Below are 72,089 nucleotides of genomic sequence, written 5' to 3' on the forward strand. Positions count from 1 at the left end.
AATGAACTGGACTGAGTACCTCCTTGGTGGTTAATGTAGGCTACGGTTACCTGGTTGTCAGAGAAAAGCCTGACGTGCCGACCCTGTAGGGGTATAAGAAAACTACTTAAAGCGCGTTCTACCGCTAATAATTCTTTTAGATTGGAGGATGAATTTTGCTCAGACTGAGACTACAGTCCCTGGACCTAACTACTCTCCAAGTGTGCCCCCTAGCCCCTGGGGCTAGCTTCTGTAGTTATTATCCGAGTTAGCTGATTTATCCAGGGAACACCTCTACGTAAATTTGGAATGTGTGTCCACCAATGTAATGATTGAATAGATTAAATGGATAGTGAGAATTTACTGTCAAGATGGGCTTTTAGGTGACGGAAATTATGTAAACCGTCCCACTGTAGGGTTCTGGTGTCATATTGAGCCCAGAGAACCGCCGGAATACATGACATGAGTGAACCCAATAGCGACATTGCCCCTCTTACAGAGACTGATGGATTATTATTCTGGTCGCCAGCCGTTGGATACCATCTACTTTTGAATCTGGCAGGAGACATTCCTGCCGACTAGATTCTATGACAAGACCCAGAAACTCCTGTATTTTCAGGGGCTGTAAACGAGGTTTTATGAGATTAATGATCCACCCCAATTTGTGCAATGCCGATGTCGCCTTCCCCAATTGGTCCTTGCAATGTGATTCTGAATGTCCCACAATCAGTAAGTCATCCAATAATAGGGAATTATTAATATGTCTTGTTCGTGAAGGTGTGCCATAACTTCTACCATGATCTTAGTAAATACTCGGGGTGCGACCACGGAAGTGCTCAATATTGAAAGTGCTCTACTGTGCCATCGAGTGAAACCGCCAGTTTCATTGCCGTTTTTACAGACTCCATTTTGAAGGAAGGAACCAGCAGAAATGTATTCAGGCCTTTTAAATTAATGATGGTACAAAAGGATCCATCAGGTTTCTTGACCAGAAAGAGAGAGGAGTAGAACCCCTTACCTCTTTGTACCGCGGGCACTTTAACCAGAACTCCTTTTTGTTCAAGTTCCTGAACTTCCGACTCCAGTACCAATTGCTCTGCAGAAGAAGAATGGATGGGTGTTAAATTAAATTTGTCTTGAGGAACCCGATGGAACTCGAACTTTAGACCAGTCCCAATAATACTGAGGACCCACGGGCTATTGGAAATTTTCAACCAGGCAGGGTAGAAGGCTGAAAGTCTGCCCCCCACCTGGTCCGGCAGTCATTGTGGCTTTCTATAGTCCCGAGAGGTGTTAAACATATATCCTCTACCTCTTTTCCTGTTACTGTCATATCTGGATCTTTCTCTATTTGACCTTCTGCGGTTAAACCATCCTCTATTGTAATCCCGTCTGTTTGAGGGTCTTCCTAGGAAGGGGAATAATTTTTTTATTATCGCCCGCCTTTTCCAACAGTTCATAAAGAATCGGTCCAAACAAATGCGCCCCTTCACAGGAAATGCTACATAGTTTTAATCTGGCCTGTAAATCTCCTGGCCAACATTTAATCCATAGAGCCCAATGGGCTGCGTTAGAAAGGGCTGAAGATCTGGCGGCCAATTTAACAGAATCTGCCGACGCATCTGAAAGAAAAGCTGCTGCGTCCTGAATTATAGGCATGGAGGATAGGATCTCATTCCTGGAAGCTTTGTTTTGAGCTGATCCTATAGGCGGTCAAGCCACACCATTAGTGACCGTGTTGTGCAAGTGGCTGCAATTGCTGGCCTTAGGGAGCCTGCTGACGTTTCCCAAGCGCCCTTAAGAAAAATGTCAGCCTTCCTATCTAGTGGATCTTTTAGATTTCCTAAGTCTTCAAATGGAAGAGAGGTCCTTTTGCATGCCTTGGCTACTCCTGCATCCAGCTTACTCAAATGGATACCTTCTCTTAAATGCCGGCGGGAGAGAACCCTTCCTTTTGTTTTTTTTCCATTCCTTTGTAATTAATGCTTTTATTTTATCCTCAACCGGAAAAGACCTCCGGGATTTTTGATGTAGACCTTTGAACATTATGTCCTGAATGGAACATTCTGACTGGGTCTCCTCAATCCCCATTGTGTTGTTAACTGCCTTACCAAGGTGGTTTACTCTATCCAGCGACAAACAGGCATTGCCGGACTCGGTGTCTGCAGATGAAGAGGATGATGGGAAGGAATCTGAGCTCAGTCAACTCGCGTCCGTATCTAAATCCGAAACTGGGGATCTAATATCTTTCCTTTTTCTGACATCCTTTTTTTGAGACATGGATTTAATAGAACCTCTGACTTCTTCGCTAACCATATCCCTTAGAGTGGGAGTAAGGTCAGGGGCCTCCTCCTCAATTAAGCGTTGTATGCAGGGTTTACATAATCTCTTTTCATGACCATCTGGGAGTGGTTCCCCACACTCAGCACACTCCCTATGTTTGGCTTTGGCAGAACATGTCCTCCTCTAACAAGGAGAGAGGAAATACAAGGATGAACAAACATCACTAAGTGAACTTTCACGTAGATCACTTACCCAACTGTGCAGTGAGTGGTACTGTAATTTGCAGGGGGTCCTTCCTAGCCGGCGATGTTCTATGGCTTGAGGACTTGTTCGGCCTCGATTTCTGAGTATCTTTAACTCCACCAGCGCGACTACTGCCACTAGAATGCCGCTGGGAGATAATCTGAGGCTCCTCCAAAGGCTGAAGCTGCTGCTGCTTGTCTGGCTGCGGTGCTCCCTGCTCCAGCGACTCCATTATGAAAAATGGGACAGAAGCATCCAGCAGCTGCCATACTCCTCCTTAAGTATGCCCCCAGGGTACCGCCCCCTGATGGGGGTCAGCAGGATCTCCAAGTAACATGACCGATACCACGCTTAATGGTGGAGTGTTTCCCCCCTTTAGGACCCTTAACCCTCCGTCACATACAATATTCGGACTAACGAGTTCACATACAATGTGCCTGTCAGGCGCCTGCTGGAAAAATACCTATAATATCTAATGTTTGCAATTTCAGTGCTCTAAAAGTGATCAGTGACCTTCATAGGGATGTAATAAAAGAGACTACACATAATCAGTTGCAAAAAAAAACATTTACTTAACATAAAACTAATAACTATGAAATACAAACTTTTCAAAACTCCCGCCAAATAGTCCCCAGTTCGACTCTCTCAAAAAAATGTACAAAGAAAATTTTTGAACACAAACTTAATTTTAAGGTACCTTAAGTACTATTAAAAACATATTCAATCAGAAGTAGATGCTGAGGTTTCCCCAGAAAAGTCACACTTGCAGAGCAAATAGCAAGAATTACACACCATTTTTGCATGTGTCAGGCAAATTGCTTTATGACATTTGAGACATTCATAATTTGAAAGCCTTCTGGTTCCGCTTTCCGTTTGGCAGGTGGTGCATCTCCTTCTTTTGTGAGGTGGTGCAGATGGTGACTTTTCACCATCATCTTCTGGGCGGAACCTTTTGAGCTGAACTTGAAGGCGAGAGGGGATACCGATTGTTTTCACGCTTCTCCTGCGTAGCTCTCCAAGTACTAGTTCATGGGCCAATTTTTTCAGATACAATCGTCTACGGAGTGGTTCAAGCTTGTTTTCAAGATAAATTACTTGTGAATTTATACCACCCAAATTCAACATAGCAAAAAATATGACCATTGGCCAGCGTTTGATGTTTCTGCTGACGTTGAAAGTGGAGCACATCTGATCTGCTGTATCCACACCCCCTTTGGTGGCATTGTAAAATGTAATTATCTCCGGTTTTTTTTCTGCCCCAGTCCCAGGATCGATGGCAGCATCATCATGAAGTGTTGATAGAAGAAGTACGATTTTTTTGGCATGTGGTACATAGGAAACTAAAGCCTTTCCATTCTGGAATGTAAACATACTGCTGTACTGTTGTCTCTCTTTCACACTTACAAACTGTGGCGGCAATTCCCTTTTGTTTTTTCTTACAGTTCCCACATATGACAGCTTCTGAATTTTCAGATAATCAATCAGATCACAACTTGTAAACCAATTGTCAGCTGTAATATTGCGACCCGATCCAAATAAGGGTTCAGCCAGTCTTTTTACAACATCAATGGGTTTGTTGCTCACACAGTAAGGACCTTCTGGTTGTTTTCCTGCATAAACTTCCAGGTTGTAAGTGTAGGTCTTACTGGCATCAACAAGGGCATACATTTTTATTCCATATTTGTTTGGCTTTGATGGAATATATTGACGAAAGGCACATCTACCACGAAAACCAGGGAGCATTTCGTCAATAGTGAGATTCTCTCCAGGGTAATAACTTTGTTTACAGTTTACAACAAATCTTTGAAATATATCACGAATTGGAGCAAGTCGGTCATGTGTTTTGCGTTTGGTTCGGGTAGTTCTGTCGTCAAACCGAAGGCAACGAATTAGAATCTTGAATCTGTTTATGGACATAACAAGGCTAAATTTTTCAACTCCATCCCCATCTTTACCCCAAAGTTCCTCCAAACTTTGTCTATTTGCCCTATAAGCTCCTGCAAGGTACAGTAATCCAAAAAAAGCACGCAGTTCTATTTCATCTGTGGGCTTGATGGTTCTGTTGCAGATGTACTTGTCCTTTATAATGTCTATATATTGGTTGGTATATGTGACAATAGAGTCCAGAATGTCATCTGTAAATATACTGTTCCAGCATTCAACTGCAGTTTTTGCATTACGTGCAGTTCCTATTACTGCAGGAAGGTGAGTAATAATGTTTAAAGGTTCCCTACGTTTTTTCTGGAATGGCTTCTTGTTCCATTTAGTATTTTTATCTTTTCCAATATAATATGATCCAACTTCTTCATCCTCACCACTGTCACCATCTTGCTCTGTTTCAGAATCCAGGACACATTCTTCCACCTCATCATGAGAATCAATCTCACTTTCCTCTCCTAAATCCTCATTCAGTGTGAGGTCTCTATCATCTAACAGCATGTTTGTTACTTCCTCAACATCAAGTTGTTTGGATAAATTGTACATTTTCCTCTCCATTTCAGCAGATAATCTGAAGCAAGAGAAGGAATATGTTAGGGAACTACTGTATATGCCTGAGCAGCACACTTTCTTTTATAAAATCTCCCTTATTTCTATGAAATATCCTCATATTTTGTGCTATACATTCATAAAACAAGCTAAATAAACTATTGTGATGAATAAAAACATAAAATACCAACCTTACTGAATGTGACGTATTCACATACAATGAGCCTGAGAGATCTGTGCAGCTATATCCTCTCCCCTGAAGCTCTGAAATCCAACTGTGATATCAGGTTTCACAGACCTTCAAGAGACAGGAGACTACCTGGAGGGAGGGGGTTTCCTCACAATCTGGTGAGGAAGGAGAAATGAAAGTAAAAGAGAAGCGCCTGTCAGATCAGTTGTATGTGACGGAGGGTTAAGGATCTCCACCCCCCGAAGGCCCACTCACATTCCTTGCAATTACCGAGTATATGGCCCGAACTCAGACACCGGAGTGACGTCATCGGACAGCGCGGCTCTACTGCACATGCCCCGCTGCGTCATCAGGCCACGCCACCAGCTGCGTCATCTGGACACGCCCCTTCCGGTCGCGGCCATGGCCTGCCACCCGACGCGCGACCGAGGAAGCCAGCACTGCCGACGTGCACACCCCCCGCTAGGATATGGACAGACTACGGGAGACCTCACCAGGCGCGGCCACAGAAGAGGCCCCACATACTCACCAGGTACCGCGACGATGGGTCACATAAGAAGCGAGCACTTTCCCCAAGGCTGCTTCTCCCTGCTGCCACCGACTCCAGCAGTCCCCCTGCAGTGTGGTGCTTCCAGAATCCTAAACAGACCAAGGTAGGGGACCACCGCTTCCTGAATCGGCCTGCCAGGTCTGGGATATCTTCTTTTCTTCGACCTTCTTCTCAAGGCCTGCCTGAAGAGGTTCCCCAGTCAGGGACAGTAAACCAACTGATGCGGGAGAGAGGTGCTGCCCTTTTATGTCTGTAGGTTTCCTTTCCCTGAAGGGCGGATACCCTCTCTCGTTGGTGTTGTCATGGCGACTGAATAAAGATGTATTTGGACATGTGGTACATTTTCCTTGACCAGACCACAATGAACTTCATCAATCTGGCAAGAGGCTTAATGTGTGTGTTTACTCAAAGGAGGAGTGAATCAAAACAAAAATGTAAAGATTTAATATAAAACAACATATAAGCAATTGAAGAAGTATAATAATAAACATGAACACATATGCCAATCAGCTATAATATTAAAAAGGTTAATAATTGATTACTGAACCACAGGATAGATCACCAATATGAGATCAGTGGGGTACCAACATCTGACACCTCTTCCGATTAGCTGAAATCTGCTGCGGCTATGGCTGGATATAAGAAAATTATAAGGCGTAGCACAGCAGCCTCATACATTGATTAGTGGCTACAGCTCAGTGCTGCTGTTTATTCCATTCAGGGATGGACTTTCTCTGATCTCTTCATTTTCCCTAACTGTGCATATTTATTTATCTTAGTGACGCAACCCCTTTAAAAATGCAGAAACTTATCTTATTTTAATGATGACTATGGAAGCATTAAAATGCTGTCGATAACGGTTGGGGGCATATATTATAGAATGAGCTGTGAATTGCCTTTTCTCAATAAATCCCATAGATGTAAATGGGAGTTGCAGAAATGGAAAGGCACACCTCCCTTGACTGTTTCCATAATCCTGACCCCCTGTGTTGCTAGTCACTTCTCACAGCCAAGCTGTGAGTCAGAATGGTCAAAGACAGAGATGGGTGAATCCAGAGGCGTAGCTAGGGTTTTGGTTCAGGGGGGGGCGAAGCTTCTGAGTGAGCCCCTAACCAGGTAACCTTGATTACAACTCGATGACGCCCCCTAATAGTGGAGAACCTCAGCAGATGACCGCACTGTTACTGAAGATAATCTCTATATAAGACCAACATGGATATTACCGTCATATGGTCAGTGGTAGATACCAGCCCTACAGAACATATACAGTAAGAGATCACAGCACAGTTACAGATAGTGACTTACCGCTGCTGTTCTCTGATGTAATCGTACACTTTTCCCGTCTTTTCCATCTGGCACAGACCGACATGAAAACTTCTTCCAGCCACGACTCGTCTGCAGAGAATACAACAAAGACACGTTTCACTTCTCATATTCCAGCTATCACCATCTATTCCCAACCTGCACAAACTCCTCATCCTGCTGATACCCCAATACTGAGCCGCTGCTGCTGTATGTGTCCCTATTACTAAACCTGATACACCAATACTGAGCCGCTGCTGCCATATGTGTCCCTATTACTGCACCTGATACCCCAATACTGAGCCGCTGCTGCCTTATGTGTCCCTATTACTGCACCTGATACCACAATACTGAGCCGCTGCTGCCTTATGTGTCCCTATTACTAAACCTGATACACCAATACTGAGCCGCTGCTGCCATATGTGTCCCTATTACTGCACCTGATACCCCAATACTGAGCCGCTGCTGCCTTATGTGTCCCCATTACTAAACCTGATACCCCAATACTGAGCTGCTGCTGCCTTATGTGTCCCTATTACTGCACCTGATACCCCAATACTGAGCCTCTGCTGTATGTGTCCCTATTACTAAACCTGATACCCTAATACTGAGCCGCTGCTGCCTTATGTGTCCCTATTACTGCACCTGATACCACAATACTGAGCCGCTGCTGCCTTATGTGTCCCTATTACTAAACCTGATACACCAATACTGAGCCGCTGCTGCCATATGTGTCCCTATTACTGCACCTGATACCCCAATACTGAGCCGCTGCTGCCTTATGTGTCCCCATTACTAAACCTGATACCCCAATACTGAGCTGCTGCTGCCTTATGTGTCCCTATTACTGCACCTGATACCCCAATACTGAGCCGCTGCTGCCTTATGTGTCCCCATTACTAAACCTGATACCCCAATACTGAGCCGCAGCTGCTGTATGTGTCCCTATTACTGCCCCTGATACCCCAATACTGAGCCGCTGCTGCCGTATGTGTCCCTATTACTGCACCTGCTGTGCGGTTCTCAGTGCCTTCTAAACTCTAAAGCACCCCTCTATAATATAGTAATGCCGGGTGCAAGTGCCCTAAAAAACAGTGCCCACATTTTGCTCCCTAGAAAGTAATATTGCCATGTGTGCCCCTTTGATAGTCACAGTAACCTGAGATCCCCTATAACAAGAAGTGCCCACTTTAAATTGAATAATGTCCCGAGTCTGCCCCCCTGTACAGCTCCCCTATACAGTATAATGCCCCCTCACTGTATAGTACCATCCACACAGTATACTGACCCCTAAGGCCTCTTTCACACTTCAGTTATTTGGCATCAGTCTAAAACCGCCATTTTCCTCAAATAACGGATCCGTCATTTTTTTTTGACGGATCCGTTATTTTCCCATAGACTTGCATTAGTGACGGATTGTGACGGATGGTCGTCCGTTCCATCCGCCATGCGACGGATCCGTCGAAATTTGGCGGACGTTTTCTGAAAATAGACGGACATTGAAACGTTTTTTGTCACCGCCGAAATGGCGGATCGCGACGGATCCGTCGCGTCCGCCATTCCATAGAATGGCCGCCTATGGGCGACGGATCCGCCGCAACAGTTTTTTCGGCGGATCCGTCGCCCCAATCCGTTTTTTCAATTGCGCATGCTCCAAAAAGTAGATACTTCTCCCAGACAACCCCCAAGTAACGGATCCGTCAAAAAAACGGATCCGTTAGAACCGTTTTCGCAACAATTGTGACGGATCCGTCAATCCGTCACTATGTCGGTAGTGACTGACGCCAAAAGACTGAAGTGTGAAAGAGGCCTAAGTAGCACTGTAATCTCCACACTGTATGATGGCCCACTAGATGGCCTCCATATAGTATAATGCACCAGATCATCATAAATATAGTATAATGCACTCCCCATAAGCCTCCATATAGTATAATGCACTCCCCATAGGAGTTCATATAGTATAATGTACTTCCCATAGGACTCCATATAGTATAATGCACTCCCCATAGGCCTACTTTATAGCACAAGGCAGCACCCATAGGCAGACTCTATAGCACAAGACAGCACCCCCATAGGCAGACCCTGTAGTATAAGACAGCACCCCCATAGTCAGACCCTGTAGTATAAGACAGCACCCCATAGGCAGACCCTGTAGTATAAGGCAGCACCCCATAGGCAGATCCTGTTGTTTAAGGCAGCACCCCATAGGCAGTTTCGGCGTATAAGGCAGCACCCATATAGGCAGACCCTGTAGTATAAGGCAGCACCCCATAGGCAGACCCTGAAGTATAATACAGCAGCCCATAGGCAGACCCTGTAGTAAAGGGCAGTACCCCTATAGGCAGATTCTGAAGTATAAGGCAACCCCCCTATAGGCAGATATTGAAGTATAAGGCAGCACCTCTATAGGCAGATCCTGAAGTATAAGGCAGCCCCCCGATAGGCAAATCCTGAAGTATTAGGCAGCACCACTATAGGCAGATCCTGAAGTATAAGGCAGCTCCCCTATAGGCAGATCCTGAAGTATAAGGCAGCTCCCCTATAGGCAGATCCTGAAGTATAAGGCAGCCTCCTTATAGGCAGATCCTGAAGTATGAGGCAGCCCCCCTATAGGCAGATCCTGAAGTATAAGGCAGCCCCCCTATAGGCAGATCCTGAAGTATAAGGCAGCCCCCATAAAAAACAATAAATACCTCTCTTCCTCCTTGTTCCAGCTGTGATCCGACCTCCCGCTCATCTTTTGACAGAGGGCACCGGGTGGTGACGTTATCACGAACACTGTTGGCGTCGGTGATGCCAGACGCTGACAGGGGGATGATGGGAGGAGCACAGCACTCCTTCCCTCATCAGTGCGGTGATCGGCAGGGGGCCCACTAGCGGGAACAGGCCCCCTTGGCCTGCTCAGGGGCCCCATAGTGGGTGGCAGAGCAAGGAGATCGATTCTCCCTGTTCTGCCGTAGAATATAACTGTATCGGCACGCAGCATGCACCAATACAGTTACAGTAGCGTAGCTCCGGGTGGGCCCCCTCTGAGCATGGTCTGGGGTGATGGCCCCTTCTGTCCCCCCGGTAGCTATGCTACTGGGTGAATCCAAACAGTAAAGTTCAGCATCCATACCGAACACCTACTGTTCGAGTACGGAAACCAAACACAGACTTCACTAGAAAGCTTGTGTTACTATTCGGGTTGGGCTGCCCGAACCCTGGCAAGCACTGCTTCTGATCGGCGGTGAAATCATCCTCGCCTGTCATGGAGCCGCTGTTCCCATGCTGTATAAAGTTTACCTCCAGTCACTGGTGTCAGGTGATGGGACTACAGCTTCCATCATCTGACGCCTGCTGCTGCTAATAACAGCGAGAGCAGGAGTGGCTGATGGGTGTATTCATTATCCGGCTCCTGCGCTGTAAATAAATAATTAATAAAAAAATGGCATGGCAACTCTCAGCTGTCAGCTTCAGCGAGGCTGGTTATCAAGAATAGAGGGTTCCCCATGCCGTATTTTTTAATTATTTAAATAACTAATTTTATGAAACGGTGTGGGGTTTCCCCCCCCCCCATTTTTGACAACCAGCCTTGCTAAAGCAGACAACTGGGAGCTGATATTCTCAGGCTGGTAAGTGGCTCAGCTTAAAAATAGCAGCCTAGAAAAGGCACATCTATTAAATGCTACAATTCTGGCACTTTGTCCGACTCTTCCCACTTGCCCTGTAGCTGTGGCAAGTGGAGTAATAGTTGTGGGGTTGATGGCACCTTTGTTTTGTCCGGTGACATCAGGACAATGGCTTAGTAATGGAGAGTCGTCTATAAGACACCTGTCCATTACAAATCCTATAGTTGTATGATGAATAAAGACACAGCCAGAATACAGTCTTTTATTTGAAATAAAACAAAACTCTTTTACTTTTTTATTTAAAAATAACAAACACAGTTATACTCACCTAATGCCTAATTCCTCCAAAGCTCTCGTCTTCTGTAATAAAACAAAAATAAAAAAAACAACAAATTCCCTCACCTATCTGTCGCTCTGTCCCATGCCGTAATCCATGTCTGGGGGATAAACAGTATTCATCCTGGACGGTGCCAAGATGTGACCATCCAGGCTGAGAACCACTGATGAATGAGCTGCTGCGAGCGCTGCCTCAGTGACTAGTGGTGAAGTCATCGAAGTTACCTCTGGTCACTGAAGCTGAATTCCCAGCTGGGCTGAACTGCGGTGACCGAAGGTAAACTTTATACCACTGATCACAGCTGCGTGCTCACGGTGTCTTCTGACAGCGTAGGAATCGCGGCTCTCTGACCTGTGGGAATGATGCACAGCGTGGCAAACACTGGATGTTCGTGCCCCCCATTCAAGTGAATATGGCCCAGGTTCAGGTTCGGGTACTGCTCTGGTATCTGAACCCGAACTTTTTGTTACTGATAGGCCAAACCCAAACATCCAGGTGTCCGCCCATCTCTAGTCAAGGAGTCCAAGGTCAGAAGCCAGGAGAGTAAGTCATAAACAGAAGGAAGAGACAAAAGTGTGGTCAGGTAACATTCCAAGGTCAGAATGTACTAGGAGGATCAGAGCCTGCGTCAGCACCCGGGCAAGTGCCAGGGCCCTAGTGAGATTGGGGGCCCATTTTGACAAGTGTGACCAGCATCAATAGTAAAAAGATAAATGCTAAAAATAAAAAATAAATAAAAGAAATCGGGCTATTCTCACCTTTTGGCGTCCCCGCAGCCTTCACGCTCCTCGCGATGCTCCCGGCAGCTCCCATTCCCAGTGATGCCTTGCGAAATGACCCCAGATGGAGTAGGATCATGCGAGACCGCTATATCATCACAGTCTCGCAAGGCATTACTGGGAACAGGAGCTGCCGGGAGCATCCCTAAGGCCTGGGCTGGATCCGGGGGCCGCCAGATAGTGAGTATATAACTATTTTTTATTTTAATTCTGTTTTTAACAGTGATATGGTGCCCACACTGCTATATAATACGGGGCTGTGCTATATACTAGGCGGGCTGTGCTATATACAATGTGGATGTGTTATATACTACGTGGCTGTGTTATATACTACGTGGCTGTGCCATATACTGCGTAGCTGTGCTATATACTATGTGGCTGTGTTATAAACTACGTGGCTGTGCTATACACTACATGGGCTGCGTTATACACTACATGGCTGTGTTATATGCTACGTCGCTGTGCTATATGCTATGTGGGCTGTGTAATATACTACGTGGGCTGTGTTATATGCGACATGGCTGTGCTATATACTACGTAGTTGTGCTATATGCTACGTGGGCTGTGTTATATGCCACACATTTTGCATTTTTACAAATGTTCTACGTTAACCCCTTCATGACCCAGCCTATTTTGACCTTAAAGACCTTGCCGTTTTTTGCAATTCTGACCAGTGTCCCTTTATGAGGTAATAACTCAGGAACGCTTCAACGGATCCTAGCGGTTCTGAGATTGTTTTTTCGTGACATATTGGGCTTCATGTTAGTGGTAAATTTAGGTCAATAAATTCTGCGTTTATTTGTGATAAAAATGGAAATTTGGCGAAAATTTTGAAAATTTCGCAATTTTCACATTTTGAATTTTTATTCTGTTAAACCAGAGAGATATGTGACACAAAATAGTTAATAAATAACATTTCCCACATGTTTACTTTACATCAGCACAATTTTGGAAACAAAATTTTTTTTGTTAGGAAGTTATAAGGGTTAAAATTTGATCAGCGATTTGTCATTTTTACAACGAAATTTACAAAACCAATTTTCACATTTTGAATTTTTATTCTGTTAAACCAGAGAGATATGTGACACAAAATAGTTAATAAATAACATTTCCCACATGTTTACTTTACATCAGCACAATTTTGGAAACAAAATTTTTTTTGTTAGAAAGTTATAAGGGTTAAAATTTGATCAGCGATTTGTCATTTTTACAACGAAATTTACAAAACCATTTTTTTTAGGGACCACCTCACATTTGAAGTCAGATTGAGGGGTCTATATGGCTGAAAATACCCAAAAGTGACACCATTCTAAAAACTGCACCCCTCAAGGTACTCAAAACCACATTCAAGAAGTTTATTAACCCTTCAGGTGCTTCACAGCAGCAGAAGCAACATGGAAGGAAAAAATGAACATTTAACTTTTTAGTCACAAAAATTATCTTTTAGCAACAATTTTTTTATTTTCCCAATGGTAAAAGGAGAAACTGAACCACGAAAGTTGTTGTCCAATTTGTCCTGAGTACGCTGATACCTCATATGTGGGGGTAAACCACTGTTTGGGCGCACGGCAGGGCTTGGAAGGGAAGGAGCGCCATTTGACTTTTTGAATCAAAAATTGGCTCCACTCTTTAGCGGACACCATGTCACGTTTGGAGAGCCCCCGTGTGCCTAAAAATTGGAGCTCCCCCACAAGTGACCCCATTTTGGAAACTAGACGCCCCAAGGAACTTATCTAGATGCATAGTGAGCACTTTGAACCCCCAGGTGCTTCACAAATTGATCCGTAAAAATGAAAAAGTACTTTTTTTTCACACAAAAATTCTTTTAGCCTCAATTTTTTCATTTTCACATGGGCAACAGGATAAAATGGATCCTAAAATGTGTTGGGCAATTTCTCCTGAGTACACCAATACCTCACATGTGGGGGTAAACCACTGTTTGGGCACATGGTAAGGCTCGGAAGGGAAGGAGCGCCATTTGACTTTTTGAATGAAAAATTATTTCCATCGTTAGCGGACACCATGTCGCGTTTGGATAGCTCCTGTGTGCCTAAACATTGGCGCTCCCCCACAAGTGACCCCATTTTGGAAACTAGACCCCCCAAGAAACTTATTTAGATGCCTAGTGAGCACTTTAAACCCTCAGGTGCTTCACAAATTGATCTGTAAAAATGAAAAAGTACTTTTTTTTCACCAAAAAATTATTTTCGCCTCAATTTTTTCATTTTCACATGGGCAGTAGGATAAAATGGATCATAAAATTTGTTGGGCAATTTCTCCCGTGTACGTCGATACCTCATATGTGGGGGTAAACCACTGTTTGGGCACTCGGCAGGGCTCGGAAGGAACGGCGCGCCATTTGACTTTTTGAATGGAAAATTAGCTCCAATTGTTAGCGGACACCATGTCGCGTTTGGAGAGCCCCTGTGTGCCTAAACATTGGAGCTCCCCCACAAGTGACCCCATTTTGGAAACTAGACCCCCCAAGGAACTTATCTAGATGCATATTGAGCACTTTAAACCCCCAGGTGCTTCGCAGAAGTTTATAACGCAGAGCCATGAAAATAAAAAATAATTTTTCTTTCCTCAAAAATGATATTTTAGCCTGGAATTTCCTATTTTGCCAAGGATAATAGGAGAAATTGGACCACAAATATTGTTGTCCAGTTTGTCCTGAGTACGCTGATACCCCATATGTGGGGGTAAACCACTGTTTGGGCGCACGGCAGGGCTCGGAAGGGATGGCATGCCATTTGGCTTTTTAAATGGAAAATTAGCTCCAATCATTAGCGGACACCATGTCACGTTTGGAGAGCCCCTGTGTGCCTAAACATTGGAGATCCCCCAGAAATGACCCCATTTTGGAAACTAGACCCCCAAAGGAACTAATCTAGATGTGTGGTGAGGACTTTGAACCCCCAAGTGCTTCACAGAAGTTTATAACGCAGAGCCATGAAAATAAAAAAAAAAAAATTATTTTCTCAAAAATGATCTTTTAGCCTGCAATTTTTTTTTTCCCAAGGGTAACAGGAGAAATTTGACCCCAAAAGTTGTTGTCCAGTTTCTCCTGAGTATGCTGATACCCCATATGTGGGGGTAAATCACTGTTTGGGCACATGCCGGGGCTCGGAAGTGAAGTAGTGACGTTTTGAAATGCAGACTTTGATGGAATGCTCTGTGGGCGTCACGTTGCGTTTGCAGAGCCCCTGATGTGGCTTAACAGTAGAAACCCCCCACAAGTGACCCCATTTTGGAAACTAGACCCCCAAAGGAACTTATCTAGATGTGTGGTGAGCACTTTGAACCCCCAAGCGCTTCATAGAAGTTTATAATGCAGAGCCGTGAAAATAATAAATACGTTTTCTTTCCTCAAAAATAATAATTTAGCCCAGAATTTTTTATTTTCCCAAGGGTTAAAGAAGAAATTGGACCCCAAAAGTTGTTGTCCAGTTTCTCCTGAGTACGCTGATACCCCATGTGTGGGGGTAAACCACTGTTTGGGCACACGTCGGGGCTCAGAAGGGAAGTAGTGACTTTTGAAATGCAGACTTTGATGGAATGGTCTGCGGGTGTCACGTTGCGTTTGCAGAGCCCCTGGTGTGCCTAAACAGTAGAAACCCCCACAAGTGACCCCATTTTAGAAACTAGACCCCCCAAGGAACTTATCTAGATATGTGGTGAGCACTTTGAACCCCCAAGTGCTTCACAGATGTTTACAACGCAGAGCCGTGAAAATAAAAAATCATTTTTCTTTCCTCAAAAATTATGTTTTAGCAAACATTTTTTTAGATTCACAAGGGTAACAGGAGAAATTGGACCCCAGTAATTGTTGCGCAGTTTGTCCTGAGTATGCTGGTACTCCATATGTGGGGGTAAACCACTGTTTGGGCACACGTCAGGGCTCGGAAGTGAGGGAGCACCATTTGACTTTTTGAATACGAGATTGGCTGGAATCAATGGTGGCGCCATGTTGCGTTTGGAGACCCCTGATGTGCCTAAACAGTGGAAACCCCTCAATTCTACCTCCAACACTAACCCCAACACACCCCTAACCCTAATCCCAACTGTAGCCATAACCCTAATCACAACCCTAACCACAACCTCAATTCCAACCCTAACCCTAAGGCTATGTGCCCACGTTGCGGATTCGTGTGAGATATTTCCGCACCATTTTTGAAAAATCCGCGGGTAAAAGGTACTGCGTTTTACCTGCGGATTTTCCGCGGATTTCCAGTGTTTTTTGTGCGGATTTCACCTGCGGATTCCTATTGAGGAACAGGTGTAAAACGCTGCGGAATCCGCACAAAGAATTGACATGCTGCGGAAAATACAACGCAGCGTTTCCGCGCGGTATTTTCCGCACCATGGGCACAGCGGATTTGGTTTTTCATATGTTTACATGGTACTGTAAACCTGATGGAACACTGCTGCGAATCCGCAGCGGCCAATCCGCAGCCAAATCCGCACAGTGTGCACATAGCCAAATTCTAAAGGTATGTGCACACGCTGCGGAAAACGCTGCGGATCCGCAGCAGTTTCCCATGAGTTTACAGTTCAATGTAAACCTACGGGAAACAAAAATCGCTGTACACATGCTGCGGAAAAACTGCGCGGAAACGCAGCGGTTTACATTCCGCAGCATGTCACTTCTTTGTGCGGATTCCGCAGCGGTTTTACAACTGCTCCAATAGAAAATCGCAGTTGTAAAACCGCAGTGAAATGCGCAGAAAAAAACGCGGTAAATCCGCCATAAATCTGCAGCGGTTTAGCACTGCGGATTTATCAAATCTGCAGCGGAAAAATCCGCAGAGGACCAGAATACGTGTGCACATACCGAAACCCTAGCGCTAACCCTAACCCTAACCCTACCCCTAGCCCTAACCCTAACCCTACCCCTAACCCTACCCCTAACCCTAACCCTACCCCTAACCCTAACCCTACCCCTAAACCTACCCCTAACCCTAACCCTACCCCTAACCCTAACCCTAACCCTATTCTAACATTAGTGGGAAAAAAAAATTTCTTTATTTTTTTATTGTCCCTACCTATGGGGGTGACAAAGGGGGGGGGGGGGTCATTTATTATTTTTTTTATTTTGATCACTGAGATATAATCTATCTCAGTGATCAAAATGCACTTTGGAACGAATCTGCCGGCCGGCAGATTCGGCGGGCGCACTGCGCATGCGCCCGCCATTTTGGAAGATGGCGGCGCCCAGGGAGAAGACGGACGGGACCCCGGCTGGATCGGTAAGTATGATGGGGTGGGGGGGACCACGGGGGGGGGATCGGAGCACGGGGGGGGGAATCGGAGCGCGGGAGGGGTGGAACGGAGCACGGGGGGCGTGGAACAGAGCACGGGGGGGCTGGAATGGAGCACGGGGGGTGGAACGGAGCACCGGGGGGGTGGATCGGAGTGCAGGGGGGGGTGATTGGAGCACGGGGGGGTGATTGGAGCACGGGGGGAGCGGACAAGAGCACGGGGGGGAGCGGAGAACTGGACGGAGGGGAGCCGGAGCAGTGTACCGGCCAGATCGGGGGGCTGGGGGGGCGATCGGTGTGGTGGGGTGGGGGCACATTAGTATTTCCAGCCATGGCCGATGATATTGCAGCATCGGCCATGGCTGGATTGTAATATTTCACCCGTTATAATGGGTGAAATATTACAAATCGCTCTGATTGGCAGTTTCACTTTCAACAGCCAATCAGAGCGATCGTAGCCACGAGGGGGTGAAGCCACCCCCCCTGGGCTAAACTACCACTCCCCCTGTCCCTGCAGATCGGGTGAAATTGGAGTTAACCCTTTCACCCGATCTGCAGGGACGCGATCTTTCCATGACGCCACATAGGATTCATGGGTCGGATTGGCACCGACTTTCATGACGCCTACGTGGCGTCATGGGTCGGGAAGGGGTTAATACTTGATAATGTTTACTTTAAAAAGTTTTCCATTAAAAAATTGTCATATTCACTGTATGCAGTTTTCAATGTTTGCAGCAAGTTTAGCTAACAATAAAATGCCTACTGGTAACTGAGGAAGAGGGAGTAGGTCACAAAAATTGGCATATAAGGGGTTGACTTATATAAAGCCCCTCTGCTGTATGGTATTGTAGAATTTACAATAGCTATCACTCATGTAAGAAGTGAAATCTGGCATTGTTCTATACCTATATTTCTTTGCTGTATCTGTGCAGCATAAATCGTGGTATGTGTTAAAGGGGTGGCCCACTGAGACTCTTTCACCCGGTGCCCTCAAAAACCTGGAGCTGGCCCCGAAGAGGATAATGGATCACAGCAGAAGGGGTTAAACAGTCAGATGGTCAGAACAAAATCCAAGGTCAGGCAGCAAATGATCAAACATAAAGAACTCAAATCAGAGGGAGCACAAACCTACTAGATGAATGTACGTCTGGCAGAGGTCTGGGAAAAGCAGCTCAGTTAACCAGCATGGCATTCTCTCGGGATAGTAAACACTTGGAATAGTCGAGCTGTCAATCAACACACTGACAGCTTAGCACCTGCTGTACCAGATTGGATGGCCAAGCTCTCAGTAATTGCATTCCACATGCACTGAGGGGTGTAACTGTGACACCCCCTTTAGTCATTACATGTAAACAAGTATGCCTATTTAACCCCTTAGTGACAGAGCCAATTTGGTACTTAATGACCGAGCAAATTTTTGCAATTCTGACCACTGTCACTTTATGAGGTTATAACTCTGGAACACTTCAACGGATCCTGCTGATTCTGAGACTGTTTTTTCATGACATATTGTACTTCATGATAGTGGTAACATTTCTTCGATATTACTTGCGATTATTTATGAAAAAAACGGAAATATGGCGAAAATATTTAAAATTTTGCAATATTCAAACTTTGTATTTTTATGCCCTTAAATCAGAGAGATATGTCACGAAAAAAAGTTAATAAATAACATTTCCCACATGTCTACTTTACATCAGCACAATTTTGGAAACAACATTTTTTTTTGTTAGGGAGTTATAAGGGTTAAAAGTTGACCAGCAATTTCTCATTTTTACAACACCTTTTTTTTTAGGGACCACATCACATTTGAAGTCATTTTGAGGGGTCTATATGATAGAAAATAACCAAGTGTGACACAATTCTAAAAACTACACCCCTCAAGGTTCTCAAAACCACAATCAAGAAGTTTATTAACCCTTTACGTGCTTCACAGGAACTGAAACAATGTGGAAGGAAAATATGAACATTTAACTTTTTTTTGCAAACATTTTAATTCAGAACCATTTTTTTTATTTTCACAAGTGTAAAAACAGAAATGTAGCCATAAATTTTGTTATACAATTTATCCTGAATACGCCAATACCCCACATGTGGGGGTAAACCACTGTTTGGGCGCACCGCAGAACTTGGAAGTGAAGGAGCGCCGTTTGACTTTTTCAATGCAGAATTGGCTGGAATTGAGATCGGACGCCATGTCACGTTTAGAGAGCCCCTGATGTGCCTAAACAGTGGAAACCCCCCACAAGTGACACCATTTTGGAAACTAGACCCCTTAAGGAACTTATCTAGATGTGTGTTGAGCACTTTGAACCCCCAAGAGCTTCACAGAAGTTTATAACGTAGAGCCGTGAAAATAAAAAATCGCATTTGTTTACACAAAAATTATCTTATCGCCCACAAATTCTTATTTTCACAAGGGTAACAGGAGAAATTAGACCACAAAAGTTGTTGTGCGATTTCTCCTGAATACGTTGATACCCCATATGTGAGGGTAAACCACTGTTTGGGCGCACCACAGAGCTTGGAAGTGAAGGAGCGCCGTTTTACTTTTTCAATGTAGAATTGGCAGGAATTGAGATTGGACGCTATGTCGCGTTTGGAGAGCCCCTGATGTGCCTAAACAGTGGAAACCCCCCACAAGTGACACCATTTTGGAAACTAGACCCCTAAAGGAATTTATCTAGATGTGTGGTGAGCACTTTGAACCCCCTTGTGCTTCACAGAAGCTTATAACGTTGAGCCGTGAAAATAAAAAAAATCACATTTTTTCTACAAAAATGATCTTTTTGCCCCAAAATTTTTATTTTCACAAGGCTAACAGGAGAAATTAGACCACAAAAGTTGTAGTGCAATTTCTCCTGAGTACGTTGATACCCAATATGTGGGGGTAAACCACTGTTTGGGCGCACCGCAGAGCTTGGAAGAGAAGGAGTGCCGTTTTACTTTTTCAATGTAGAATTGTCTGGAATTGAGATCGGATGCCATGTCGCGTTTGGAGAGCCCCTGATGTGCCTAAACAGTGGAAACCCCCCACAAGTGACCCCATTTTGGAAACTAGACCTCCCATGGAACTTATCTAGATGTGTGGTGAGAACTTTGAATGCCCAAGTGCTTCACAAAAATTTAGAATGCAGAGTCGTGAAAATAAAAAAATATTTTTTTTCCACAAAAAAGATTTTGTAGCCCCCAAGTTTTTATTTTCACAAGGGTAACAGGAGAAATTGGACCACTAAAGTTGTTGTCCAATTTATCCCGAGTACGCTGATGCCCCATATGTGGGGGTAACCCAGTGTTTGGGCGCACGGCAGAGCTCAGAAGGGAGGGAGCACCATTTGACTTTTTGAGCGCAAAATTGGCTGTCGTGTTTGGAGACCCCCTGATGTACCTAAACAGTGGAAACCCCCCAATTCTAGCTCCAACCCTAACCCCAACACACCCCTAACCCTAATCCCAACCCGATCCATAATCCTAATCACTAACCCTAACGATAATCACAACCCTTATCCCAAAACAACCCTAATGTCAACCCTAACCATAACCCTAATCAAAACCCTAAATCCAACACACCCCTTATCCTAATCTCAACCCTAACCTCAAACCTAACCCTAATCCCAATACACCCCTAATCACAACCCTAACCTTAACCCTAATCCCAAACCTAACCCTAATCCCAAGCGTAACCCTAATGCCAACCCTAACCCTAATACCAACCCTAATCCAAACCCTAACCCTAATCCCAACTCTAACCCTAATTTTTGCCCCAACCCTAGCCCTAACTTTAGCCCCAACCCTAACTCTAGCCCTAAGGCTACTTTCACACTTGTGTCGTTTGGCATCCGTCGCAATCCATCGTTTTGGACAAAAAACGGATCCTGCAAATGTGTCCACAGGATGCGTTTTTTGCCCATAGACTTGTATTGCCGACGGATCGTGACGGATGGCCACACGTCGCATCCGTCGTGCACTGGATCAGTTGTGTTTTGGTGGACCATCGGCACAAAAAACGTTCAATGTAACGTTTTTTTGTACGTCACGTCCGCCATTTCTAACCGCGCATGCGTGGCTGTAACTCCGCCCCCTCCTCCCCAGGACATACGCATCCGCTGCCCACGTTGTGCACAATTTTAACAACGTGCGTCGGTATGTCGGGCCGACGCATTGCGACAGCCCCGTACCGACGTAAGTGTGAAAGAAGCCTAACCCTAAATTTAGCCCCAACCCTAACCCTAAATTTAGCCCCAACCCTAACCCTAAATTTAGCCCCAACCCTAACCCTGAATTTAGCCCCAACCCTAACCCTAAATTTAGCCCGAACCCTAACCCTAGCCCTAACCCTAACCCTAGCCGTAACCCTAACTCTAGCCCTAACCCTAGCCTTAACCCTAACCCTAGCCCTAACCCTAACCCTAGCCCTAACCTTAGCCCTAACCCTAGCCCTAACCCTAGCCCTAACCCTAACCCTATCCCTAGCCCTAACCCTAACCCTAGCCTTAACCCTAGCCCTAACCCTAGCCCTAACCCTAGCTCTAACCCTAGCCCTAACCCTAGCCCTAACCCTAACCCTAACCCTAGCCCTAACCCTAGCCCTAACCCTAACCCTAATTTTAGCCCCAACTGCTCTTCTCCTGCCGGCCGGCAGATGGCGATAGATGGCGGGCGCACTGCGCATGCGCCCTCCATTTTCTTTTCCCCGGCAGCCAGGAGGAGCAGCAGGAGGACCCAGGGACACCGGTGAGTATGATAGGGTCCCCGAATCCCCCTATTTCTCTGTCCTCCGATGTGCGATCACATCAGAGGACAGAGAATTACACTTTGCTTTTTTTTTTTTTATTGCGGTCGCCGGTAAACAGTTATTTACCGGCGATCGCAAAACAGGGGTTGGTAAAACCAACCCCGATCATGTTCTTTGGGGTCTCGGCTACCCCTGGCAGCCGAGACCCCAAAGATTCTCCCGGTGCCGGCCGGCGGGCGCACTGCGCATGCGCCCGCCATTTTGAAGATGGCGGCGCCAATCGGGAGCCACGAGGAGCACCGGGAGAGACAGGTAAGTATCGGGGGGCTACCTGGGACCCCATTTCTCTGTCCTCTGATGTGCAATCACATCGGAGGACAGAGAAATTAAAAAGATATCGCGTTTTTTTTTGTGATCGCCGGTAAACGGTTAATTACCGGCGATCGCAAATGCGGGGTCGGTAAAAAAAACCCCGAATCATGTTCTCTGGGGTCTCGGCTACCCCCGGCAGCTGAGACCCTGGAGAAAATCCGACTCTGGGGGGCGCTATTTACATTTTCCACAGCGCCGTTAATGAACGGCGCTGTGGTTTAAGTACCCTTAGCGGCCGCCGTTAAAAGGCGTATCATCGGTCGTTAAGGGGTTAAGGATTTTTTTCTTTATATGATAACATGCAATGTGGAAGTTTATTAGTTTGCATGATATAGTCATGGCCGAAACTGCTGGTACCCTCATAATTGTTCTAGAAAGTTAAGTATTTCTCCCAGAAAGTTATTGCAATGTTCACTTATACACATTTATTTCCTTTGTGTGTATTGAAACAACACAAAAAAAAACTGAGAAAAAAAAAGCCGAATTGGACATAATTTCACAAAACCTCCAAATTGGGCCAGACAAAATTGTTGGCACCCTCAACTTGATATTTGGTTGCACACCCTTTGGAATAAATAACTGCAATCAAATTGTTTTCTATAACCTACAACAAGCCTCCTACACCTCACCAGTGGATTTTTTGCAAACTGATCCAGGTCTCTCATACTCGAAGAGTGTATTCTCCCAAAAGCAATTTTAACCCCTTCCTGACATCTGACGTAATAATCCATCCATGTGCCATGGAACTACACCATGTTCCAAATTATTATGCAAATTACATTTTTCTAGGATTTTCCTAAATGGTCGGTTAAAATGACAGTCAGTCTAATAAAAGAGTATACATCAAATGTTATTGAAGAAACCTCCCAATGATAACAGCATAATCTCCAAAATGAATAAAAACTCAAAATGCACTGTTCCAAATTATTAGGCACAGAAGAATGTCTAAACATTTGATATGTTTTAAAGAACTGAAAATGCTCAATTGTGGAATTTGTACCATTAGGAGGTCACATTCACTGAACAAAAAAGCTATTTAACTCCAAAACTTCCTAATGAGCAGTTACATGTTAACATAGGAACCCTTCTTTGATATCACCTTCACAATTCTTGCATCAATTGAACTTGTGAGTTTTTGGAGTGTTTCTGCTTGTATTTCTTTGCATGAAGTCAGAATAGCTTCCCAGAGCTGCTGTTTTGATGTGAACTGCCTCCCACCCTCATAGATCTTTTGCTTGATGATACTCCAAAGGTTCACTATAGGGTTGAGGTCAGGGGAAGATGGTGGCCACACCATGAGTTTATCTCCTTTTATGCCCATAGCAGCCAATGACTCATGCATGACGATGATTTTGTGGAGCGCCCCCAAGGGCAGCGGGTAGCAAATCACAGTTCAAGCACAGTTCTTAGGTGCACATGACCCGATTATCAGGCTTACGTAGATCCTGTTTAAGTAGATCCCATCACGCCAAGATTTTGGAACGCCCCCTAGAGCTAGGGGTACTCGGTACCGGGTCCTTCGGTTCTCAGGGGGATGTCACGGTGGTTGACCCGGTCTGTGGCACTGGGATGTGCATGTAAAAGGGAAAGATCTTTAAAGGGGAATGTTTGTGATGCCACCTGTGGTATTCGGTCAGGGTGACCGACGCTGCTTTAAGGGGTACGCTGGGGTGATGTTATGGCAGCTAGATGGTATACCTTCCCACAGGTGAAGTATGTCCCCAGGGCTTCCCAGTGTGTAGATAGTGGATGGTGAGAGGCGCAGTGAAGAACGAGGACACAAGGTTGCAGTCTCTTTACCTTTACTGAAGACTTCAGCATCCACAGTCCAGAGCACCAGATCACAGGGCAGACAGAGTCCGGCTGGTTTGGAGGCAAGTCCAGAGTTCCCTTGTCCAGGTAGAGATCAGTAGCCTTCCTCTAGCGCTGCGATGTTGTAGTCCCTTACTGCTAAGCTTCTCATAAGGTCCTCACAGATGTTATAGATACTATGTCTCTCTCTCTCTGTCCCCCGGATAGGATAGGACAAACCCGTATGACCGGTGGCTTGAGGCGTTTTACAGGGACTCTATCATGCCCCAGCCTCTAAGGGGTGCCACCTTGCCTCCTTGGTATAGGGCGGGCAGGTAACGTAAAATTAGCTGTCCTGCCGGTCTCTGGAGCAAGGCATAAAGGATCGTTGCTCCCTCGGTGTTCTGGCTACTGGGATCCTGCGCCTCAGAAGGAGGCAGCCTGTGTAGGGCTGATCCCCTTCTGGCATCCACTCCTTTGCTATGACTTCTTTCACCCTCACTGCAATACAGTTCTACTTCAGTGTCTCTCTCTGGAAGCTGCAGCTCTCAGGGCATGCACAGGTCCGTGTCCTTCCTCCTTCATTCTCTGACAGGATCCAACCCCTGTCAGGGACCAGCTACCTGAATGAAGCTCAGCCAGCAACTCCCTAACTTTCCCTACAGGTCACCAGTTTTACCTAAGTGTGGGGAGTGACCTAATAAATAGGAGCAGAGCTCCCCCTGGTGGCCTGGGGTGTGAAATGTGTTGCATGTTTGTGATACCTGGATGCAGTTGTCCTTCGTTGCCTCTAAACGAAACACCACTCTCCCCTAGAGGAGAATGATATTACTGCAACGACCAGGACCCTGGGGCACTGCACTTGCTCCTAAAGGCACATTTCTGCTTTTTATACCATGGAAGAAAGTTGTCAGTCAGAAACTTTATATACTTTGCAGATGTCATTTTTACATCTTCAGGAACCTTAAAGGGCCCTACAAGCTGATTCCCCATGATTTCAGCCCAAAACATGACTCCTCCACCCTCTTGCTGATGTCACAGCCTTGTTGGGACATGGTGGCCATCCACCAACCATCCACTACTCCATTCATTTGGACCATCCAGGGTTGCTTGACACTCATCAGTAAACAAGACTGTTTGAAAATTAGTCTTCATGTATGTATGGGCCCACTGCAACCATTTCTGCTTGTGAACACTGTTTAGGGTTGGCCGAATAGTAGGTTTATGCACCACATTAAGACTTTGAAGGATCCTTCACCTTGAGGTTTGAGGGACTCCAGAGGCACCAGCAGCTTCAAATAACTGTTTGCTGCTTTGCAATGATATTTTGGCAGCTGCTCTTTTAATCCAATGAATTTGTATGGCAGAAATATAACCCCCCATGTAACAGGTTGTTACAGTGATGTTGCCTTCCTTTCGGGGAGGGTGATGTCACGCTTGGAGGCAAGGGAGATTCTATCAGGTAAGGCACTCACATTCAACACATCTGAATCTAGGCCAGGAGGGAGAGCTCAGGACCCGGATTCAGGAGAGCTTCCTTAGACTTTATGTATCCTGGTCAGGAGGAGGAGTCAGCCAGTTGTAGAGGAGTGAGGAGAGGAGAAGGACGTCTGGAACAGACAGAGAGGCCAGCAGCCACGTGGGAGCTGCAGCCTCTGGAAAGAGTGAGAACTTGAAGGAGTTGAATAGTGGTGGAGCTTAGAGGGAAGAAGCACAGAGGAGGAAGAGGCTCAGGAGGGGAACAGCGGAAGGACACCCTAGGAGCTAGAGTGCAGAAACCGGATACCAAGAGCCCGCGGTCGTGTCATTCTCCAGGACGCGCGACAAAACCGGAGGACATAGGACTGCATGTCAATTACCCGCATCAAGTCTGAGGTGACGCAGTAACCTGAGAGCCTGGGTTATGATAGAGATCCTATAAACAGGCTGGCACTGCCTATCATACAGACATCTGTCTTAGGACAGGAGAGAGGGGACTTTGCAACCAAGCTTCAAGCGGCAGAGACCTCACCAACTAAAATAGCACAAGTAGGAAAGGCTTACGGACCTCACCTGGGAGAGGAATCCCCTATTGCCTCCAAGCCGGCCGGACCACAGCTACCCTGTACTTGGTACACTGGACTGAGGATTGCTATCATCAGTGAACCAGGTAAAGACTGCAAACCTGTGTCCTCGTTCTTTGCCATACCATCCACCACACCATTGGTGCCCTACACCTGGGAAGCCCTGGGGACCTCGCTTCACCTGTGGTAAGCGTCATCATCTTGCTGCATACCATCACCCCATGGGACCCCTTTAAGCACCGTCGTTCCCAACTGACCGAACACCACAGTTGGCGTCATAAACAATAGACTTTATTCACAATACCCTTTAAAAGACCTTTCCCCTTTAATTGGGCGCCCTGGGCCACGGACCGGGTCGCAGCCACTGTGACATCCCCTTTAAGTACCGGACCCAGTACCGAGTGCCCCACAGCCCTGGTGGGCGTTTCAGAAACCTTCCTCAATATACCTTTATCTGCATGAACTCTGTCTGTGCTCTGTTTTAGTCACAAATCTCTTCACAGTACGATGATCACTCTTAGGTTTTTGTGAAATATCTAATGTTTTCATACCTTGTCCAAGGCATTGCACTATTTAATGTTTTTCAGCAGCAGAGAGATCCTTTTTATTTCCCATATTGCTTGAAACCTGTGGCCTGCTTAATAATGTAGAACATCATTTTTAAGTAGTTTTCCTGTAATTAGAGTCACCTGGAAAACTAATTATCACATGTGTTTAAGATTGATTTCAGTGATCCATTGAGCCCTGAGACACAATACCATCCACGAGTTTATTTGAAAAACAAAACAATTAAATCTTTATGACACGTAAATCCAATTTGCATAATAATTTGGAACACAGTGTATTTGACCAGGGACGGATTATTACATCATCGTGATTGACTGCACACATGGGTGGTGCGCGGGCAATCGCCGCCAGGTGTCAAATGATTCTGACAGCTGACACCCAGCACTAAGTGCCAGGAGAGATCACATACCGCTCCCGGCACTTTAACCCCTTGAATGTTGCGATCGAACACAATCGCAGCATTCCAGTAGACCACAGAGGGATGATAGCCCCTCTGCCTTTGGATCGGAGACATCATGACGACATCCATGTCACCAGAGCTAGGAAACTTGCTGATTATTTGCAGTGCACAGTGACAGCTTACATAGTATGGTGATGCTGCTGCATCCCCATACTATATAAGCTATCAAAAAATGATAGTCCCATAGTGGGACAAAGTAAAAAAAGTAAAAAAAAAGTTAAGTAATTTTTTTTTTTTAAATAATTGTAAAAATATTTTTTTTAAAATCCAAAATAATTTAAAAAAAAATCAAAAGAAATTGTATCTATAAATAAATATTTGTATGAAAAGAAAAGTGTAAACAATAAAAGTATACATGTTTGGTATAGCTGTATTCGCAACAACCTGAGCTATAAAACTGTCCCACTAGTTAACCCCTTTGGTGAACACCGTAAGAATATAAATAAAAAACAAGACAAAAAAAACACAATCCTTTATCATCATGCTGCCGAGCAAAAAGTAGAATAAAACGCAATAAAAAAGACAGCTATAGATAAACATGGTACCTCTGAAAACAACATCTTTTCCCACAACCAATAAGCCACCATACAGCTTCATCAGCATAAAAATAAAAAAGTTATAACTCTCAGAATATAGCAATGGAAAAATAATTATTTCTTTCCATGTATATAATAGTTTTTATTGTGCAAAAGCGGCGAAACATAAAAAAGATATAAATGAGGTATCGCTGACCTGAGGAATAAACCTGCCTTATCAATTTTACCGCACACAGAACAGCATTAACCCCCACCAAAAAAAAAAAATCCTTAATGGCTGTTTTTTGTTCATTCTGCCTATCAAATATCAGAATAGAAAGCGATAAAAAAATGTTCTGTGCCCGAAAATGGTACCAGTAAAAAACGTCAAATCGTCCTGCAAAAAATAAGCCCTTAAATGACTCTGTGGGCCAAAATATGGAAAAATTATAGCTCTCAAAATATGGTGATGCAAAAACTTTGTTTTGCAATAAAATGAGTCTTTTAGTGTGTGACAGCTGCCAAACATAAAAACCTGATACAAAGCGGGTATCGCTATAATCGCACCGACCCAAAGAATAAAGTTGCTAATCACTTATACAACATGAGGAACGGTGTAAAAAATAAATAAAAACAATTCTTCGCCTACTGTTGATTTTTTCATTCTGCCTCACAAAGATCGCAGTAAAGCTCACCGCCAGAGGCGTAGCTAGGGTTTTGGTCCAGGGGGGGCGAAGCTTCTGAGTGGGCCCCTAACCAGATAACCTTGATTACAACTCGATGACGCCCCCTAATAGTGGAGAACCTCAGCAGATGACCGTGCTGTTACTGAAGATAATCTCTATATAACGACCAACATGGATATTACCGCCATACGGTCAGTGGTATATACCAGCCCTACAGAGCATATAAGAGATCACAGCACAGTTATTGATAATGTCTTACCGTTGACGTTCTTTATGATGGAATCGTCACTTTTCCCGTCTTTTCCATCTAGCCCAGACCGACATGACAGCTTCTTCCAGCTACAACTTGTCTGCAGAGAAAACAACAAAGACACGTTTCACTTCTCACATTCCAGCCATCACCATCTATTCTCAACCTGCACAAACCCCTAATCCTGCTGATACCCTAATACTGAGCCGCTGCTGCCATATATTTCCCTATTACTACACCTGATACCCCAATACTGAGCCGCTGCTGCCCTATGTGTCCCTATTACTGCCCGATACCCCAATACTGAGCCGCTGCTGCCGTATGTTCCCCTATTACTGCACCTGATACCCCAATACTGAGCCGCTGCTGCCGTATGTGACCCTATTACTGCACCTACTCTGTGGTTCTCTGTACCCTCTAAATTCTAAAGCACCCCTCTATAATATAGTAATGCTGGGTGCAAGTGCCCTAGAAAAGAGCCCACATTTTGCCCCTAGAAAGTAATAATGCCCTCTGTGTGCCCCTTTGATAGTCACAGTAACCTGAGTTCCCCTATTTCAATAAGTGCCCACTTTACATTTAATAATGTCCCGAGTCTCCCCCCCGTACAGCTCCCCTATACACAGTATAACGCCCCCTAACTGTATAGTACCACCCACACAGTATACTGACGCCTTAGTAGCCTTCAAACTGTTTGATGGCTCCAACACTGTAATCCCCATACTGTATGATGGCCCCATAGATAAACGCCATATAGTATAATGTGCCAGATAGTCCTCAATATAGCACAAGGCAGCACCCCTATAGGCAGACCCTGTAGTATAAGGCAGCACCCCCCATAGGCAGATCCTTTAGAATAAGGCAGCACTCCCCCCATAGGCAGATCCTACAGAATAAGGCAGCACTCCCCCCTCTAGGCAGATCCTGTATAATAAGGCAGCACTCCCCCCATAGGCAGATCCTGTAGAATAAGGCAGTGCTCCCCCCTATAGGCAGATCCTGCAGAATAAGGCAGCACTCCCCCCTCTAGGCAGATTCTGTATATAAGGCAGCACTCCCCCCCATAAGCAGATCCTGTAGAATAAGGCAGCACCCCCCGCTATAGGCAGATCCTGTATATAAGGCAGAATCCCCCAGAGGCAGATACTCTACTGTATATAAGGCAGCACCCCCCATAGGCAGATCCCGTATATAAGGCAGCACCCCTATAGGCAGATCCCGTATATAAGGCAGCACCCCCATAGGCAGATCCCGTATATAAGGCAGAACCCCCCCCATTTGGCAGATCCTATTAATAAGGCAGCCCTCCCCCCAATAGACAGATCCTATTAATAAGGCAGCACCCCCCCCCAATAGACAGATCCTATTAATAAGGCAGCACCCCCCCCAATAGACAGATCCTATTAATAAGGCAGCACCCCCCCATAGACAGATCCTATTAATAAGGCAGCACCCCCCCCCCCCCAATAGACAGATCCTATTAATAAATACTCACCTCTCTTCCTCCTTGTTCTTCCAGCGGCGCCCCCTGCTCCCGCTCACATCTACACTGACTGCGGGCGCCGGACAGTGACGTCATCGCGCCCGCTGTCAGTGTGGGGGATGATGGGAGAAGGAGCGCAGCGCTCCTTCCCTCATCACTGCGGTGAGCTGTATCGGCTAGATGCCGATACAGCTCACATTGCGATAGTGGGCGGGGGGCCCACTACTGGCACCGGGCCCCCCCGCCTGCTCAGGGGCCCTATAGCGGCAGAGCAGGGAGATCGATTCTCCCTGCCCTGTCGCAGAATGTAACTGCATCGGCGCGCTGCGCGCGCCGATGCAATTACAGTAGCGTAGCTCCGGGTGGGCCCCCTCAGAGCACCGGGCCCGGGGCGATGGCCCCCTCTGCCCCCCCGGTAGCTACGCTACTGCTCACCGCACACTTATCCTGCGCACTGTGCTGAGCGTTTACACCGGGGTTTCCTTGTAAATCTCTGAAATACGTGATTCAGATGGAACCCCAGATAGAAGATTCTCTATAATGAGGCAGATGAAGGCACTGTGGACAATGTCTGACCTGTGATCCTGCAGTGTTTTTCTATTTTCGGATTACATACAGGAGCCGTCGGCCACAGTTTTGTGCACTTCTGAAAAGGACACCACTGAACAGAGGCCAAATGGAGTCCAAAGTAACTCTGCTGCTTCATTATAGTGAATGGATCCCTTGGGGGTTTCATCTGAATCATGTCATTCTGAGATTTAGATGGAAACCCCAAAGTAAGTGCTCAGCCTAGTGCGCTGGATAACTGTGATCCCAAACGTTATGTAAAATGTTCCCAATAAAAGCTTCAGCTCAATCCACAAAAAAAGCAAGCGCTCACTCAGATCTGTCATCTATTAAGGCCGGCTTCACACTCGCGAGTTTTACGGACGTAAGAGAGGTGCAGAATATACGGATTGCACACGGTACAATGCATCTCTATGGCCAAGCTTCTATCTGACGTATTTTACGGATCCGTATTTTACGGGCTTCTACGGCCATAGAAAATCGCAGCATGCTGCGTTTGTCACCGTAGTGCGCAAAAATTTCGCCAATGAAAGTCTATGGGGGCGAGAAATATACGGATTACACACGGACCAACAGTGTGACTTGCGTTAAATACGCCAGACATCTCCAGACATCGCCAGGTGCAAGGAATTGAGCCAAGCCCTCAATCATGAAACTCAGACATACTAATTAGCTCAAAAAGCCACACAGACATCCCGGAAGTCTGGTGCTCGCCTCCACAGAGTTCCAAGCAGCATGGCATCCATCATTAACCCCTTCCCGACCTTTGACGCCACGTAGGCGTCATGAAAGTCGGTGCCAATCCGACCCATGACGCCTATGTGGCGTCATGGAAAGATCGCGTCCCTGCAGGCCTGGTGAAAGGGTTAACTCCCATGTCACCCGATCTGCAGGGACAGGGGGAGTGGTAGTTTAGCCCAGGGGGGGTGGCTTCACCCCCTCGTGGCTACGATCGCTCTGATTGGCTGTTGAAAGTGAAACTGCCAATCAGAGCGATTTGTAATATTTCACCTATTATAACGGGTGAAATATTACAATCCAGCCATGGCCGATGCTGCAATATCATCGGCCATGGCTGGAAATACTAATGTGCCCCCACCCCACCCCATCGATCGCCCCCCCAGCCCCCCGATCTGTCCGGTACATTGCTCCGGCTCCCCTCTGTCCTGTGCTCCGCTCCCCCCCGTGCTCTTGTCCGCTCCCACCGTGCTTCAATCACCCCCCCTGCACTCCGATCCACCCCCCTCCGTGCTCCGTTCCACCCCCCCGTGCTCCGTTCCACCCCCCCGTGCTCCGTTCCACTCCCCCGTGCTCCGTTCTACCCCCCCATGCTCCGATCCCCCCCCCCGTGCTCCCCCTCCACCCTATCATACTTACCGATCCTGCCGGTGTCCGTCCGTCTTCTCCCCGGGCGCCGCCATCTTCCAAAATGGCGGGCGCATGCGCAGTGCGCCCGCCGAATCTGCCGGCCGGCAGATTCGTTCCAAAGTGCATTTTGATCACTGAGATATAATCTATCTCAGTGATCAAAATAAAAAATAAAAAAAATGACCCCCCCCCCTTTGTCACCCCCATAGGTAGGGACAATAAAAAAAATAAAGATTTTTTTTTCCACTAATGTTAGAATAGGGTTAGGGGTAGGGTTAGGGGTAGGGTTAGGGGTAGGGTTAGGGGTAGGGTTAGGGGTAGGGTTAGGGGTAGGGTTAGGGTTAGGGCTAGGGCTAGGGTTAGGGGTAGGGTTAGGGCTAGGGCTAGGGTTAGGGGTAGGGTTAGGGCTAGGGTTAGGGGTAGGGTTAGGGGTAGGGTTAGGGGTAGGGCTAGGGTTAGGGCTAGGGGTAGGGGTAGGGTTAGGGTTTCGGTATGTGCACACGTATTCTGGTCCTCTGCGGATTTTTCCGCTGCGGATTTGATAAATCCGCAGTGCTAAACCGCTGCAGATTTATGGCGGATTTACCGCGTTTTTTCTGCGCATTTCACTGCGGTTTTACAACTGCGATTTTCTATTTGAGCAGTTGTAAAACCGCTGCGGAATCCGCAGAAAGAAGTGACATGCTGCGGAATGTAAACCGCTGCATTTCCGTGCAGTTTTTCCGCAGCGTGTGTACAGTGATTTTTGTTTCCCATAGGTTTACATTGAACTGTAAACTCATGGGAAACTGCTGCGGATCCGCAGCGTTTTCCGCAGCGTGTGCACATACCTTTAAAATTAGGCCATGTGCACACGGTGCGGATTTGGCTGCGGATCCGCAGTGGATTGGCCGCTGCGGATTCGCAGCAGTGTTCCATCAGGTGTACAGTAACATGTAAACATATGGAAACCAAATCCGCTGTTGCCATGGTGCGGAAAATACCGCGCGGAAACGCTGCGTTGTATTTTCCGCAGCATGTCAATTCTTTGTGCGGATTCCGCAGCGTTTTACACCTGTTCCTCAATAGGAATCCGCAGGTGAAATCCGCACAAAAAACACTGGAAATCCGCAGAAAATCCGCAGGTAAAACGCAGTGCCTTTTACCCGCGGATTTTTCAAAAATGATGCTGAAAAATCTCACACAAATCCGCAACGTGGGCACATAACCTTAGGGTTAGGGTTGGAATTAGGGTTGTGGTTAGGGGTGTGTTGTGGTTGGGGTTGTGATTAGGGTTATGGCTACAGTTGGGATTAGGGTTAGGGGTGTGTTGGGGTTAGGGTTAGGGTTAGGGCTGTGATTAGGGTTATGGCTACAGTTGGAATTAGGGTTGTGGTTAGGGTTAGGGGTGTGTTGGGGTTAGGGTTGTGGTTAGGGGTGTGTTGGGGTTAGGGTTGTGATTAGGGTTATGGCTACAGTTGGGATTAGGGTTAGGGGTGTGTTGGGGTTAGTGTTGGAGGTAGAATTGAGGGGTTACCACTGTTTAGGCACATCAGGGGTCTCCAAACACAACATGGCGCCACCATTGATTCCAGCCAATCTCGTATTCAAAAAGTCAAATGGTGCTCCCTCAATTCCGAGCCCTAACGTGTGCCCAAACAGTGGTTTACCCCCACATATGGGGTACCAGCATACTCAGGACAAACTGCGCAACAATTACTGGGGTCCAATTTCTCCTGTTACCCTTGTGAAAATAAAAAAATGCTTGCTAAAACATCATTTTTGAGGAAAGAAAAATGATTTATTATTTTCACGGCTCTACGTTGTAAACGTCTGTGAAGCACTTGGGGGTTCAAAGTGCTCACCACATATCTAGATAAGTTCCTTGGGGGGTCTAGTTTCTAAAATGGGGTCACTTGTGGGGGGTTTCTACTGTTTAGGCACACCAGGGGCTCTGCAAACGCAACGTGACGCCCGCAGACCATTCCATCAAAGTCTGCATTTCAAAAGTCACTACTTCCCTTCTGAGCCCCGACGTGTGCCCAAACAGTGGTTTACCCCCACACATGGGGTATCAGCGTACTCAGGAGAAACTGAACAACAACTTTTGGGGTCCAATTTCTCCTGTAACCCTTGGGAAAATAAAAAATTCTGGGCTAAATAATTATTTTTGAGGAAAGAAAACGTATTTATTATTTTCACGGCTCTGCATTATATACTTCTATGAAGCACTTGGGGGTTCAAAGTGCTCACCACACATCTAGATAAGTTTCTTTCGGGGTCTAGTTTCCAAAATGGGGTCACTTGTGGGGGGTTTCTACTGTTTAGGCACACCAGGGGCTCTGCAAACGCAACGTGACGCCCGCAGACCATTCCATCAAAGTCTGCATTTCAAAAGTCACTACTTCCCTTCTGAGCCCCGACGTGTGCCCAAACAGTGGTTTACCCCCACACATGGGGTATCAGCGTACTCAGGAGAAACTGAACAACAACTTTTGGGGTCCAATTTCTCCTGTAACCCTTGGGAAAATAAAAAATTCTGGGCTAAATAATTATTTTTGAGGAAAGAAAACGTATTTATTATTTTCACAGCTCTGCATTATATACTTCTATGAAGCACTTGGGGGTTCAAAGTGCTCACCACACATCTAGATAAGTTTCTTTCGGGGTCTAGATTCCAAAATGGGGTCACTTGTGGGGGGTTTCTACTGTTTAGCCACATCAGGGGCTCTGCAAACGCAACGTGACGCCCGCAGAGCATTCCATCAAAGTCTGCATTTCAAAACGTCACTACTTCAATTCCGAGCCCCGGCATGTGCCCAAACAGTAGTTTACCCCCACATATGGGGTATCACCGTACTCAGGAGAAACTGGACAACAAAGATTGGGGTCAAATTTCTCCTGTTACCCTTGGGAAAATTAAAAAATTCTGGGCTAAATAATTATTTTTGAGGAAAGAAAATGTATTTATTATTTTCACGGCTCTGCATTATAAACTTCTGTGAAGCACTTGGGGGTTCAAAGTGCTCACCACACATCTAGATAAGTTCCTTTCGGGGTCTAGTTTCCAAAATGGGGTCACTTGTGGGGGGTTTCTACTGTTAAGCCACATCAGGTGCTCTGCAAACGCAACGTGACGCCCACAGAGCATTCCATCAAAGTCTGCATTTCAAAACGTCACTACTTCACTTCCGAGCCCCGGCATGTGCCCAAACAGTGGTTTACCCCCACATATGGGGTATCAGCGTACTCAGGAGAAACTGGACAACAACTTTTGGGGTCAAATTTCTCCTGATACCCTTGGGAAAATAAAAAATTGCAGGCTAAATATCATTTTTGAGAAAATAATTTTTTTTTTTTATTTTCATGGCTCTGCGTTATAAACTTCTGTGAAGCACTTGGGGGTTCAAAGTCCTCACCACACATCTAGATTAGTTCCTTTGGTGGACTAGTTTCCAAAATGGGGTCATTTCTGGGGGATCTCCAATGTTTAGGCACACAGGGGCTCTCCAAACGTGACATGGTGTCCGCTAATGATTGGAGCTAATTTTCCATTTAAAAAGCCAAATGGCGTGCCTTCCCTTCCGCGCCCTGCCGTGCGCCCAATCAGTGGTTTACCCCCACATATGGGGTATCAGCGTACTGAGGACAAACTGGACAACAACATTTGTGGTCCAATTTCTCCTATTACCCTTGGCAAAATAGGAAATGCCAGGCTAAAAAATCATTTTTGAGGAAAGAAAAATTATTTTTTATTTTCATGGCTCTGCGTTATAAACTTCTGTGAAGCACCTGGGGGTTTAAAGTGCTCAATATGCATCTAGATAAGTTCCTTGGGGGGTCTAGTTTCCAAAGTGGGGTCACTTGTGGGGGAGCTCCAATGTTTAGGCACACAGTGGCTCTCCAAACGCGACATGGTGTCCGCTAACAATTGGAGCTAATTTTCCATTCAAAAAGTCAAATGGCGCGCCTTCCCTTCCGAGCCCTGCCAAGTGCCCAAACAGTGGTTTACCCCCACATATGAGGTATCGGCGTACTCGGGAGAAATTGTCCAACAAATTTTAGGATCCATTTTATCCTATTGCCCATGTGATAATGAAAAAATTGAGGCGAAAATAATTTTTTTGTGAAAAAAAAGTACTTTTTCATTTTTACAGATCAATTTGTGAAGCACCTGAGGGTTTAAAGTGCTCACTAGGCATCTAAATAAGTTCCTTGGGGGGTCTAGTTTCCAAAATGGGGTCACTTGTGGGGGAGCGCCAATGTTTAGGCACACAGGAGCTTTCCAAACGCGACATGGTGTCCGCTAACGATGGAGATAATTTTTCATTCAAAAAGTCAAATGGCGCTCCTTCCCTTCCGAGCCTTACCATGTTCCCAAACAGTGGTTTACCCCCACATATGAGGTATCAGTGTACTCAGGAGAAATTGCCCAACAAATTTTAGGATCCATTTTATCCTGTTGCCCATGTGAAAATGAAAAAATTGAGGCTAAAAGAATTTTTTTGTGAAAAAAAAGTACTTTTTCATTTTTACGGATCAATTTGTGAAGCACCTGGGGGTTCAAAGTGCTCACTATGCATCTAGATAAGTTCCCTGGGGCGTCTAGTTTCCAATATGGGGTCACTTGTGGGGGAGCTCCAATTTTTAGGCACATGGGGGCTCTCCAAACGTGACATGGTGTCCGCTAAAGAGTGGAGCCAATTTTTGATTCAAAAAGTCAAATGGCGCTCCTTCCCTTCCAAGCCCTGCCGTGCGCCCAAACAGTGGTTTACCCCCACATATGAGGTATCAGCATACTCAGGACAAATTGGACAACAACTTATGTGGTTCAGTTTCTCCTTTTACCATTGGGAAAATAAAAAAATTGTTGCTAAAAGATAATTTTTGTGACTAAAACGTTAAATGTTCATTTTTTCCTTCCATGTTGCTTCTGCTGCTGTGAAGCACCTGAAGGGTTAATAAACTTCTGGAATGTGGTTTTGAGTACCTTGAGGGGTGCAGTTTTTAGAATGGTGTCACTTTTGGGTATTTTCAGCCATATACACCCCTCAAACTGACTTCAAATGTGAGGTGGTCCTTAAAAAAATGGTTTTGTAAATTTCGTTGTAAAAATGAGAAATCGCTGGTCAAATTTGAACCCTTATAACTTCCTAGCAAAAAAAAATTTTGTTTCCAAAATTGTGCTGATGTAAAGTAAACATGTGGGAAATGTTATTTATTAACTATTTTGTGTCACATATCTCTCTGGTTTAACAGAATAAAAATTCAAAATGTGAAAATTGCGAAATTTTCAAAATTTTCGCCAAATTTCCGTTTTTATCACAAATAAACGCATAATTTATTGACCTAAATTTACCACTAACATGAAGCCCAATATGTCACGAAAAAACAATCTCAGAACCGCTAGGATCCGTTGAAGCGTTCCTGAGTTATTACCTCATAAAGGGACACTGGTCAGAATTGCAAAAAACCGCAAGGTCTTTAAGGTCAAAATAGGCTGGGTCATGAAGGGGTTAACGTGGATATGCCCCTCATCCTGGTCCAAGAAAGGCCTGAAATATGGGACCAGCGGGATCCCAACTACTCTAACCGGGCCAGGAAAGAGGCAGCTTGGAGGGCCATCTGTGGGCTACTATTCCCTGATTATGCCCAACGGCCACGTGCGGAGCAGACAAGTCTATGTAAGTACACTCATGTATTCACAAGATTTAACTTTAAAAGATGCTTTCCCTACATGATTACTTGAGCAATCCTTTTTATCTTTGTATGTCATTTATGGCCTTATTTGGCATTTTCTAAAGCTGAGTAACATGCCAAAGTGTTTCTGGACATAGTTAATCTGGATCTTGCCTTGCTAAATATTTTATGGGCCTCATACCCCGTCCAGAGGGTTGTTGTCCCTTGTCTTATTTTTACATAATTTCGCACATTAGTCTCATTATTGCACAAGTCATTTTCCTTTCCTATCCTAGCATATCTTACCTAATGTATGTTTGCAAGAACAGGGTTCTCTCCCCTCTCAACCAGTCTGTGACTGTAAAGTTATTAACTGTGGGCGATATATAGACCTCTGCATGTAACCCCTTTATCATCTGCCTCACCATGGAAATTATTGTGCTCTACCAACTTTTTAAAAAAAAATTAAAAATATGACTGACAACTGGAATAAGCTATGTTCAGAATGATATTGAACATTATTTCTGCCCATGTAATTGCAGTGGATGATGTTATGACGCGATGGCGCAGCATCCGGGACCAATACCGGCGGGAAAGACAGCAGCGGGCTAGGAGTGGGTCAGCAGCCCCACTGAAGAAGCGGAAATATATATACTATGACCGTCTTTCCTCTTTGGATGCCAGTATGGATCTTAGGCTGTAAGTAAAAACCACTCAACACATATGTAAGGAAAATAAATCATAGTATTTTTTGTGGATTAGGGTTATGACATTGCAAATTCCATGTAAGGATGTGTCAATATAGTGCAAACAATAATGTAAACAAGCATAAATTCAAAAAGTGTCCTGGAGGAGAGCATCCCAAGATTCAACAAGGGATGGGTGAGAATGTAGTATGCGAGTTTAGAGATGTTCAGGCAGTGTTTTGTTGGATAGGCTGTTACTGCATGTTATCTGATTGTTTAAAGAGGTGGTTGTGCCTGGTTTTTGTGTAGCTTGAAATGGTATGCCACATTATGATGTGTTGTGATAGTGTTTGGTACATTTGTGGGGCTAAACAAAACAAATCTTGTATATTCTTGTGTGAATATGAGATAAGAGGGGAGTAGAGAAGGAGATGTTGTGCTGATCTGAGGTTGTGTTTTTTTGGGGGTAATATTGCACACAGATGTGTAATTAAACAATGTCAAAAAAATAATTACCTTTTATTGTTTTATTAACAGAACACAGTCAAACCTCACTGAGAGGGAAACCGGATCAGAATCTGACCCTATCATAGATCCTGTAAGTGTGGAGGAAGAGGTTGCAGGACCCTCTTTGGCTTCATCAGCATCCATCCTTGAGGACCCATCAGCATCATCATCACTGCAGGCAGCAGCAAGTGAGGAAGATGCTGCACCACCACCCTCAGCAGCACATGATAAGGAAAGGCTTGTGGAACATGGCCACAGCAGCAGCCCTACAGGCCCATTGGTGTCATCCCCACAGGCAGCTGGGCCTTCACGGAGATCCCGGCGAAGGAGAGAGCTTGAAGCCAGAAGAAGTGATGTTGATGCTGGGGTCCTCAATTATTTGGCCAGGGCAGCCACGGATGATGGCGAGGAGGCCTTTGCCCGCAGCCTTGCCCGTTACCTTAGACCCCTTCCCCGTGAGGTGAGGCTACGTGTGAGAGGGTGTATGCAAATCCTTATTGATTTAAGCACCCCTCCAAATAACCCCTATGAGGTTTTTGAATATCTGGAGCGAAGGCAGCTTGGCCAAACCAACCTCTTGCGCCTTCAATTCCCTCAACAGGAGTCAAATCAATCAGGATTTGCTGCACCTACTCCACGTATGATGCAAGGCAATCTGTACCTCAGCATGATGCACAGAGCCAAATGGCTTATGATCAACACACATCTGGCCAATATGGACCAGGCCAGTATTCTGGCCCACAAGCCACTGCATCCTCACAGGATGAACTGCCATCGGCCCAACAAAGGCCCCCTGACAAGGACCCAGAGCTGGCAACATCTCCCCCACCAACTTACAGGGATCTGTAATATGTTGTTTGTTTTTTTTGTTTTTTTTTTGTTTTGGTAGCTGGCTTCCATGTTAATTTTGTGTTTGCAAACCATTTCGACTTTTTTGTGGATCCTTGTTATAAAGCAACCCATAAAAAAGGGTTATACAAACCATATGGCTAAAATATGGTGTAAAAAAACAAAAAAAAGGGTTGCAACGTTAGTAAAAAGTTCTCAAAAAAGCCAATTGATGTTTGTAGACTAATCATTTTTGCATCACACACATATTCAGAAAAAAGAAACATATGGTCATTAAGGAAAAAAAAAAACACAGTACGCTTTCAGTGGATGAAAATAATATATTTCAAAAACATATCTTAAAAAAAATGAAATCACAACTGAGAAACAGCATAATCTTGCCAGGGAGTAGAACCCTGAGGAGAAACAAAATAATTGGTCAATACATCCCTAACTTTGATGCCAGAAAGGGGACGGCGCGGAGGAGGTCCATGTGGTCTTGGACTAATGACACTACGCAACATGTGTTCATCATTACCATCTGCGAAGCAATCATGTATGCGGGTATAGTTGTGCAAAATTACTGATGCTTTGATTACTTCATTGACTGTAGCCTCACTGAGCTGCATGGCAGTCTGTAGGACACGCCATTTGGCCACCAGAATACCAAAGGCGCACTGAACCAGTCTGCACGCACTAGAAAGGCGCAAATTAAATATCCTACGACGGTGGTCCAGGTTGCGCCGGGGATAAGGCCTCATGACGTGTCTGGTGAGTTGGAAGGCCTCATCTCCAACCAAAAAAAAAGGCAGTGCTTCTGCAGTGGAGCCTGGGAGTTGTTGTGGTGGTGGGAGGTCTAACTGGTTGTCACGTAGCCACCGACCCATTATAGACGAATTGAAGACCCTAGAGTCTCCAGTTCGGCCATAGGCCCCAATGTCTACAATTATAAACCTGTAGTTACTGTCAACTACAGCTAACAGAACTACAGAGAAAAACTGCTTATAGTTGTAGAATTGGGAGCCAGAGTTCGGCGGCTTACATACCCTAATATGTTTCCCATCCACCGCTCCAATGCAGTTTGGGAAGTCACAATTGACCTGGAACCCACGGGCTATTTTCCGGGGGCATTAGCCGAAACGTACGTAGGGACTGAGCACCTATAGGTATGTGGAGCCTCTTTCAGTAACTTGTCTTTATTTTATTTATGCTGCTGCAATAGCGGCGGACCTAGTAAGGCACTATTTGCACTTTAGTATCTTTATGGTTGCCCTATTTTATTGTAGCACTATTTTTCTTGTGGCCCAGTGTGGTATTGTGCAATATAGAGACCCAGTACTGGTCATCAGCACTAGCACATGTGCACTTTATAGCGGTATACCTTATTTATATGCAGGGATTGCAATACTGAATACACTTTCGTTACACCTTTTTTCTTTTTCCTAGGTTATATTTATTTTTTTAGCACTTTTTTGTACTATTGTGCACACATATATATACATTTTGTAGTTTGGGTAGTGCAATATATTAGGTATATTTAGCGTTTTTTATTCCCTCTTAGTTGTCACACACTTTTTTGTTCATATATTTTTGTGGTTTTATTTTTGCACAATTTTGCAATTTTTGCATTATATTTATTTTATATATTTCATGAGTGCAATATATTGGGTATATCTAGCGTTATTTATTTCTTTTCAATTGTCACATACAATCTTTGATCATATATATATATTTTTTGGTTTTACACTGCACAATATTTGTAATTTTTGCATTTTTTGTCCTAATATACATTGTTTTCACTATTTTGTGATTAGGGATTTTTCATTATACACTTGTATATTTATTTCATTACTATTTGTATTCATCAATCCTTTTTAGTGCAATATATATGTATTATATGAGTATAGGGTCCAAATCTATATTTCGTCTACTTTGAGGTGCTCCATCATGCTATTATAGTGTGTTTGATACTTATCAGCTTTATTTTGTACTTTATTATTTTTTATATTATTTAATATTATTATTATTAATAAAAATTATTTTAATACTGTGTCTGTGTATTGCACTTTTTTGTTTTGGATGATTTATGTCTAGTGGTGCATGACATATATTTTGCATACAAGTGGTTATTTATTGGATTAACATTACTGGTAGTTCAAAGGCTTCAGAAAAGCTAAATGGATCCATAACCCTCCAAACGACATTCAGCAAATGTTGTGCTCCCAAATCCAGATGCCCCCTCCCTTCTGAGCCCCACTGTGTACCTAAATCACATATAGCGTCCACATGTTTGGCTTTTGTGAAGTGATGAGAGCCCGCTTAACTTACAGGTGCATGTCTCCAGAAGCATGAGCTGGGCATAATGTACTGGTGACTACAGCATACTGGTCACAACAACGGCAGTTGGCAATTTTCTCTCGGCAACATTCATTGCTGCTTGTTTCTGGAAAACACCCATGGAGTCAAAATCGCCACTACACCTGTAGAAAAATTCCTAAAGGGGTATAATTTCCAAAATGGGGTCCCTTGAGGGGGGATTCTGCTCTTCTAGCAATTAGAGGCTCTTTATATGGAATCCGCTAACTAGTCTAGGAAAATCTGTGCTCCAGTAGGCAAATAGCGCTCCATTCCTCTGTAGTCTCCCCGTTTGGCTAAGTAGTACTGCACAAACACATATGGGGTATTACCACCGTTCAGTAGAAATTGTGGGACAAAATATGGTGCCATTTGTACCCACTTCTTGTATAAAAATGTAAAATCTGGGGCTAAAACAACATTTTGATGGTAAAAATGCAGTTTTTTTCTTCACTGCCCAATGGTATAAAATTCTGTGTCACACATGCGGTGTCAATAGGATCACTGCACCCATAAATGAATTCATTGAGAGGTGTAGTTTGTAAACTGGGGTCACTGATGGGGGGGTTCTGCCGTTCTGGCACCTCATGAGCTCTCCCAGTGGGTCATGGCACTTGCAAACCATAACAGTAAAATCTTGCGCTCCTTGCCTTCTGAGCTTTGCACTGTGCCTGAAAAATATTTCCCGATTGAATGTAGGGTATTGGCGCACTGAGGACAAAATGGACATCAGTTTGTTGTTAAAAAAAAACCCCTCCTATTAGCCCTTAGAAAAAATGAAAAACTTGGCGCTAAAACAACATTCTAGTGAAAGAAATGTAATTTATTCTTTCTTCACCGCTCAGTGGTATAACATTCTGTGAGGCACATGTGGTGTCAATATGAACACTTGACCCCTAGAGGAATTATTTGGGGAGTGTAGTTTGTAAAATGAGTTCAGTTCACATATAGGGGTTTCTGTTCTAGCACCTCAGGGGCTCTGCCAATGTGACATGGCACCCTCAAACCATTCCAGCAAAATGTGAACTCCGATATGGTGCTTATTCTCTTCTGAGCTTTGCACTGTGCCTCATAAAGAGTATTCCCCCACATTTGGGCTATTGGCATACTCAGGAGAAAATGCACAACAAATTGTATACTGCAATTTCCCGTTACCCTTATGAAAATGCTAAATTGGTGCTAAAATAGCATTTATGTGGGGGAAATGTGATTTTATTATTTTCACAGCTCAACGTGAAAATACCACACATCTAAATACATTATTTTGGGGGTCTAGTTTCCAATCCAAAATGGGGTCACTTGTGGGGTTTTCCACTGTTTAGGCACATCAGGGGCTCTCCAAACGGGACATGATGTCTGCTAATGATTTCAGGAAATTTTGCATTCAAAAAGTCAAATGACGCTCCTTCCCTTCCGTTCACCCAAACAGCATTTTTTTCCCTCATATGAGGTATTGGTATGCTCAGGAGAAATTACACAACAAATTTTGGTGTCCATTTTTTCCTGTTATCCTTGTCAAAATAAAAGAACTTATATCAGAATTCCTATTTTTGTGAAAACAAAGTTGAATATTCATTTGTTTTTCCACATTCCAAAAATTCCTGTGAAACACCTGAAAGGTTTGTAAACTTCTTGAATGTGGCTTTGAGCATATTGAGGGGTGCAGTTTTTAGAATGGTGTCACTTATCAGTATTTCCTATCATATAGACCCCACAAATGACTTGAAATGTGATGTGGTCCCTAAAAAAATGGTGTGGTAAATTTTGTTGGAAAAATGAAAATCGCTGGTGAACTTTTAACCCTTATAACTTTCTAACCCCAAAATATTTTTATTCCAAAATCGTGCTGATGTAAAGCAGACATGTGGGATAATGCTACTTAAAGGCATGAAAATTCAAAGTTGGAAAATTGAGATATTTTCCAAATTTTCGCCAAATTTGCGCTTCTTTCACAAATAAACACAAGTCACACCGAAGAAATTTTACCACAATCATGAAATCTCATAAAGCGACAGTGGTCAGGATTGTACAAATTGGCCTGATCTTTAATGTGCAAGCCACCTTTGGGGGTAAAGGGGTTAAAATCTCTCCAAATGTGTTCAATGAGATTTAGATCCGGACTCATTTCTGTCCACTTAAGAACTCTACAGTCGTTTGTTTCTATCCATTTCTGGGTGGTTCTTAAAGTATGTTTCTGATCATTGTCCTGCTGGAAGACCCACAACCTAGAACACAAACTAAGCTTTCTGACCCAGGGCTCTACATTGCAACCCAAATCTTTTGGTAATCTTCAGAATTCATGATGCCTTCCACACAGTCGAGGCACCCAGTTCCAAAGGCAGCAAAGCAACCCCAAAACATCTTTGACGTTAGGTACTGTGTTCTTTTCTCATTCAGTTTAGGGTAAACAGTAGAATGATGTGATTTTAAAAAAGCTCCATCTTAGTCACATCTGTCCACAAGACACTTTCTCAGAAGGATTTTGGCTTATTCATGTACATTTTTGCAAAGTTCAGTCTAGCTTTTTTATGCCTCTGTCACAGCAGTGGGGTCAGGGCAACACTGGCCATCTGGCAATTTTGGCACGAGACATAAGGGCCTGGTCTGCCCTGCCTGCTATATTGTTATCAGAATCTGCAACCTCAAGGAACCCATACTGTTAACAGTTGTGATGGAGCACAGAGTCTCTGTTTCCGTCACTTACCCCAGCAGGTCATGGGTGACCCTCCTGTCTGCGACCTGCCAGAGGCCAGTACCACCAGGGGACATCGGTGATACCATGATGTTACTGAATTGCACCGCCATCTTCCACTGGGAGAATGCATAGAAGAGGAGTCAGACACTCCGGAGGATGAGGCATCTAGATTAAGTGAGTACAGGGAATTTTTTTTATTTTTGAGGGGTTGTGGGAGACCATCACACTATATAGTGCATTGTGAGCTGGACAATCATAGTATACTAGATGGTGGCCCGATTCTAACGCATCGGGTATTCTAGAATATGCATGTCCACGTAGTATATTGCACAGCCCACGTAGTATATTGCCCAGCCACGTAGTATATTGCCCAGCCACGTAGTATATCGCACAGCCACGTAGTATATTGCCTAACCACGTAGTATATTGCCCAGCCACGTAGTATATTGCCCAGCCACGTAGTATATTGCTCAGTGACGTAGTATATTGCGCAGCCATGTAGTATATTGCCCAGCCACGTAGTATATTGCCCAGTGACGTAGTATATTGCCCAGTGACGTATTATATTGCCCAGGCACGTAGTATATTGCCCAGTGACGTAGTATATTGCGCAGCCATGTAGTACATTGCCCAGCCACGTGGTATGTTGCCCAGTGGCGTAGTATATTGCACAGCTACGTAGTATATTGCCCAGCCACGTAGTATATTGCCCAGCCACGTAGTATATTGCTCAGTGACGTAGTATATTGCGCAGCCATGTAGTATATTGCCCAGCCACGTAGTATATTGCCCAGTGACGTAGTATATTGCCCAGTGACGTATTATATTGCCCAGGCACGTAGTATATTGCCCAGTGACGTAGTATATTGCGCAGCCATGTAGTACATTGCCCAGCCACGTGGTATGTTGCCCAGTGGCGTAGTATATTGCACAGCTACGTAGTATATTGCCGAGTCACGTAGTATATTGCCCAGACACATAGTATATTGCCCAGCCACGTAGTATATTGCGCAGCCACATAGTACTGTATATTGCCCAGTTACGTAGTATATTGCCCAGCCACGTAGTATATTGCACAGCCACGTAGTATATTGCCCAGCGACGTAGTATATTGCCCAGTGACGTAGTATATTGCCCAGCCACGCAGTATATTGCCCAGACACGTAGTATATTGCCCAGCCACGTAGTATATTGCCCAGTTACGTAGTATATTGCCCAGCCACGTAGTATATTGCTCAGCCACGTAGTATATTGCCCAGCCACGTAGTATATTGCCCAGCCACGTAGTATATTGCCCAGTTACGTAGTATATTGCCCAGCCACGTAGTATATTGCTCAGCCACGTAGTATATTGCCCAGCCACGTAGTATATTGCCCAGCCACGTAGTATATTTCCCAGCCACGTAGTATATTGCCCAGCCACGTAGTATATTGCCCAGTCATGTAGTATATTGCCCAGTCACGTAGTATATTGCGCCAGCAGAAAGAAAAGTATCACTCCAGTTATGCACACCACGTATAAAAAATGAAAACATAATGTAGGAAAAAACACAAGATTTTATTGACACACAACATAATAAAACATACTTAAAAACAGAAAGGCAAGGCCCTGTCCATAACACTCAGTAAATACAGAGTACAATAATATATATAACCCATAATAAGCATACTGATAACCAATGCTATAAGCCTGCCTGTACCCTAGGACTAGATACAGACCATATGTGGCCAGCTCACAGGACAAACTAACCAACCCAGGCGGATGTATACAAAATCCTAAGTGGCCAGTAAACACCCAAATAGTGCATTTAGCCCGAACGGCTCATGGGACAAAAATATCTACCCTAAGCCAGTAAGGCAACAGGATCCCAAAATAACAGTGGGAGAAAAAAAAAAAAGAGCACTGGAACCGCCAGGAAAAACCTCATTGCTTATTTCAAGTAGTATATTGCGCAGCCACGTAGTATATTGCACAGTCACATAGTATATTGCCCAGTGACATAGTATATTGCGCAGCCACGTAGTATATTGCCCAGTTACGTAGTATATTGCCCAGTCATGTAGTATATTACGCAGCCACGTAGTATATTGCCCAGTTACGTAGTATATTGCCCAGTCACGTAGTATATTGCCCAGCCACGTAGTATATTGCCCAGTGACATAGTATATCGCACAGCAACGTAGTATACAGCACAGAGCCACGTAGTATATTGGCCAGTAACGTAGTATATTGCCCAGTGACATAGTATAATGCTGAGTGACGTAGTATACAGCACAGAGCCATGTAGTATATTGCACAGCGAAGTAGTATACAGCACAGAGCCACGTAGTATATTGACCAGTCACATAGTATATTGCCCAGCTACGTAGTATATTGCCCAGCCAGGTTTGTCACAGGTGAAAAAATAAAAAATAAACATATACTCACCTTTCCGAAGGCCCCTTGTAGTCCACGGCAGCTTCCGGTCCCAGGGTTGGTATGAGAGCGCAGGACCTGTGATGACGTTGCTGTCACATGACCGTGACATCATGGCAGGTCTTTCTAGCGCAGGCGCGTGATGATAGTAGGCACTGACACTGATGCACCCTGAGCCTGCAGGACAGCTTGAATTTCTTTGGAACTTGACTAGGGCTGCTTATTCACCATCCAGACTATCCTGCTTTGCAACCTTTCATCAGTTTTTCTCTGCTGTTTACGCCCAAGGAAATTAACTTCTTGATTATGTTGCACACAGTGGACAATGGAACATCAAGATTTCTGAAAATGGACTTGTAACCTTGAGTAGGTTGATATCGTTCAACACTTTTGGATCTCAAGTTCTCCCACAGTTCTCTTCTCTTTCTGTTTCCCATGCTTAGTGTGGCACATACAGACACACAAAGCATAGACTCAACTTCTTCCCTTTCTATCTGATTCCAGGGGCGATTTTCATATTGCCCAGACCTGTTACTTGACACAGGTGGGTTTGAATGAGCATCATGTCCTTCAAACAAAGTTGTTTACCCACAATTTTGGAAATGTGCCAACAATTTTGTCCTGCCCATTTTTGGAGTTTAGTGTAAAATTATGTCTAATTTGACTTTCTGTTTTTTTTTTGTGTTGTTCCAACACACACATAGGAAATAAATGAGTATAACAAAACATGTGTAATTCAATAATTTTCTGGGAGAAATACTTCATTTACTGGAACAATGTCAAGTGTGCCAGTACTTTTGGTCATGACTGTATATGTCATAAGCACAGCTATTACAGAGGTGTTAGACAAAAAACATATTTTGAAACATGATATGGAAATGATGGCATGCTGATAGAACTTGTCATTAAAAAAGAATGTTAACATAGAAGGTGAGTCAGCATTTACCTATTAAAAGCATGACCCTTCCCAGCCACACAGTCCAGAGTTAATTGTGGCACAAGGTCAAGTGATTCATATTTGCAGGATATAGTAAAGATTCAAAGTCTTGACAAGCTAACACCTATGAAATTTGCATATTATTTTAACTATTTGAAGGTGATTTATCTGCAGGTTACATAATTTAGCAGCATGCAGCCAAAACAGATATTTATATAGAGGAGTCATTGCTGCTTAAGAGGTATCTAGTCATCAAGCTGTGAATTTTGTGGTACTAGAAGCAAGAAGTGTACTGATTTTAGGGTACCTCCCAACCATCTGAGATCTAGCATGATATTACTAGATTAGTGAAGGTCCCAATTTCAACTGTATCTGAATGTCCTCAGGACACCGATATAATTAAATACAATGGAGGAGTAGGCAACTGATGATCTAGGCAGTTATGAATACTTGCAGAGTTTTCTACTCAGTGAACACGCAGTTCTGGGCTGTGCTAATACTTTTTCTCAAATCCAAAACCTGGTCTATGACAGAATATCATCCTAAGGTTAAGTTCCCAAAATGAGGTTTTGACAATGGATATTTCCGCTGATCAAAAGTAAATGAAATTTATAGGTAAATCATTTGTTAATCATTTGTTAAAGGGAATCTGTCACCACTAGGGACACTTTTCAGCTATTACTATGGGCATACAGGTAATAGAAATGCTAATCTAGTCTTACCTGTATGCCTCATTGTTACCTAGATGTGGAGTAATAGACTTTTATTTCATTATGCAAATGATTTCTTCCAGGCTCTGGGGCATGCGGTGCCTGGAAGAAATCCCTGCCTCCGCTCTTCTTTACACTTTCACTCCCCTCCCATGCACGTCATGTGAATTCAGCCGGCATATGCACACACAAGAGCACTGAATATACAGACCATAAAGAAAAGGAAAAGACACAGATTGTGCAGGGAGTGCAGGGTGCATGTGCGTGATTCTGGAGCCACAACTGCACGTCACAAGTCAGTGTGATGTGCATGGGAGGGGGTGATAGTATAATGAAGAGTGGAGGCAGGGATTTCTTCCAGACACCGTACGCCCCAGAGACTGGAAGAAATCATTAGCATAATGAAATAAGTCTATTACTCCACATCTAGGCAACTATGAGGCATACAGGTAAGACTAGATTAACATTTCTATTATCTCTGTAGAAATCACAGGAACGCGGGATGCAGTGACGGACGGGAGGCAGAGGAAGGGTTAACAGGTTTATTTACAGGAAAATACTCCACGCAGGGAGGTAAATAGTTAAACAATATGATTGGCAAAATGAAGTAAAATGGTACAACACTCAGGTAGCAAGCGTATCAGGAAGTTCAATAACGCCAGCAGTGGCGGGCACAGTCCCTTTTCCAGGATGGTACTGTAGTCATTGGTCTGTCTTCTGGCGGCAGTGGTCGGTCTCCGGTACCTTCCACTGCCCCTTGTCCATATACTGATGTGGCTAACAAAAGCACGGGCCACAGTCCTCTGCGAGCTACACGTGGCGCCTTAGGTATCTTAGCTGGGGCAGTCAGGACAACTATTCTCTGCCCATGTCAGGGCACAAGTGTCAGTCCTGTGTGTAGTCTCTCTTGGGGCAACACATGTGCGGTACTCACGGTCACGTAGTGTACGGCACCTGGTTCTCTCTGGCGGTTACTGGACACACACCGCACGTTCCGCTCTCCCTGATCCCCGCTGTTTGGCTGTGGGTGACGCGGATCTGCTTGGCGCTGGTGCTCCTGGCTGGAGTACTACTCTCTGTGGCTGCTCCAACACCAGGCTCAGCTCTGTTCTGTGTACACGGCTCTGCTCTGCATGGCTCTGCTCTGTACTCTCTGGTGGGGGAAGCAGAGCGCACTGCCCACCGCTCTGCGCACTGCTCTCTGCACAGCCCTCTCCACTACTCTGACCTGCTTTGCGCACTTTTTATTTTTATGCCTCCATAGCTGCGCACCCATTTCTAGCTCCTCCCTCTCTCCTAGATTTAAGGATTGGTCCGGCTCACTCAGGCTTCACCCCATGAACAGGGGAAGGTCTGCCTCTCTAAAGCTTACCCCAGAAACAGAAGATGCAGCCCTTTCAGTTCTGGACCTGGCACGCAGGTACCCATGGTCTCATCGGCCCCCTTACACCTCTATGCCCATATTAATAGCTGAAAAGTGCCCCAGGGGGTGACAGATTCCCTTTAAACCCAAATATAAGGAAGTATCAAAAGCAAAGCAGATTGATTTAAAGCATGACATACCAAAAGTCAAAAATCACAGCGTCAAAAAACGTGATAAAAATGCTTGTAAAAAATACACTCAAAAACGTAATGAAAAAACACAAGTAACCTAATGTTAGGTCTCGAGTTCCCACTTCTGCACAGGGGGAATCTCGGGCCGTCTCCGCTGCGGTCTTCCATTCCTATCCAGCCGCAGTGGAGTCTGCTCAGCAGGGACGTCGGTCCCAGCGTCTTGCTCGGTCTCGCTCGGTACAGAGAGTTACTGCTGCTTCTTCAGCTCCTGCCATTAAAGTCAGTGCTGGTCAGCAGCGAGCGGACTTCTCTGGGACTAAGTCCTTATTTGCGCACACTGAGCATGCCCAGGGCAAGATCTCCCGTTGGAGATCAAGGGTCATGTGCTCAGGCTCTGCAGCGCATTCCATTGGTCATCTTGGCAGGTCTTGGAAGGGCAAAGTTTCTGTGGCCACTTCCTGTCCTGCAACTATATAAACTGCGCATGACCGCACAGCCATGCGCTAGTGTACAATTATTATGTGTGTGTGTAGATGGATGTATGTCGATGGATGAAAGCTCCTAAGTATCCCTCCCTAGAGTTGTTGATTGCTCGCGGATGATGGTAGCTCTCTAGCGCTCGACTATCCATCTGTATGTTACACACATCACAGCGTCCTATAGCTGTGCCTGCCAGTACGGCGCCGTGCGCTTGCCTCGTGCTTTCCATACCCAAGCCTGGGTGGTTAGTGGCGTCCGTCAGTGCGGCATCGCACGCACTCTTGTGCTCATATATTGCAGAAAAGGTTCTTTTCACACCCAGTTGCGGTGTTGTGCCATCAAGGGTCTAATCGGACTTCAATCCCTTTTGGGGTTAAGTTCGCTGACTACTTGCTCGCGCTCTATGTGCGGTACCGCGATCCTGTGACTTAACAGGATTGCTTTCTTCACGTCGGGTGAGGTTTAACCCACGTGTTTATACTTTTAAGTACCGCCATATAGTCTGTCATTTACTAGCAGCGGGTTTCGCCTGCACGGTGGACCCCGGACTGCGAACGCATCTATATCATCTTACTTGGTGCGTTCCGCCAGTCCTAACATTACACTAGCGCCAGGGTCTGGCTAGTGATGACAGACAAACAGCAATCCTTCCGGTATATCCAGCAGCTGGAGGGTAGGTTGGCAGCTCTCGAGAGCGCAACCTCAGCTGTGGATGTTACCGCAGTTGCTGTACAGGCTGCCAGCGTGGCTGCAGCAACTTTGTCCATTGCCACCCCTGTTCCGACATTTTCTCGCCTCCCGCTGCCAGAAAAATTTTCTGGTGATAGCAAATTTTGTAGGGGATTTGTGAGTCAGTGCTCTATTCATCTTGAGCTCCTGGCTGCACGTTTCCCCACAGAGCGGGCTAAGGTGGGATTTATAGTGTCTCTCTTGTCGGACAGGGCGTTGGAATGGGCTACGCCGCTGTGGGAGCGTGGCGATCATGTGGTGCAGAGTGCTCCGCTGTTTCTGAGCACTCTGAAACAGGTCTTTTTAGGACCTCGAGTCACCCATGATACTGCGCTCCAACTGCTGGCATTAACTCAGGGTGAGTCCTTGGTCAGTCATTTTGCCGTCCAATTCCGCACTTTAGCATCTGAGCTGGAATGGTCAGTTAAAGCTCTTATCCCCATATTTTGGAGGGGCTTGGCTGACCACATAAAGGACGCTCTGGCCACTAGGGAGATTCCTGCCACACTGGAGGAGTTAATAACAGTCTCCACTCGAATAGATCTCCGTTTTAACGAGCGGAGGTTAGAGCAAGCCCAGTGTAGGCAGAGGTTTCGGCTGGCTCCTACTTTCGCCAAACATCTGGAATATCCGGTTCTGGTTCCTGAGTCACATGAGGCCAGAGAAGTGTCACAAGCGGGATCTAAGTCCCGGACCGCTTGTGCACTCAGGGTCTGTCATGTTTGCCAGCAGTCAGGACATCTAGCCACCAGATGTCCTCAGCGGTCGAGGAAACGTCAGCGTCTAGTGGTTGTAGGTGGAGGTACACTAGACACGGCGACGTTTGCCTCTAAATTGTCATTTAAGGGGACAATTACTATAGGCTCATTTTCTCACTCGGTAGAGCTCTGCGTGGATTCTGGGGCGGAGGGCAATTTCATGTCTTCTGCCTTCGCCCAACGTCACGCAATACCCCTGGTTATGCTAGCTCAACCTGTAACGGTACGATTGGTGAATGGGTCGACACTGCCCTCACAGATAACACACCAGACCATCCCTTTTACTCTGTCCATGTCGCCATCTCATCAGGAGATTATTTCTCTGCTCGTCATTCCAGAAGGAATTGATGAGGTCCTGTTGGGAATACCTTGGCTACGGTACCACTCTCCTCATATCGAGTGGTCCTCAGGCAGAATTTTGGGATGGGGTGAATCTTGTGGGGGTAGGTGTCAGAGGGAGTGCGTTCAGGTTGCTACAACAGAGGTACCCTTTGCCTTTGATATCTGAGCTATTCGATAGGCTTCGGGGAGCAAGGGTATTTACTAAATTAGATCTGCGGGGTGCTTACAACCTGATTCGCATCCGTGAGGGGGACGAATGGAAGACGGCGTTTAACACCAGGGATGGGCACTATGAATATCTGGTGATGCCCTTCGGGCTCTGTAAAGCCCCAGCCGTTTTCCAAGACTTTGTGAACGATATCTTCCGGGATATGCTTTCCACCTCGGTCGTAGTCTATCTGGATGATATTCTCATCTACTCTCCAGATATTGACTCCCACCGGAGAAATGTTTGCAAAGTCTTCGACCTCCTACGGGCAAACTCCCTCTATGCCAAGTTGGAGAAGTGTATGTTTGAGCAGGAGTCCTTACCTTTCTTAGGCTACATCATCTCAGCCCAGGGATTGGCTATGGATCCTGCCAAACTACAGGCTGTAATGGACTGGCAGGAACCCCATTCTCTTAAAGCGGTGCAGCGCTTTATGGGGTTCATCAATTATTATCGCCAGTTCATCCCGCACTTCTCAACTTTGGTAGCTCCCTTGGTTGCCCTCACCAAGAAGGGGGCGAATCCCAAATTGTGGTCTGAGGAGGTCTCCAAGGCCTTTATCTCTATAAAGTCACACTTCGCTAGCGCTCCCATTCTACATCGCCCCGATGTTGATAAGCCATTTATCATGGAGGTGGATGCCTCTTCTGTTGGTGCTGGAGCAGTCCTCTTCCAAATGGATGCTCAAGGTCGGAAGCATCCTTGCTTCTTTTTCTCCAAGACCTTCGCACCAGCAGAGAGGAATTATTCCATCGGGGACAGGGAGTTGCTAGCCATGAAGTTGGCTTTCTCGGAGTGGAGACATCTCTTGGAGGGAGCACGTTTTCCCTTCCAAGTCTTCACAGACCATAAAAATTTGGTGTACCTGCAGACAGCTCAGCGGTTGAATTCTCGCCAGGCCAGATGGTCCTTGTTCTTCTCCCGGTTTCATTTCACCCTCCATTTTCTTTCTGGGGAGAAGAAGATTCGGGCCGACGCTCTTTCTCGCTCCGTTGTGTCATCTGCGGAAGAGGAGGAGGAGCCTCGGCTTATTGTCCCCACCGAGAGCTTGAGAACTGTGGCTCCGGTTTCGCTGGAGTCTGTGCCCCCGGGCAAGACTTTTGTTCCATCCAGTTTGCGACCGGAGGTTCTTTCTTGGGCGCACTCGTCCAGGGTGGGTGGACATTTTGGTACTAAAAGGACATCTGAGTTACCGGCGAGGACATACTGGTGGCCGCATATGGCCCGTGATGTCGCGGAGTATGTTCGGGCGTGTGTCTCTTGCGCCAGGAACAAGACTCCTCGGCAACGGCCAGCTGGTTTGCTTTATCCTCTGCCCGTGGCGGACAGGCCCTGGGAGATGGTCGGGATGGACTTTGTGGTGGGCTTGCCCAAGTCTCGTAACTGCACCATTATCTGGGTGATCACCGACCATTTTTCCAAAATGGTGCATTTTGTGCCTCTTCCACGGCTACCATCTGCACGGGCGTTGGCTGTCTTGTTTATCAAACATATCTTTCGCCTACACGGTATGCCAGACAAAATTGTTAGTGACCGGGGTCCCCAGTTTGCGTCTCGATTCTGGAGAGAGCTTTGTCGTCTACTCAGTATTGAGTTAAATCTCTCTTCGGCATATCATCCAGAGACGGATGGGTTGGTTGAAAGGGCCAACCAGACCTTGGTCACATATCTGCGACATTTTGTTTCTGCCAGGCAGGATGACTGGGCATCCTTGCCACCGTGGGCAGAGTTTGCACTTAACAATGCCGTAGCCGACTCCACCGGTCAGACTCCATTCCTCTTAAATTACGGCCAGCATCCGCATGTTCCTGTGCCCATGCCTGTGTCTTCCGCTGATTCCAGGGTGGCAGACTGGGCTGTGGAGGCACGGGACATTTGGGATCGCACGCAGGATGCCATTCGGGCCTCCAAGGAGAGAATGAGGTCCTCCGCCGATGTTCATCGGCGCCCCGCTCCGACCTTTGCCCCTGGCGACTTGGTGTGGCTCTCCGCCCGTAACATCAGGCTGCGAGTTGAGTCCACTAAGTTTGCTCCTCGCTACTTGGGTCCCTTCAAGGTTCTCGAACAGGTTAATCCCGTGGTCTACCGTCTGGCTCTTCCTCCATGCTTGGGTATCACCGACACCTTTCACGTGTCCCTCTTGAAACCCGTATACATGTCCCGGTTTTCCGAGTCATCTGCCGGGACATCGGGTTCGTCTACGGACGATTATGAGGTGAACACTATTTTGGGGTGCAAGGTGGTACGCGGCAAAAAGTTCTATTTGGTGGATTGGAAGGGTTATGGCCCAGAGGACAGGTCATGGGAACTTGCTGAAAACATTCGGGCCCCGCAGCTCATTGCTGCCTTCGAGCGTAGCGAGGCCCAAGGAGGGGGGGCCCTAGGAGAGGGGGTAATGTTAGGTCTCGAGTTCCCACTTCTGCACAGGGGGAATCTCGGGCCATCTCCGCTGCTGTCTTCCATTCCTATCCAGCCGCAGTGGAGTCTGCTCAGCAGGGACGTCGGTCCCAGCGTCTTGCTCGGTCTCGCTCGGTACAGAGAGTTACTGCTGCTTCTTCAGCTCCTGCCATTAAAGTCAGTGCTGGTCAGCAGCGAGCGGACTTCTCTGGGACTAAGTCCTTATTTGCGCACACTGAGCATGCCCAGGGCAAGATCTCCCGTTGGAGATCAAGGGTCATGTGCTCAGGCTCTGCAGCGCATTCCATTGGTCATCTTGGCAGGTCTTGGAAGGGCAAAGTTTCTGTGGCCACTTCCTGTCCTGCAACTATATAAACTGCGCATGACCGCACGGCCATGCGCTAGTGTACAATTATTATGTGTGTGTGTAGATGGATGTATGTCGATGGATGAAAGCTCCTAAGTATCCCTCCCTAGAGTTGTTGATTGCTCGCGGATGATGGTAGCTCTCTAGCGCTCGACTATCCATCTGTATGTTACACACATCACAGCGTCCTATAGCTGTGCCTGCCAGTACGGCGCCGTGCGCTTGCCTCGCGCTTTCCATACCCAAGCCTGGGTGGTTAGTGGCGTCCGTCAGTGCGGCATCGCACGCACTCTTGTGCTCATATATTGCAGAAAAGGTTCTTTTCACACCCAGTTGCGGTGCTGTGCCAGCAAGGGTCTAATCGGACTTCAATCCCTTTTGGGGTTAAGTTCGCTGACTACTTGCTCGCGCTCTATGTGCGGTACCGCGGTCCTGTGACTTAACAGGATCGCTTTCTTCACGTCGGGTGAGGTTTAACCCACGTGTTTATACTTTTAAGTACCGCCATATAGTCTGTCATTTACTAGCAGCGGGTTTCGCCTGCACGGTGGACCCCAGACTGCGAACGCATCTATATCATCTTACTTGGTGCGTTCCGCCAGTCCTAACACCTAATTAGTTGCCCCCGATCGTTAAATTTTTTGCAATACTTACCACTTCCTCCACTCCTCTTTCTTCCATGTCTTGTGACTCTGGCATGTCAGGTCAGAGGGCATGATGACATCACTGCAGTGTGTCCTCTATCCTTAGCACAGCAGAGAGACAGAAGGAACTGAGACCGAGAGAGAGGTAAGTATTTTTTTTAAATGTATGGAGCATGATATGGGGCCTATTCTGTATAGAACATAATATGGTGCCCAGCATTATTCTGTATGAAGCATTATATGGGAGCATTATTCTGTATGGAGCCTTATATGGGGCCATTATTCTGTATGGAGAATGTTATGGGGCTATTATTCTGTATGGAGCATTATATGGGTCCCACTATACTGTATGGAACATTCTATCGGGTTCATTATTCTGTAAGGAGCGTTATATGGGGCCCATTCTATATGGAGCAATATATGGGGTTCGTTATTCTGTATGGAGCATTATATGGGGCCATTATTCTGTATTGAGCATTATATGGGGCTCATTCTATATGGAGCATTATATGGAGCCATTATTATGTCTGGGGCATTATATGGGGCCATTATTCTGTATGAAGCAACATATGGGCCCATTCTGTATGGAACAATATATGGGGGCATTTTTCTGTATGGAACATTGTATCTGACCTATTCTGTATGGAGCATAATATGGGTCCCACTATACTGTATGTGTTACACCCGGTCCGGTCTCTGTACCTTTGCGGGGTCCCCGTCGGGAATGCCGCTCTGTGCTGGCTCCACGCTGTCAGGATGCAGCTTCCCCTCCTACTCCCCCCCCTGCTTTCTGGCGTGTTGCCAGCAGCTTCTCAGGCAGAGTGATTAGGGCACGCGCGCGCTCGTTCCCAGTCTCTTAAAGAGGCAGCGCGCATTTTTTAAATATGCTTCTAGCCAATGGCGTGTTATACTTTGCTATTTCTAGCTCCTCCACCATAGGGAGGCCACCGGAGCAACAAGTATCCATTGTTGCTTACGTCCGGTTCCTGTCTGCATGTGCTCCTGTTTCTCAAGTGCTTTCGCTTGTACTCCGCTTATACTGTCTGTTTCCACAGATGTTTAGCTACCAGTTACCCGGCGATCCTGGACGACGACTGTTCTATCTACGCAATCCCGTCTCGTCCCGCCAATCCGCCATCATCATCTCCGGACAACGGCAGTACCATTGGAACCAGCTTCTACCCGTACACCCGGTATCACCTGGTTAGCTCCATGTCTCCCGCTAACCCTGCTTGTCCAATTGTCCCGCTGGGACAGCTGCCACGAGTTTGGGGTCTAAATGGAGGTAGCACCCGTGTCCTCCAGGCTTCCCACTCTGTCCCTGTTCGAGGGGACTTACCACGGGTGTCTGGGGCTCACGTAGTCACGCCCCCTTCGGAGCCCCCCGGACCGTGGTCCCGAGGTTCAACATTAGACCTAAATAAAAACGAATGTGAACTTCAACTCCTGTGCCTCCATTTCCATTCATTACAGATTGCTCCGGCCATGGAACCCGCTGCATCCCAGACTCTACCGGCCGTGGAGCTATGCCACTTCCTTGGCGATCCTGTTCAGTGTCGGTGGTTCATTAATCAGTGTACGTTACATTTTGAACTGCTGGGGCATATGTTTGCTTCTGATCGGGCCAAGGTGGGCTTCATCATGTCTCACCTAGATGGAGAGGCTCTAGCCTGGTTGAATCTGCTATGGGAGAGAATGGATCCTGTGGTTACTAATCTTCAGTCCTTTCTAGAGGCATTTTGCAGGACCTTCGATGAACCCGGTCGTGCTACGTCGACAGCTTCGGCTCTTCTTCGACTACGACAGGAGGATCTTACAGTGGCTCAGTATGCAGTGCAGTTTCGTACCCTATCATCTGAACTTTCCTGGAACAACGAAGCCTTGGTAGCTACCTTCTGGCAGGGTCTTTCAGGAAGAATAAAGGATGAGCTGGCGGGATGGGACATACCTACTATTCTGGATGACCTGATTTACCTGGCAACTCGGATTGATTTATGGTTTCAAGAACGATCCAAGGAGACCAAATGTGAGAGGGGGTTCTATCATCAAGGTTCTAATACTCCTAAATCCACGACGTCTTCAACTTCATCTTCCTCCCCTGTGGCTATGGAGGTGGATCGTGTAAGCTTGGGCAACCGCCGCCAGGAGGCACGCCGCTTGCAGGGTAGCTGTTTCTACTGTGGCAGTTCCAGGCATTATATCCACTGTTGTCCAAAGAAGTCGGGAAACTCCAGTGCCTAGGATCTGCAGGAGAGGCTACTCTAGGTGAGGATCATCTTTCTCCTTCTCTGCAAATAACTGTCTCCATGGCCTTTGGCAAGGTAAAATTTTCAGAACTCTGTCACCTGGATTCCAGAGCTGCCGGAAATCTCATTCAGCAGGCGTTGGTGGATCGATATCAGATTCCAGTTCAGCGTCTTCCGGAGCCGTTGCAGGTGACATCCGTGGATGGTAAACCCTTGTCAGAGCCAGTTCGGTTCCAGACTGAACCTTTGGAACTTTGGGTAGGTTCTATGCATTCAGAAAGAATCCGCTTTTATGTGTTGCCAGGTTCGTCTCACCCCTTGCTTTTAGGCCTACCATGGTTCCAGATACATGAACCAGTCTTAAATTGGAAGACGGGAGAGGTTCTGTGCTGGGGAGACTCCTGCTTGGACAGGTGTATCATTCCCGTTCGTCCTATTCTCCCTCCAGTCCAGCCTATTGCCCTGCCGGGTTTACCGCCTTCTTATTGGTCCTTCGCTGATGTCTTTGGGAAAAAGGAGGCAGAGAAATTACCTCCACACAGGTTCTATGATTGCCCCATTGATCTGTTCCCCGGAACATCTCCTCCTCGAGGGTGAATTTATTCTCTTTCTCAAGTAGAGACCCACTCCATGTCTGAGTACATCCAGGAAAACCTGGCCAGGGGATTTATCCGGAAGTCATCCTCGCCAGCTGGAGCAGGATTTTTCTTCGTGAAGAAAAAAGATGGTTCTCTACGGCCCTGTATTGATTACCGAGGGCTGAATCAGATTACGGTAAAGAACAGGTATCCGTTGCCACTAATTTCTGAGTTGTGTGACAGTCTTAGGGGTTCTAAAATTTTCACCAAATTGGACCTTAGAGGAGCCTACAACCTGATACGCATTCGTGAGGGAGATGAGTGGAAAACCGCCTTTAACACCCGGGATGGACACTACGAATACCTGGTAATGCCGTTCGGCCTAAGCAATGCACCGGTAGTTTTTCAGGAATTTGTTAATGATATTTTTAGAGATCTGCTTTATTTGTGTGTTGTTGTTTATCTAGATGATATCCTGATCTTTTCTCCAGATTTAGCTTCTCACCGGAGACAAGTATGCCTGGTGTTACAAAGACTCAAGGAAAACAGACTGTATGCTAAATTTGAAAAGTGTCTCTTTAACAAGCCTCTCTGCCTTTCCTTGGATACATAGTTTCGTCCACAGGTTTAAAGATGGACCCGGAGAAGGTATCCGCTATCCTAAAATGGCCTCGTCCATCCGGCCTGAAAGCCATACAACACTTCCTGGGATTCGCCAACTATTACCGTTTGTTTATTCCACATTTTTCCACCCGAGTGGCTCCCATCTTGGCCTTGACCTGGAAAGGTATGAACGCCAAGGTATGGCCTCCTGAGGCAGAGGAGGCTTTTGTTTCTCTAAAACAGGCTTTTTCTTCAGTCCCTGTTCTTCATCGTCCACATTCTGATCAACAATTTTTACTTGAGGTAGACGCTTCTTCTATAGGTGCTGGTGCTGTTCTCACCCAGAAGTCGTCTACTGGTTGGATGGTTACTTGTGGTTTTTTCTCCAAGGTTTTTTCCACTTCAAAAAGAAATTATTCTGTAGGAGATCGTGAATTGTTGGCAATCAAGTTGGCCCCGCAGGAGTGGCGACATCTCCTTGAGGGGGCTGTTTATCAGGTTGTCATTTTCACTGATCATAAAAACCTCGCCTATCTTCAATCCGCTCAAAGACTGAATCCTCGCCAGGCTCGCTGGGCCTTATTTTTTGCTCAATTTAACTTTGTTCTTCATTTTCGTCCAGCTAATAAGAACGTAAAAGCTGATGCACTCTCTAGATCGTTCCTGCCTCCCGACTCCGGGGAAGAACCGCAACACATCATTGAGCCGTCTACATTTGTGTCCGTGGCTGCAGTTAATCTTGCTCGTCTTCCTCTGGGTAAGACTCTTGTATCTGGTTCCGACAAGATTCGAGTTCTTCGTGGGGGTCACTCTTCTAAGTTGGCCGGTCATGCCGGTCAGAGGAAGACTTTGCAACTCATTTCTCGTTACTGCTGGTGACCCACCATGGGCAACGATATCCAGGAATACGTTGCTGCCTGTTCTTCGTGTGCCCGCTACAAGACTGCCAAGCATCTACCCTCTGGGCAATTATTACCTCTTTCTGTTCTGTCTCTTCCCTGGCAGCACATTGCGATGGATTTCATTACTGATCTTCCTGTTTCTTCTGGCTGTTCTGTCATCTGGGTAGTGGTGGATCGGTTCTCTAAGATGGCTCATTTCATTCCGGTACCTGGTCTTCCGTCTGCTTCTGAGCTTGCTGACCATTTTATACAGCACATCTTCCATCTTCATGGATTCCCTCTCCACATTGTGTCCGACAGGGGTGTCCAGTTAACCCCCAAGTTTTGGAGAGCAGTTTGTAAATCTGTGCAAGTGAAATTGGATTTCTCTTCAGCATACCATCCTCAATCCAATGGGCAAGTAGAGGGGACCAATCAAATCCTGACGGGATTCCTGCGTCACTTCATCAATGTGCATCATGATGACTGGACTAAGTTGATGCCTTAGGCAGGATTTTCGTACAATAATCAAGTAAGTGAATCTTCCGGAAAATCTCCTTTTCAGATTGTGTTTGGACTCCAACCCGGGATTCCTCTTCCCATATCTGGGTCTTCTGGGGTTCCTGCAGCTAACACCTTTACTGAGGAATTCTCGAAGATATGGAGTGACACAAAAGTTGCCTTGGAGAAAGCCTCTCAACATATGAAGAAGCATGCGGACAAGGACGTCTGGACGCTCCAATCTTTTGGCCTGGAGATAAGGTGTGGCTTTCTTCCAGGTATATCCGTCTGAAGATGCCTTCATACAAACTGGGTCCCCGATTCATCGGTCCATTTGAAGTTTTGAAACAAATTAATGCAGTTTCATATAAATTGAAATTGCCTCTTTCTTTACGTGTGCCTAACTCTTTTCATGTTTCCCTTCTCAAACCAGTAGTTTTGAGCTCCTTCTTTAAAGACTGGGGTTCCACTCCGAATCCTGTCAGTGAGGAGGATGTTTTTGAGGTAGAGAATATCTTTGCCACTAAGATCGTAAGGGGTAAGAGCTATTATCTGGTGGATTGGAGGGGCTTTGGTCCTGAGGAGAGGTCATGGGAGCCTAAAGAGAATATCCGAGCTCCTCTTCTTCTGAAGAGATTCTATGCAGGCTTGAAAAAGAGGGGGCGTAAAGAGGGGGATACTGTCACACCCGGTCCGGTCTCTGTACCTTTGCGGGGTCCCTGTTGGGAATCCCGCTCTGTGCTGGCTCCACGCTGTCAGGATGCAGCTTCCCCTCCTCCTCCCCCTCCTGCTTCCTGGCGTGCTGCCAGCAGCTTCTCAGGCAGAGTGTTTAGGGCACGCGCTTGTTCCCAGTCTCTTAAAGAGACAGTGCGCATTTTTTAAATATGCTTCTAGCCAATGGCATGTTATCCTTTGCTATTTCTAGCTCCTCCACCATAGGGAGGGTGCCGGAGCAACAAGTATCCATTGTTGCTTACTTCCGGTTCCTGTCTGCATGTGCTCATGTTTCTGAAGTGCTTTCGCTTGTACTCTGCTTATACTGTCTGTTTCCACAGATCTTCAGCTACCAGTTACCCGGCGATCCTGGACGACGACTGTTCTATCTACGCAATCCCGTCTCGTCCCGCCAATCCACCATCATCATCTCCTGACAATGCCAGTACCATTGGAACCAGCTTCTACCCGTACACCCGGTATCACCTGGTTAGCTCCACGTCTCCCGCTAAACCTGCTTGTCCGATTGTCCTGCTGGGACAGCTGCCACGAGTTCGGGGTCTAACTGGAGGTAGCACCTGTGTCCTCCAGGCTTCCCACTCTGTCCCTGTTCGAGGGGACTTACCACGGGTGTCTGGGGCTCACGTAGTCACACCCCCTTCGGAGCCCCCCGGACTGTGGTCCCGAGGTTCCACATTAAACCTAAATAAAAACAAATGTTAACTTCAACTCCTGTGCCTCCGTTTCCATTCGTTACAGTATGTAACATTAGATGGGGTTCATTATTCTGTATGGAGCAATATATGGGGCAATTATTCTGTATGAAGCAATATATGGGGCAATTATTCTGTATAGAGTGTAACAGGCTGGGTGGTGGAACCACTGTGCCAAAGCCCAAGGAAGACCTGCATGACTAGGAGCCTCACCCAATCTGACCATGGATATGCAGAGGTACATGAAGAGACAAGGGAGGTGATCCAGGTGCTACTCCAGGACTGACCTTGGGTAGACGGCAGCTGACCCCTAGTAAAGGATAGCTGGGATGGCCCACGGAATGTCCAACAGGCAGAGAAGATGACAGGAAGCGGAGGTGCAGACAAGACCTTCTGATGGAGAGATGAGCAATGGCGGGTACAGCTGGTTCATCTGCCATTGAGGAGAGCACTGGCGGGTGCAGCTTGCTTGGCAGCTGTTGAGGAAAGCACTGGCCAGTGCAACTGGCTCGGCTGCCGTTGAAGAAAGCACTGGCGGGTGCAGCAGACTAAGATATAAGTGCTGAGAACTGACAAGCGCAACAAACTCACAACATTTCACAGGCACCTCCATGTTGGAGGAGGCGCTTTAAATAGTAAGTGACCCCCAGTTATTGGCTGGGGCACTTCAGAGGAAAGCGTTCAGCTCCTTTAAGAAAGAGGAAGTGTGTGAGCACCCTGAGCCCAATGCCTGGAGACCTGCTAGACATGCATGCACCCCAGGCAGCAGCAGACCTGGGGTGAGTACGCTGGTATCTTTGCAGGGAGATAGGGACTGCAGGCAGAAATGCAGGCACTACATGGAGCAACATATGGACCCATTATTCTGTATGGGGCAATATATGGGGCCATTTTTCTTTATGGGGCAATTATTCTGTATGGAGCAATATATGGCACAATTATTCTGTATGGAGCAATACATAGGAGGAAATTGAGTTTTGTAAAGGATACACTGCTGGTACATCAATATCCCATTTACCTCTAAAACTACAGGTACTAAAACCTGTGTACCCTTGATCACCTGAATCCCCTCTGCTTTATGGGATTGTAGAATTTAAATATGACTCATGTGATGTAAGTAGTAGGTGAAACCTTTGGCATTGTACTAGATGGATATTTCTCTACCGTATCTGTGCCTCATGAATTGTGGTATGTGTTAATGGGACCCACTGGGACTCTTTCACCCGGAGCCCACAAAAACCTAGAGCCAGCCCTTTGTGTCTGTGCGGCTCACTCAGCTGCGCACTGAGGTAGACACGTACACTGTCTCTTTAAATCGTTCGTTGGTTTATTGTATATACAGCTTTTTGGGCAATGTGTGATACTACAGGGTGGGCCATTTATATGAATACACCTAAATAAAATGGGAATGGTTGGTGATATCAACTTCCTGTTTGTGAAACATTAGTATATGGGAGGGGGAAAACTTTTCAAGATGGGTGGTGACCATGGCGGCCATTTTGAAGTCGGCCGTTTTGGATCCAAATTTATTTTTTTCAATGGGAAGAGGGTCATGTGACACATCAAACTTATTGAGAATATCACTAGAAAAACAATGGTGTGCTTGGCTTTAGCATAACTTTATTCTTTCATGAGTTATTTTTAAGTTTTTCTTTGCTTAAAGCTATTGACATATCGCAGAGGTTAACATGTGAAGAGTGGATAGAAATTGTGTTCATGTCTGGTGAATGCAGTAAACGGGTCATTACAGCAGATTTCAATGCAAGACACCCTACGAGACCACCCATCTCCCATGCTACAGTTAGCAAACTGCTTGCCACTGATGAAGAAACATCAGTGGCTGAAGATGCACTGAAGATGGCACATTCTCTGAAGATGGCATGTTCCCTGAGTTTTTCCAGCAAGATGGGGCACCAACACATTATGGGTATCAAGTCCGAGCATTCCTACATGAACAGTTTCCTGGAAAAAGGATTGGTCGTTGAGGGCCAGCTGAATGGCCACCAAGGTCTCCCAATCTGACCCCCTTAGACTTTTATCATTGGGGTCATCTGAAGGCAATTGTCTATGCTGTGAACATACGTGATGTGCAGCATGTGAAACAACGGATACTGGAAGCCTGGAGCACAGTGGCTCAGTGGATAGCACTGCAGCCTTGCAGTCCTGGGTTCAAATCCCATCAAGGACAACATCTGCAAGGAGTTTGTATGTTTTCCCTGTGTTTGAGTGGGTTTCCTCCGGGTACTCCAGTTTCCTCCCACATTCCAAAGACATACTGATAGGGAATTTAGATTGTGAGCCCCATCAGGGACAGTGATGATAATGTGTGCAAACTGTAAAGCACTGCGGAATATGTTAGCGCTATATAAAAATAAAGATTATTATTAATGGGCAGCACTTTGAACACATTTTATAAGTGGTCATAAACTTGTAAATAAGTCGTGAAATAATAAAGTTACATTAAAACCAAGCACACCATTGTTTTTCTTGTGAAATTCTCAATAAGTTTGATGTGTCACGTGACCCTCTTCCCTTTGGAAAAAGTTGAATCCAAAATGGCCGACTTCAAAATGGCCGCCATAGTCACCACCCATCTTGAAAAGTTTTCCCCCTCCCATATACTAATGTGCCACAAACAGGAAGTTGATATCACTAACCATTCCCATTTTAGGTGTATGCATATAAATGGCCCACCCTGTATAATTGTAAAGAATAGGAATATCAACCGCGTTAAAGTTTATAGAGCTGCAGAGCACTGAGCTCGGCTAGTTCCTTCAGTTCCATAGACAATGCATAGAGTAGACGTCAAGCATGTGCACCTCCAATCCACTGGGGGTCCCAGTGGTCAGTCCCCCAAAAGTCAGTAAGTTATCCCTTATCATCGGGATTCGGGATAACTTTATTTATTTGGGGAATAACCCTTTATCAGATACCCATTGGTATAGATACTAGACATAGAATATCATATAATATATGGTTGGGCTCAGCAGAACCGAATCCTAACGGAGATAAATATCTCCATCTCAGTAAAAAAAAATATAAACATACACAGCTATGATTCTATGATTCATTTTCAGTAAATAAATACAAAATGTATTGCTTGGAACGTCAGAGACATGTTGTCAGTAGTTTATAGAATAAAAGAACAATTTACATTTTACTCAAAAATATACCTATAAAGAGAAAAATCAGACAAACTGAAAATTTTGCAGTGGTCTCTTAATTTTTGCCAGAGCTGTATATTATTAGAGGTGTGGGGGGCCGAAATAGAATTTTTGCTATGGTACCCTGTGAATCCTATGTACTCCCCTGCTTGCAGGGCGATGATAATGAAGGCAATCTGATCTGTTGCTCAGAGCTCAAGGCTCCGGGGGTGCAATGGCCAGATTGTCCTGATCATAAGTGGCAAGGCAGGGAGGAGGGCCCAGACATATTTCTTGCACAGGGGCCCCAAGCTGTCAAGTGTCCGCCCTTGGCTAAGTTCTATGCAAACATTGAATATGTGAATTTGGACTGCATTACTGCTATACCGAATCTATAATATAACGGTGGGAGCGTCACTCTGTCCGAAGCCTTTATAGACTGCGCAAGCGCGACGCACCGCACCTGCGCAGTCTGGAACAGAGTGACTCTGCCTAACTTACTAATTCCCCTCCCCAATATACCGGCCATGGGGGCTCCACACACCCGCGTGTCCCTCCTAATATACCGGCCATGGAGGCTCCGTGCTCTGCAGCTCCAGTCAGGGTAGCTGTAGAGCCCAGCGGAGCTCCAGGACCTTCGATGATGTCACCACAGGCATGTGACCAGTGACGCGAGTGGGCGGAGTCAGCCCTCTCTGTGCTGCTGGCTGCAGGGGTGTATCTATAGCCAGCGCCGCACTCACGGCACAGCACAGCGCCGCCCGCACTCACGGCTCAGCGCAGCGCCGCCCGCACTCACGGCTCAGCGCAGCGCCGCCCGCACTCACGGCTCAGCCCAGGGCCGCCCGCACTCACAGCTCAGCGCAGCGCCGCCCGCACTCACGGCTCAGCGCAGCGCCGCCCGCACTCACGGCTCAGCGCAGCTCCGCCCGCACTCACAGCTCAGCCCAGCGCCGCCCGCACTCACAGCTCAGCACAGCGCCGCCCGCACTCAGCACAGCGCCGCCCGCACTCAGCACAGCGCCGCCCGCACTCAGCACAGCACCGCCCGCACTCAGCACAGCCACTCCCACTCAGCACAGCCGCCTGCACTCAGCACAGCCGCCCGCACTCGGGCAGTAGAGCCGGAGAGAGAAAGATAGGAGCAACATATGGCAGAATGGAAACAGGAACAGGCAGAATGGGTGCAGCACATTACAACAGAATGGGGGCACAGGATGGGAGCAGCACATGACAGAATGGGGTGCAGGATGGGAACAGCACATGACAATGGGGGTGCAGGATGGGAGCAGCATATGACAGAATGGGGGTGCAGAATGGGAGCACATGAGCACACATGACAGGATGGGGGTGCAGGATAGGAGCACATGACAGGATGGGGATGCAGGATGGAGCAGCACATGACAGGATGGGGGCGCAGGATGGGAGCAGCACATGACAGGATGGGGGCACAGGATGGGAGCAGCACATGACAGGATGGGGGCGCAGGATGGGAGCAGCACATGACAGGATGGAGACCATATACCAATATAAATGCTCACCACCTGGGCGTAGAACGGGTTCAATAGCTAGTATATTTATATGAAGGTATGTAGTGCACAAATAGGCCAATCAATTTATGTGTTCCCACCAGCCACCATTGTCTATTCTTTAGTATTATATACGTACAATAACAGCAGCTTGCATCTGTGAACACTTGCTTCATTCCGTTAGGAGGCGCTGGTAAAATTTTTGCTTCATTGTAGTATTTGGAGGTACAGTAGCAGGGGCAGACACTGACAGCTTGGGGCCCATGTGCAAAAAATGTGTCTGGGCCCCCCTCCTATTATGGTGAAAAGCTACACATATATATACAGTTGTGAATAAAAGTTTACATATCCCAGCAGAATTTTTGCTTTCTTGGCCTTTTTTCAGAGAATATGAATGATAGCACTGAAACTTTTTTTCCACTCATAGTTAGTGGTTGGGTGAATCCATTTATTGTTAAACTACTGTGTTTTCTCTTTTTAAATCATAATAACAACCCAAAACATCCAAATGACCCTAATCAACAGTTCACATACCCTGGTGATTTTAGCCTGATAACATGCACAGAAGTAGCCACAAATGGGTTTGAATGGCTACTAAAGGTAACATCCTCACCTTTGACCTGTTTGCTTGTAATCAGTGTGTGTACATAAAAGCTGAGTGAGTTTCTGGGATCCAGACAGACTCTTGCATCTTTCATCCAGCCACTGATGTTTCTGGATAGTGAGTCATGGGGAAAGCAAAAGACATATCAACAGATCTATGGGAAAAGGTAGTTGAACTGTATAAAACAGTAAAGGGATACAAAAAGATATCCAAGGAATTGATAATACCAGTCAGCAGCATTCAAACTGTGATTAACAAATGGAAAATTCAGGGACTCTGTAAAAAAACAAACAAAGTCAGGTAGACCAACAAAAATGACATCCACAACTGCCAGGAAAATTGTTCGGGATGCAAAGAAAAACCCACAAATAACATGAGCTGAAATACAGGACTCTCTGAAAATTAGCGGTGTGCCTGTTTCAAGATGCATAATAAGAAGGCACTTGAAGAAAAATGGGCTGCATAGTAGAGTCACCAGATGAAAGCCATTACTGCGCAAAAGACACAAAGTGTCTCACCTACAATACGCAAACAGCACAGAGAAAAACCTCAAAACTTCTTGAACAAGGTAATTTGGAGTGATGAGACCAAAATTGAACATTTTGTCCTCAAACATAAACTTTACATTTGGATAGAGGTCAACAAGGCCTATGATGAAAGGAACACCATTCCTACTGTAAAGCATGGAGGTGGATCACTGAGGTTTTGGGGATGTGTGAGCTACAAGGCACAGGAGACTTGGTCAAATGTGAAGGAACGATGAACGCAACATGTTATCAGCAAATACTGGAGCCAAATTTGCACTCGTCAGCCTGGAAGCTGCGCATGGGACGTACTTGGACGTTCCAAGCAAAGGCTCTGGAGTGGCCATCTCAGTCTCCTGACCTCCATATCATTGAGGAACTCTGGGGAGATCTAAAGCGCGCAATTGATGCTAGACAGCCCAGGAATTTACAGGAACTGGAAACAAGAAGAGTGGACAGCTTTACCATCTGAGAAAATAAAGAACCTCATCCACACCTACCACAAAAGACTTCAAGCTGTCATTGATGCTAGAGGGGCAATACACAGTATTAATGGGGTATGTGAACTTTTGATCAGTGTCATTTGAATATTTTGGGTTGACATTATGATTTAAAAAGAGAATACACATTAGATTGACAATAAATGGCTTCACCCAACCACTAACCATGAGTGGATAAAAAAATGTTGGTGTTATCATTCAAATTATCTGAAAAAAGTCCAACAAAGCAAAAATTCTGCCGGGGTATGTAAACTTTTGAGCACAACTGTGCATATATATATATATACAGTGGGGCAAAAAAGTATTTAGTCAGTCAGCAATAGTGCAAGTTCCACCACTTAAAAAGATGAGAGGCGTCTGTAATTTACATCATAGGTAGACCTCAACTATGGGAGACAAACTGAGAAAAAAAAATCCAGAAAATCACATTGTCTGTTTTTTTAACATTTTATTTGCATATTATGGTGGAAAATAAGTATTTGGTCAGAAACAAAATTTCATCTCAATACTTTGTAATATATCCTTTGTTGGCAATGACAGAGGTCAAACGTTTTCTGTAAGTCTTCACAAGGTTGCCACACACTGTTGTTGGTATGTTGGCCCATTCCTCCATGCAGATCTCCTCTAGAGCAGTGATGTTTTTGGCTTTTCGCTTGGCAACACGGACTTTCAACTCCCTCCAAAGGTTTTCTATAGGGTTTAGATCTGGAGACTGGCTAGGCAACTCCAGGACCTTGAAATGCTTCTTACGAAGCCACTCCTTCGTTGCCCTGGCGGTGTGCTTTGGATCATTGTCATGTTGAAAGACCCAGCCACGTTTCATCTTCAATGCCCTTGCTGATGGAAGGAGGTTTGCACTCAAAATCTCACGATACATGGCCCCATTCATTCTTTCATGTACCCGGATCAGTCGTCCTGGCCCCTTTGCAGAGAAACAGCCCCAAAGCATGATGTTTCCACCACCATGCTTTACAGTAGGTATGGTGTTTGATGGATGCAACTCAGTATTCTTTTTCCTCCAAACACGACAAGTTGTGTTTCTACCAAACAGTTCCAGTTTGGTTTCATCAGACCATAGGACATTCTCCCAAAACTCCTCTGGATCATCCAAATGCTCTCTAGCAAACTTCAGACGGGTCCGGACATGTACTGGCTTAAGCAGTGGGACACGTCTGGCACTGCAGGATCTGAGTCCATGGTGGCGTAGTGTGTTACTTATGGTAGGCCTTGTTACATTGGTCCCAGCTCTCTGCAGTTCATTCACTAGGTCCCCCCGCGTGGTTCTGGGATTTTTGCTCACCGTTCTTGTGATCATTCTGACCCCACGGGGTGGGATTTTGCGTGGAGCCCCAGATCGAGGGAGATTATCAGTAGTCTTGTATGTCTTCCATTTTCTAATTATTGCTCCCACTGTTGATTTCTTCACTCTAAGCTGGTTGGCTATTGCAGATTCAGTCTTCCCAGCCTGGTGCAGGGCTACAATTTTGTTTCTGGTGTCCTTTGACAGCTCTTTGGTCTTCACCATAGTGGAGTTTGGAGTCAGACTGTTTGAGGGTGTGCACAGGTGTCTTTTTATACTGATAACAAGTTTAAACAGGTGCCATTACTACAGGTAATGAGTGGAGGAAAGAGGAGACTCTTAAAGAAGAAGTTACAGGTCTGTGAGAGCCAGAAATCTTGATTGTTTGTTTCTGACCAAATACTTATTTTCCACCATAATATGCAAAAAAAATGATAAAGAAAACAGACAATGTGATTTTCTGGATTTTTTTTTCTCAGTTTGTCTCCCATAGTTGAGGTCTACCTATGATGTAAATTACAGACGCCTCTCATCTTTTTAAGTGGTGGAACTTGCACTATTGCTGACTGACTAAATACTTTTTTGCCCCACTGTATATATATATATATATATATATATATATATATATATATATATACACAGTCATGGCCAAAAGTATTGACACCCTTGCAATTCTGTCAGATAATACTAATTTTCTTCCTGAAAATGATTGCAAACACAAATTATTTGGTATTATTATCTTCATTTGATTTGTCTTAAATGAAAAAACACAAAAAGAATTGTCCTAAAGCCAAATTGGACATAATTCCACACCAATCATAAAAAAAGGGGGTGGACAAAAGTATTGGCACTGTTCGAAAAATCATGTGATGCTTCTCTAATTTGTGTAATTAACAGCACCTGTAACTTACCTGTGGCAACTAACAGGTGTTGGCAAAAACTAAATCACACTTGCAGCCAGTTGACATGGATTAAAGTTGACTCAACCTCTGTCCTGTGTCCTTGTGTGTACCACATTGAGCATGGAGAAAAGAAAGAAGACCAAAGAACTGTCTGAGGACTTGAGAAACCAAACTGTGAAGAAGCATGAGCAATCTCAAGGCTACAAGTCCATCTCCAAAGACCTGAATGTTCCTGTGTCTACCGTGCGCAGTGTCATCAAGAAGTTTAAAGCCCATGGCACTGTGGCTAACCTCCCTAGATGTGGACGGAAAAGAAAAATTGACAAGAGATTTCAAAGCAAGATTGTGCGGATGTTGGATAAAGACCCTCGACTAACATGCAAACAAGTTCAAGCTGCCCTGCAGTCCGAGGGTACAACAGTGTCAACCCGTACTATCTGTCGGCATCTGAATGAAAAGGGACTGTATGGCATGAGACCCAGGAAGACCCGACTTCTTACCCCGAGACATAAAAAAGCCAGGCTGGAGTTTGCCAAAACTTACCTGAAAAAGCCTAAAACGTTTTGGAAGAATGTTCTCTGGTCAGATGAGACAAAAGTAGAGCTTTTTGGGCAAAGGCATCAACATAGAGCTTACAGGAGAAAAAAAAGGCATTCAAAGAAAAGAACACGGTCCCTACAGTCAAACATAGCGGAGGTTCCCTAATGTTTTGGGGTTGCTTTGCTGTCTCTGGCACTGGACTGCTTGACCGTGTGCATGGCATTATGAAGTCTGAAGACTACCAACAAATTTTGCAGCATAATGTAGGGCCCAGTGTGAGAAAGCTGGGTCCCCTTCAGAGATCATGGGTCTTCCAGCAGGACAATCACCCAAAACACACTTCAAAAAGCACTATAAAATGGTTTGAGAGAAAACACTGGAGACTTCTAAGGTGGCCAGCAATGAGTCCAGACCTGAATCCCATAGAACACTCTCTGTGGAGAGATCTAAAAATGGCAGTTTGGAGAAGGCACCCTTCAAATATCAGGGACCTGGAGCAGTTTGCCAAAGAAAAATGGTCTAAAATTCCAGCAGAGCATTGTAAGAAACTCATTGATGGTTACCGGAAGCGGTTGGTCGCAGTTATTTTGGCTAAAGATTGTGCAACCAAGTATTAGGCTGAGGGTGCCAAAATTTTTGTCTGGCCCATTATTGGAGTTTT

The sequence above is a fragment of the Ranitomeya imitator genome, chromosome 1 (genome assembly GCF_032444005.1).
Source record: "Ranitomeya imitator isolate aRanImi1 chromosome 1, aRanImi1.pri, whole genome shotgun sequence".
In the NCBI taxonomy this organism is placed as follows: domain Eukaryota; kingdom Metazoa; phylum Chordata; class Amphibia; order Anura; family Dendrobatidae; genus Ranitomeya; species Ranitomeya imitator.